Raw genomic sequence first — 61793 nt, forward strand, 5'->3', positions numbered from 1 at the left:
ATTCAGATGAGCCGAGGGCGGAGCTTGTCCACGGCCGCTGAATTCTAACCGGACAGTAATTGAGCGGGAATTTCAAAAGCCATGGTACTAGTTCTATAGCCCCGCCCCCATAGCCTGCTCAGTATTAACCCGTCAGTGGCCGCCTTCTCCCGCCCCCCACCGGAGAAGGGGAGAACAGTCCCGTATTCACTGTGCGAAGAAGAGCGGCTCCATCGCTGCGCTGGTGTCCAGGGATAGAGCGCACGACCCCCCTGCAGGCACAGTACACTCAGCGGCGGCATCACTACCAGCAGGGGGCGGGGCGCAGTGAGGGGCGGGGCGGTTATCAGCAGAGCAGCGAGGCCCTGATAGACGGAAGAGAGATGTTAGCCCCGCCCCCGGCTCATCTGAATAGACGGATGCGAGTTCTGCTCCGCCCCCCGTTTTAGCAGAATGGATGGCTATGAGCCCAGCCCCTCCTGCTGCTCCGCCCTCCGACTCAGCTCTATGAATGGATGTGAGCCCCTCCCTTCTTGCTGCTCCGTCCCCCGGCTCAGCTGGATGGATGTATGTGAGCCACGCCTCTCCTGTTGCTCCGCCCCCGGCTCTGCTGAATGGATGTATGTGAGCCCCGCCCCTCTATTTGCTCCGCCCTGGCTCTGCTGAATGGATGTATGTGAGCCACGCCTCTCTATTTGCTCCGCCCCCGGCTCAGCTGAATGGATGTGAGGCTGCCAATTGGGAGCAGTGGAGACACCACGTGACCCTCTCCTCCAGTAGATCGGCGCGCAGTCAGCAGCAGCTCATTTGCATGGCCCGTGTATAAATACCGCCGCGGTGGCAGGAGGAGAACAGACGAGATTTTGCCCTCAGTCAGAATGCCCGAGCCAGCCAAGTCCGCCCCAGCGCCCAAGAAGGGCTCCAAGAAAGCCGTCACCAAGGTCCAGAAGAAGGACGGCAAGAAGCGGAGGAAGAGCAGGAAGGAGAGCTATGTCATCTACGTCTACAAGGTGCTGAAGCAGGTCCACCCCGACACCGGCATCTCCTCCAAGGCCATGGGCATCATGAACTCCTTCGTCAACGACATCTTCGAGCGCATCGCAGGGGAAGCCTCCCGCCTGGCTCACTACAACAAGCGCTCCACCATCACCTCCCGGGAGATCCAGACCGCCGTGCGCCTGCTGCTGCCCGGAGAGCTGGCCAAGCACGCCGTCTCCGAGGGCACCAAGGCCGTCACCAAGTACACCAGCGCCAAGTGAGCGCCGCCCCCGCTCTCCGGACCCAAAGGCTCTTCTCAGAGCCCCCACCCTGTCTCCAGCGGAGCTGCTCCCGGGTCTCCCCGTTGTTCTCACAGTGGCTGCGGTTTTCCTCCCTGTCAGCTAGATGAGATGCGGTAACGCTATGGGAAGTTACAATACAAGCTCCCCTCATCCTCCTCCTCCATGCCCGATCACTACTCCCATCATCCTCCTCAGTGTGGCGCTCCCTGGAGAGAGGCTGTGCGGCCGCTCAGTGCAGGACAGGAGGACGAGGCTCCTACGGGCACATAACGGCTGCGGGGTCCAGAGCTCTGCTATTGGCTGGGAGAGCTCAGGATCTCGTCCCTCATTTGAATTTCCCGCCTATAGTTGAGCTGCTGATTTACAGGAGGAGCCGGTCATGTGACCTGTACCAGCGCCGCTCATTGGCGGGACGGATTAACCCCTCAGTCTCCGAGCACAGCTCGTCTCGTAGCTGCGGTGGAGAACACCCGGGGCTCGGGATTTAGATTATTGGGGGGTTTCTGTAATGTAGACCTCCGGCTGTACTGAGCACAGGGCGCCGCTGATCTCCTGATGGGCGGGCGGTGTTAACCCCTCAGTGGAATGGTAGCTCCTCCCCGGGAAGATGTGGGCGGCTCTGAGAAGAGCCTTTGTGCTGTGAGGACGGAGGCGGCGGCGGCAGCATTAACCCCCGAAGCCGTAGAGAGTGCGGCCCTGGCGCTTGAGCGCGTAGACCACGTCCATGGCGGTGACGGTCTTCCTCTTGGCGTGCTCGGTGTAGGTGACGGCGTCCCGGATGACGTTCTCCAGGAAGACTTTCAGCACCCCGCGAGTCTCCTCATAGATGAGGCCGGAGATGCGCTTGACGCCTCCCCTGCGAGCTAGGCGGCGGATGGCAGGCTTGGTGATGCCCTGGATGTTATCACGGAGCACCTTCCTGTGCCGCTTGGCGCCGCCTTTCCCGAGCCCTTTCCCTCCTTTACCGCGACCAGACATCTTCTAGGTGTGAGGAGCAGAGAGCAGTGACTGCTCAGCCCAGAGCCCTCCTTTATATGGAGCATGGGCGGACCTGAAAGAGAACTGGGGGCGGGGCTGTTCCTGAACTCCAGGCCCCGCCCTCCACCTCTGATTGGCTGAGCTCAGAAGTGCTGGTGGTTTTCATTTTCCAGCCTCCATGTTACCAGCCTGTAAATTACATCATATCCTTCGCATTAAAATAAAGTCTCTATATTATATTATCAACCTCCACATTATATTACAGCCTCCATACTACCAGCCTCCACATTCTATTACAGCCTCTGCATTACATTACAGCCTCCACCTTACATTACAGCCTCAATATTACATCTATGTTTCTATTCCAGCCTCTGCATTACATTATAGCCTCCATATTACATCTATGTTTCTATTACACCATCCATATTACATTATCTTCCTCCACATTATATTACAGCCTCCATACTACTAGCCTCTACATTACAGCCTCCACATTCTATTACAGCCTCCATACTACATTATCTTCCTCCACATTACATTACAGCCTCCATACTACTAGCCTCTACATTACAGCCTCCACATTACATTACCAGGCTCCACATAATATCACAGCCTCCACATTCTATTACAGCCTCTGCATTACATTATAGCCTCCACCTTACATCACAGCCTCCATATTACCAGCCTCTACATTACATTACAGCCTCCATACTACCAGCCTCTACATTACATTACAGCCTCCACATTACATTACCAGGCTCCACATAATATCACAGCCTCCACATTACATTACAGCCTACATATAATATTACAGCTTCCACATTATATTCCAGCCTCCACATGATATTACAGCCTCCATATTACATTACAGCCTCTATATTATATTACAGCTTCCACAATATATTACAGCCTCCATATTATATTATCAACCTCAACATTATATTACAGCCTCCATATTTAAAGCCTCCACATTACATTATAGTCTCCACATTACATCACAGCCTCTATATTATCATCCTCAACATTATATTACAGTCTCCATATTTACAGCATCTACATTTTATTACAGCCTCCATATTAATGGCCTCCACATTACATCACAGCCTCCATATTATATTATCAACCTCAACATTATATTACAGCCTCCATACTACCAGCCTCCGCATTATATTACAGCCTCCATGTTACATTACCGGCCTCCACATTCTATTACAGCCTCTGCCTTACAGCTTCCACATTATTTTACAGCCTCCATATTACCAGGCTCCACATTATATTACAGCCTCCATATTACCAGGCTCCACATTATATTACAGCCTCCATACTACCAGGCTCCACATTATATTACAGCGTCAACATTACATTATAGCCTCCATATTACCAGGCTTCACATTATTTTACAGCCTCCACATTACATTATAGCCTCCATATTATATTACAGCTTCCACATTTTATTACAGCCTCCATATTATATTACAGCTTCCACATTTTATTACAGCCTACATATTACCAGGCTCCACATTATATTACAGCTTTCATATTACCAGGCTCCACATTATATTACAGCCTCCACATTACATTATAGCCTCCATATTATATTACAGCCTCCACATTATATTACAGCCTCCATATTACCAGTCTCCACATGATATTACAGCCTCCACATTATATTACAGCCTTCACATTATATTACAGCCTACAGAATTTAGCTTTTACACTATATTACAGCCTCCATATTGCCAGGCTCCAAATTATATGACAGCCTCCACATTTCATTATAGCCTCCACATTATATTACAGCCTCCATATTATATTACAGCCTCCACATTACATTATAGCCTCCATATTATATTACAGCCTCCACATTACAGCCTCCATATTACCAGTCTCCACATGATATTACAGCCTCCACATTATATTACAGCCTACAGATTTCAGCCTTCACACTATAGTTCAGCCTCCATATTACCAGGCTCCACATTATATTACAGCCTCCATATTACCAGGCTTCACATTATATTACAGCCTCCATATTACCAGGCTCCACATTATTTTACAGCCTCCACATTAAATTACAGCCTCCATATTACCAGTCTCCACATTATATTACAGCCTCCATATTATATTACAGCCTTCACATTATATTACAGCCTACAGATTTTAGCTTTCACACTATATTACAGCCTCCATATTGCCAGGCTCCAAATTATATGAAAGCCTCCACATTTCATTATAGCCTCCACATTATATTACAGCCTCCACATTATATTACAGCCTCCATATTATATTATAGCCTCCACATTACATTATAGCCTCCATATTATATTACAGCCTTCACATTATATTACAGCCTACAGATTTTAGCTTTCACACTATATTACAGCCTCCATATTGCCAGGCTCCAAATTATATGACAGCCTCCACATTTCATTATAGCCTCCACATTATATTACAGCCTCCACATTATATTACAGCCTCCACATTACATTATAGCCTCCATATTATATTACAGCCTCCACATTACAGCCTCCATATTACCAGTCTCCACATGATATTACAGCCTCCACATTATATTACAGCCTACAGATTTCAGCCTTCACACTATAGTTCAGCCTCCATATTACCAGGCTCCACATTATTTTACAGCCTCCACATTAAATTACAGCCTCCATATTACCAGTCTCCACATTATATTACAGCCTCCACATTATATTACAGCCTTCACATTATATTACAGCCTACAGATTTCAGCTTTCACACTATATTACAGCCTCCATATTGCTAGGCTCCAAATTATATTACAGCCTCCGCATTTCATTATAGCTTCCACATTATATTACAGTCTCAATATTACCAGGCTTCACATTATATTACAGCCTCCATATTACATTATAGCCTCCACATTATATTGCAGCCTCCACATTATATTACAGCCTCCATATTATATTATAGCCTCCACATTACATTATAGCCTCCATATTATATTACAGCCTCCACATTATATTACAGCCTCCATATTATATTATAGCCTTCACATTACATTATAGCCTCCATATTACATTATAGCCTCCATATTATATTACGGCCTCCATATTACCAGTCTCCACATGATATTACAGCCTCCACATTATATTACAGCCTACAGATTTCAGCCTCCATATTACCAGGCGGTCCTCATTAAGGTCTTACTGGGGGGCCTGTTGTGTGTGTGGGGGGATGGGGGGGGATAGAAGCATCACCAGCATCATATGCATCAACTTCCGTCTATAATGAGCAGCTTTCTTCAGCCGCCCTCTGAAGAAACCACCCAGCTCCAGCAGCAGGACATCCAGCAGAACCTGAACCAGCAGGCGGTGACATACTTGGACTGCACCCTGTAACCCATGATCCAAGATCTCCTGGACTTCTGGGCATGCAAACTTCATGTGTGGCCCCAACTGGGCGAGTTTTCCATGGACATGCTTCCCTGCACGACGTACTGTGGGACAGCCACCGCCATAAGGCCTTTAAAACTCTCCGTCTCCACCAGACGGAATGACAGAATTTCAAAGGCCAGTAATTTAGAAATGCTGGCATTCAGGGCCAGGGATCACGGGTGGGTAGGGGGGTACTTCCTCTTCCGCTCCAGCGTTTGGGAGATGGAGAGCTTGTAACGGATCACCTGGCACCCCGACTGAGTACCTCCGTTGACGGATGCTCCTAGCGTTTTCCTGAGGTTTCCAAGCACTCTGGCAGACACCACAATCACCGAACCGAAGCAGCATATAAATCCTCTTCAAGCATATGAATGCTGTAGACAGTTGAATAGGAAACCACACAAATAGGTTTACACTCCTAGCAGTCAAACTGGGACAGCATGCAATAAATCCTCCCCCAAGAATGAGACGACACTTCACCTTGAGGGTTAAAACAGGAACTGACTTTATTTAGACACAGCACACCTACTTTGAACCCCCCAACAGCCTCATTTACATACAATAGGGCACCTAGGACTATGGTACAAGGAAGGGGGGGGGGCAGACAATAGCAAGGGCTGATGGGAGATTGAGGAGGGACAGAGCAGCTGGTTTAAACTGGTGTCCCTGCGACAACACCCTGCCGGGGGAAACAATGGGACAGGAAAAAGGGGGAGGAGAAGAGGCACAGAACAACAATGCCTGTAACATGCAAACATTACAGTAAGAGCAAGATATATACAGTCCACAACACACAGCAATACAAAATACCACATGCCCAAATTGCATTCCACGTACAAATTCACCAGGGGCCATAGTCAGTAGGTAGGAGGCGGGTAGCCAGGCCTCTCCAATGCCCAGTGGCGAGGCGGGTTCCGCCACAGAGCTGAACGCTTCCGTGGGACATTGTGGAGATGCTTGGTGACCCAGGTGGTGGTGTTGCTGGCAGATCCTCTGCGGGGTGGCAGGTGGCACTGTAGCTCCAGAGGTGGATGAAGAGGCCACGACTGCAGCAGAAGAGGAAGCAGGAGGAGCCAGAGACCTTTCTTGGTTTTTGAGGTGTCTTCTCCACTGCAGCTCGTGCTTTGCACTTAGATGCCTGGTCATGCAGGTTGTGATCAGGTTGAGAACGTTTATGCCTCGCTTCAGGCTCTGATTGCACAGCGTGCAAACCACTCGTGTCTTCTCGTCAGCACATTCTCTGAAGAACTGCCACGTCAGGGAAATCCTTGGAGCTGGCTTTGGTGTGCTCGTTCCCTTGCTGCGGTGGGCAGTAGGAGGCGTACTGTCTAGAGGACGGCCGCTCCGCTTTTGCACCCTGCTCCCTCTTCTGCTTGGCTGGTGGCTCTGTGCGACCACCGCCTCTTCCTCCGAACTACATAGGTCACTCGCATGACCTTGATTCCATGTGGGGTTGAGGACCTCATCGTCCTCCTCATCATCTTCCACCTAGTCTTGACCCCTGCCTTCCTTCTCGGTCTGCACACTTTCGAAAGCCCCAGCAGTTGGCACCTGTGTTTCGTCATCATCCGAGACGTGCTGCGATGGTCCTCCCATGTACTCATCCTGAAAGATAAGTGGTTGGGCATCGGTGCACTCAATCTCTTCCACTTCTGGGGCAGGGCTAGGTGGAAGTCCCTGGGAAACCCTGCTAACAGAGTCATCAAAAAGCAGAAGAGACTGCTGCATGACTTGGGGCTCAGACTGCTTGGCTGATGTGCAAGGGGGCGAGGTGAAAGACTGATGGACATCGGCTGCAGGTGCTAACTGTGGTCTTTCAGCAGGAGACTGGGTGTGAGACAATGTGAAGGAACTGGAGCCACTGTCAGCCAACCAATCTACTATCGCCTGTACTTGTTCAGGCCTCACCATTCGTAGAGCCGCATTAGGCCCGACCAAATACCGCTGCAGGTTCTGTCGCCTACTCGCACCTGAGGAAGGGGTTTCACTTGTGCGTGTAGCTGGTACAGATCGACCACGTCCTCTCCCTGCAACAGGAGCTCCACCAGCAGCACCACGACCGGGGCCACGTCCCTTATTTGACGCTCTCCTCATATTTCTAGAATTTAGGATCTTGCCCAAAATGGGTGTTTAATTAATAGTAGAATAGAACGACAGTATGTACAGGGTGTATCTGACACGGCCTGAATCAGACTAGGCCGCAATTAAAGATTTATGCTCAAAATGGCTGTATTTCAAATACCTAAATAGAACCCAAATATATAAAGGGTGTATCTCACACGCCCTGACCCACACTAGGCCTCAATTAAATACACTGCTCAAAAAAATAAAGGGAACACTTAAACAACACGATGTAACTCCACTTCTGTGAAATCAAACTGTCCACTTAGGAAGCAGCACTGAGTGACAATCAATTTCACATGCTGTTGTGCAAATGGGATAGACAACAGGTGGAAATTTTAGGCAATTAGCAAGACACCCCCAATAAAGGAGTGGTTCTGCATGTGGTGACCACAGACCACTTCTCAGTTCCTATGCTTCCTGGCTGATGTTTTGGTCACTTTTGAATGCTGGCGGTGCTTTCACTCTAGTGGTAGCATGAGACGGAGTCTACAACCCACACAAGTGGCTCAGGTAGTGCAGCTTATCCAGGATGGCACATCAATGCGAGCTGTGGCAAGAAGGTTTGCTGTGTCTGTCAGCGTAGTGTCCAGAGCATGGAGGCGCTACCAGGAGACAGGCCAGTACATCAGGAGACGTGGAGGAGGCCGTAGGAGGGCAACAACCCAGCAGCAGGACCGCTACCTCCGCCTTTGTGCAAGGAAGAACAGGAGGAGCACTGCCAGAGCCCTGCAAAATGACCTCCAGCAGGCCACAAATGTGCATGTGTCTGCTCAAACGGTCAGAAACAGACTCCATGAGGGTGATATGAGGGCCCGACGTCCACAGGTGGGGGTTGTGCTTACAGCCCAACACCGTGCAGGAGGTTTGGCATTTGCCAGAGAACACCAATATTGGCAAATTCGCCACTGGCGCCCTGTGCTCTTCACAGATGAAAGCAGATTCACACTGAGCACATGTGACAGACGTGACAGAGTCTGGAGACGCCGCGGAGAACGTTCTGCTGCCTGCAACATCCTCCAGCATGACCGGTTTGGCATTGGGTCAGTAATGGTGTGGGGTGGCATTTCTTTGGAGGGCCGCACAGACCTCCATGTGCTCGCCAGAGGTAGCCTGACTGCCATTAGGTACCGAGATGAGATCCTCAGACCCCTTGTGAGACCATATGCTGGTGCGGTTGGCCCTGGGTTCCTCCTAATGCAAGACAATGCTAGACCTCATGTGGCTGGAGTGTGTCAGCAGTTCCTGCAAGACGAAGGCATTGATGCTATGGACTGGCCCGTCCGTTCCCCAGACCTGAATCCAATTGAGCACATCTGGGACATCATGTCTCGCTCTATCCACCAACGTCACGTTGCACCACAGACTGTCCAGGAGTTGGCAGATGCTTTAGTCCAGGTCTGGGAGGAGATCCCTCAGGAGACCGTCCGCCACCTCATCAGGAGCATGCACAGGCGTTGTAGGGAGGTCATACAGGCACGTGGAGGCCACACACACTACTGAGCCTCATTGTGACTTGTTTTAAGGACATTACATCAAAGTTGGATCAGCCTGGAGTGTGTTTTTCCACTTTAATTTTGAGGGTGACTCCAAATCCAGACCTCCATGGGTTAAAACATTTGATTTCCATTTTTTAATTTTTGTGTGATTTTGTTGTCAGCACATTCAACTATGTAAAGAACAAAGGATTTCAGAAGAATATTTAATTAATTCTGATCTAGGATGTGTTATTTCTGTGTTCCCTTTATTTTTTTGAGCAGTGTATATAACATAGTACATAAGGCCGAAAAAAGACATTTGTCCATCCAGTTCGGCCTGTTATCCTGCAAGTTGATCCAGAGGAAGGCAAAAAAAAAACTGTGAGGTAGAAGCCAATTTTCCCCACTTTAGGGGAATAAAAAATTCCTTCCCGACTCCAATCAGGCATCAGACTAACTCCCTGGATCAACGACCCCTCTCTAGTAGCTATAGCCTGTAATATTATTACACTCCAGAAATACATCCAGGCCCCTCTTGAATTCCTTTTTTGCACTCACCATCACCACCTCCTCAGGCAGAGAGTTCCATAGTCTCACTGCTCTTACCGTACAGAGTCCATAGTCTCACTGCTCTTACAGTATAGAGTCCATAGTCTCACTGCTCTTACAGTAAAGAGTCCATAGTCTCACTGCTCTTACAGTAAAGAGTCCATAGTCTCACTGTTCTTACAGTATGAGTCCATAGTCTCACTGCTCTTACAGTAAAGAGTCCATAGTCTCAGTGCTCTTACAGTATAGAGTCCATAGTCTCACTGCTCTTACAGTACAGAGTCCATAGTCTCACTGCTCTTACAGTATAGAGTCCATAGTCTCACTGCTCTTACAGTAAAGAGTCCATAGTCTCACTGCTCTTACCGTAAAGAGCCCATAGTCTCACCGCTCTTACAGTACAGAGTCCATAGTCTCACTGCTCTTACAGTAAAGAGTCCATAGTCTCACTGTTCTTACAGTATGAGTCCATAGTCTCACTGCTCTTACAGTATAGAGTCCATAGTCTCACTGCTCTTACAGTATAGAGTCCATAGTCTCACTGCTCTTACAGTATAGAGTCCATAGTCTCACTGCTCTTACAGTACAGAGTCCATAGTCTCACTGCTCTTACCGTAAAGAGCCCATAGTCTCACCGCTCTTACAGTACAGAGTCCATAGTCTCACTGCTCTTACAGTAAAGAGTCCATAGTCTCACTGCTCTTACAGTATAGAGTCCATAGTCTCACTGCTCTTACAGTAGAGTCCATAGTCTCACTGCTCTTACAGTATAGAGTCCATAGTCTCACTGCTCTTACAGTATAGAGTCCATAGTCTCACTGCTCTTACAGTACAGAGTCCATAGTCTCACTGCTCTTACAGTATAGAGTCCATAGTCTCACTGCTCTTACAGTATAGAGTCCATAGACTCACTGCTCTTACAGTAAAGAGTCCATAGTCTCACTGCTCTTACAGTAAAGAGTCCATAGTCTCACTGCTCTTACAGTATAGAGTCCATAGTCTCACTGCTCTTACAGTAAAGAGTCCATAGTCTCACTGCTCTTACAGTAAAGAGTCCGTAGTCTCACTGCTCTTACAGTAAAGAGTCCATAGTCTCACTGCTCTTACAGTAAAGAGTCCATAGTCTCACCGCTCTTACAGTAGAGTCCATAGTCTCACTGCTCTTACAGTATAGAGTCCATAGTCTCACTGCTCTTACAGTAAAGAGTCTATAGTCTCACTGCTCTTACAGTATAGAGTCCATAGTCTCACTGCTCTTACAGTAAAGAGTCCATAGTCTCACTGCTCTTACAGTAAAGAGTCGATAGTCTCACTGCTCTTACAGTACAGAGTCCATAGTCTCACTGCTCTTACAGTATAGAGTCCACAGTCTCACTGCTCTTACAGTAAAGAGTCCATAGTCTCACTGCTCTTACAGTAAAGAGTCCATAGTCTCACCGCTCTTACAGAAAAGAGTCCATAGTCTCACTGCTCTTACAGTATAGAGTCCACAGTCTCACTGCTCTTACAGTAGAGAGTCCATAGTCTCACTGCTCTTACAGTATAGAGTCCATAGTCTCACTGCTCTTACTGTAAAGAGTCCATAGTCTCACTGCTCTTACAGTAAAGAATCCATAGTCTCACTGCTCTTACAGTATAGAGTCCATAGTCTCACTGCTCTTACAGTAAAGAGTCCATAGTCTCACTGCTCTTACTGTAAAGAGTCCATAGTCTCACTGCTCTTACAGTATAGAGTCCATAGTCTCACTGCTCTTACAGTAAAGAGTCCATAGTCTCACTGCTCTTACAGTAAAGAGTCCATAGTCTCACCGCTCTTACAGAAAAGAGTCCATAGTCTCACTGCTCTTACAGTAAAGAGTCCATAGTCTCACTGCTCTTACAGTATAGAGTCCATAGTCTCACTGCTCTTACAGTAAAGAGTCCATAGTCTCACTGCTCTTACAGTAAAGAGTCCATAGTCTCACCGCTCTTACAGTATAGAGTCCATAGTCTCACTGCTCTTACAGTAAAGAGTCCATAGTCTCACTGCTCTTACAGTAAAGAGTCCATAGTCTCACTGCTCTTACAGTAAAGAGTCCATAGTCTCACTGCTCTTACAGTACAGAGTCCATAGTCTCACTGATCTTACAGTAAAGAGTCCATAGTCTCACTGCTCTTACTGTATAGAGTCCATAGTCTCACTGCTCTTACAGTAAAGAGTCCATAGTCTCACTGCTCTTACAGTAAAGAGTCCATAGTCTCACTGCTCTTACTGTATAGAGTCCATAGTCTCACTGCTCTTACAGTAAAGAGTCCATAGTCTCACTGCTCTTACAGTATAGAGTCCATAGTCTCACTGCTCTTACAGTATAGAGTCCATAGTCTCACTGCTCTTACAGTATAAAGTCCATAGTCTCACTGCTCTTACAGTAAAGAGTACATAGTCTCACTGCTCTTACAGTAAAGAGTCCATAGTCTCACTGCTCTTACAGTAAAGAGTCCATAGTCTCACTGCTCTTACAGTAAAGAGTCCATAGTCTCACTGCTCTTACAGTAAAGAGTCCATAGTCTCACTGCTCTTACAGTATAGAGTCCATAGTCTCACTGCTCTTACAGTAAAGAGTCCATAGTCTCACTGCTCTTACAGTAAAGAGTCCATAGTCTCACTGCTCTTACAGTAAAGAGCCCATAGTCTCACTGCTCTTACAGTAAAGAGTCCATAGTCTCACTTCTCTTACAGTAAAGAGTCCATAGTCTCACTGCTCTTACAGTAAAGAGTCCATAGTCTCACTGCTCTTACAGTATAGAGTCCATAGTCTCACTGCTCTTACAGTAAAGAGTCCATAGTCTCACTGCTCTTACAGTAGAGTCCATAGTCTCACTGCTCTTACAGTAGAGTCCATAGTCTCACTGCTCTTACAATAAAGAGTTCATAGTCTCACTGATCTTACAGTAAAGAGTCCATAGTCTCACTGCTCTTACAGTAAAGAGTCCATAGTCTCACTGCTCTTACAGTAAAGAGTCCATAGTCTCACCGCTCTTACAGAAAAGAGTCAATAGTCTCACTGCTCTTACAGTATAGAGTCCATAGTCTCAATGCTCTTACAGTACAGAGTCCATAGTCTCACTGCTCTTACAGTAAAGAGTCCATAGTCTCACTGCTCTTACAGTAAAGAGTCCATAGTCTCACTGCTCTTACAGTAAAGAGTCCATAGTCTTACCGCTCTTACAGAAAAGAGTCCATAGTCTCACTGCTCTTACAGTAAAGAGTCCATAGTCTCACTGCTCTTACAGTAAAGAGTCCATAGTCTCACTGCTCTTACAGTAAAAAGTCCATAGTCTCACTGCTCTTACAGTAAAGAGTCCATAATCTCACCGCTCTTACAGAAAAGAGTCCATAGTCTCACTGCTCTTACAGTAAAGAGTCCATAGTCTCACTGCTCTTACAGTAAAGAGTCCATAGTCTCACTGCTCTTACAGTATAGAGTCCATAGTCTCACTGCTCTTACAGTACAGAGTCCATAGTCTCACTGCTCTTACAGTAAAGAGTCCATAGTCTCACTGCTCTTACAGTAAAGAGTCCATAGTCTCACTGCTCTTACAGTATAAAGTCCATAGTCTCACTGCTCTTACAGTAAAGAGTCCAGAGTCTCACTGCTCTTTCAGTAAAGAGTACATAGTCTCACTGCTCTTACAGTAGAGTCCATAGTCTCACTGCTCTTACCGTAAAGAGTCCATAGTCTCACTGCTCTTACAGTACAGAGTCCATAGTCTCACTGCTCTTACAGTAAAGAGTCCATAGTCTCACTGCTCTTACAGTAAAGAGTCCATAGTCTCACCGCTCTTACAGTAAAGAGCCCATAGTCTCACTGCTCTTACAGTAAAGAGTCCATAGTCTCACTGCTCTTACAGTAAAGAGTCCATAGTCTCACTGCTCTTACAGTAAAGAGTCCATAGTCTCACTGCTCTTACAGTAAAGAGTCCATAGTCTCACTGCTCTTACAGTAAAGAGTCCATAGTCTCACTGCTCTTACAGTAAAGAGTCCATAGTCTCACTGCTCTTACAGTAAAGAGCCCATAGTCTCACTGCTCTTACAGTAAAGAGTCCATAGTCTCACTGCTCTTACAGTAAAGAGTTCATAGTCTCACTGCTCTTACAGTAGAGTCCATAGTCTCACTGCTCTTACAGTATAGAGTCCATAGTCTCACTGCTCTTACAGTACAGAGTCCATAGTCTCACCCCTCTTACAGTATAGAGTCCATAGTCTCACTGCTCTTACAGTATAGAGTCCATAGTCTCACTGCTCTTACAGTATAGAGTCCATAGTCTCACTGCTCTTACAGTACAGAGTCCATAGTCTCACTGCTCTTACAGTAAAGAGTCCATAGTCTCACTGCTCTTACAGTAAAGAGTCCATAGTCTCACTGCTCTTACAGTAAAGAGTCCATAGTCTCACTGCTCTTACAGTAAAGAATCCTTTTCTATGTCTGTGCACAAACCTTCTTTCCTCCAGACGCAGAGGATGTCCCCTCGTCACAGTCCTGGGGATAAATAGATGAGGGGAGTGATCTCTGTACTGACCCTTGATATATTTATACATAGTAATTAGATCTCCCCTCAGTCGTCTTTTTTCTAAAGGGAATAACCCTAATTTTGATAATCTTTCAGGGTCCTGTAGTTGCCCCATTCCAGTTATTACTTTAGTTGCCCTCCTCTGGACCCTCTCCAGCTCTGCTATGTCTGCCTTGTTTACAGGAGCCCAGAACTGTACACAGTCCTCCATGTGTGGTCTGACTAGCGATTTGTAAAGTGGTTGTACTATGTTCTTATCACGGGCATCTATGCCCCTTCTGATGCAACCCATTATCTTATTGGCCTTGGCAGCAGCTGCCTGACACTGGTTTTTGCAGATTAGTTTGCTGTTTATAAAAATTCCTAGATCCTTCTCCATGTCAGTGTTACCGAGTGTTTTATCATTTAGTATGTGCACCAAATGGCGGAATTTCAAATATCTGAATATAACCCAAATATATAAAGGGTGTATCTCACAATGACATATGCAGCAAAGGCTGCCAAATAAACTTTTTCTGCCCTAACGGGTGTTTGTTTAATGACTGAATATGACAGCAGTATTGTCATGCCCTGCTCAGGCTATGTGCGGAGGTCTGCCAGCTTAGCAGCACGTGTGTAGCCTTTTGTTTTTGTTTTGGAGTTGAGCTGTATCCGCCTCCCTTCAGGTGCACTGGGTGGGGTCGTTGGTTTGAGTTTAAATTACACCCACTCCCAGTGTCCTGTGCGGTTTATAGCTTCTGTCTGGCTCTGTGAAAGAAAGAAAGGAAGGAAGGATTTGCTGTTCCTGCTCAGAAAAGATAAGTTGTTTTTTGTTTTCTTGTGGTTGGCTGTCTAGGCTGTTAGAGAGACGCCTGCCCCCTCCAGGTTCTGAGGGAGCAGGCTACCTCTATCCCCCTTTCACCATCTTAGGGATTTTAGGGAATTTTCAGCCCAGGCACGAGGACACGTTATTCCCCTCTTCAGGGTCTGAACGTAGGCATAGAAGTATAAGGAGAGCTGGTAGGAATTTGTCAGGAGGTGACCTTGATCCCCAGCTTCTCGCCTAGACACTTGTTTGTTTATTTTCTGTTTGTCTGGTATTCTGTCCCCCGTGACATTATAACCCGCTAATACTTTGACTGCCATTTCTCAGCTTTTTTGAGATGAAGTAAATTGATGCGTTAGTTGATTGCATGCAGGGATTATCCCTAGAGGTTGCAGATCTGCGTAATTCGGTCACACGGTGTCAGAATACTCTGGCATCAGGTGCAATAGGAGGAAGTTAAATTTATGGGGAGCCTAAGGTCGCTCTCCCTGATAGATTTGCAGGGGGTGTGGATGACTTTATCCGCTTTAAAGAGTCATGCAAGTTGTATTTTCGGCTGCGTCCATCTTCGTCTGGTGATGAGAGTCAGAGGGTAGGGATAATCATTTCTCTGCTTAAAGGGGACGCGCAATCCTGGGCCTTTTCTCTGCCGTCCGGTTCTCTGGCCCTCCGGTCGGTGGAAGAATTTTTTAAAGCCTTGGGATTAATTTATGATGACCCAGATCGGGTCTCGATGGCGGAATCTAAATTGCGTAATTTATTACAAGGTGAACATACTGCGGAGGCTTACTGCGTTGAGTTTAGGAGATGGGCTACCGAGTCAGAGTGGAATGACCCCGCGTTACGTAGTCAGTTTTGTCAGGGGTTGTCTGAGAGGTTGAAAGATGCCCTAGCCTTTCATGAGTACCCGGATACATTGGAGAATGCTATGTCTTTGGCAGTACGGTTAGATAGACGCATTAGAGAGAGGTGTAAAGTTCCATCCGCACAAGGGATCCCTTCGGTGAGTGGTTTCGTCTCACCTGCTCCCCTGGGTAATATGACATGTAACTTTAGGGTAGGGGAGGAACCCATGCAGCTGGGTCAGGTATCTTTCCGTTCTGGTAGTAGAGACTTTAGGAGGTTGCATAAACTATGTTATCACAGTGGAAAAAGTGGTCATTTTATTTTTGCTTGTCCTTTTGTTAAACCGCATGTTGATGAGAAAGAATCACAAAGAGGTTTACCTAAAGAAAAAACAAAAACATCCCTGACTCTTGGTAGTGTGAATCGAGTGGTGGAGCAAGCAGGTATGCAAGCTCCCTGTAATACTCGTTTTCTCCTTCCAGCTATGGTGGCGCTAGACTCAAGAATTTTTTTGTTGTTGAAGTATTCATTGACTGTGGTGCTGCGGTAAACCTTATTGATTTTCTTTTTCTTCAAAATCTGGGTCTAAGTACTTTAGAAAGAGAGATTCCGGTTTTCGCAATTGATTCTTCCCCTCTTTCTCAAAGGAGTCTCACTCATATTGCTCATGGTATTCAGTTAAGGGTGGGTGATTCACATGTTGAGATTATGTCTTGTTTTCTCATGAAGGACTTGCCCGCTCCTATAGTCTTAGGGTTACCGTGGTTGACAAAACATAACCCAATTATAGATTGGCAAGCAAGACAGATCATTGGTTGGAGTGAATTCTGTTCGGATAATTGTCTTGGCACATCTATCTCTGGTGTGTCTACTATGGCTTTACCTCAGTATCTCTCAGATTTTGCGGATGTCTTTTCGGAGGGTGGGGCTCAGGAATTGCCCCCTCATCGTTACTATGATTGTCCAGTTAATCTCATCCCAGGGGCTAAGTTGCCAAAGTCTCGGCTTTACAATCTTTCCCAACCTGAAAGAGAGGTCATGCGGAAGTATATCGCCGAGAGTTTGGCAAATGGTCATATTAGGCCATCTAAGTCTCCGGTGGCAGTGGGTTTGTTCTTTGTAAAGAAAAAGGATGGATCGCTGAGACCTTGTTTGGATTTCAGGGAATTGAATCGTATTACGGTCCGTGATCCGTATCCCCTTCCTTTGATCTCCGATTTTTTTGATCAGATTGTTGGAGCCAAAGTGTTCTCCAAGTTGTATTTGAGAGGGGCCTACAATCTGATCAGAATCAAGGAAGGGGATGAGTGGAAAACGACCTTCAACACGCACGAGGGTCATTTCGAGAATCTGGTTATGCCTTTTGGGTTAACTAAAGCGCCAGCGGTATTTCAGCGATTCATCAATGACATTTTCCATCATTTTGTGGGGAGGTCCGTGGTAGTTTATTTGGATGACATTCTAATTTACTCTCCTGATCTGAAGACCCATCAGGATCACGTGAGACAGGTTTTGACGATCCTTCGGGAGAATAAATTATTGTCACCACCAGACATCTGAGAAGCTCTGACAGACGTCCTTCAGAACCTCCTCCTTGAGGTTCCTTTTGTTTTGCTTTCATTTCCTCATCTCGTTAGCCTCTCTCAGCTGTCATGTAGTTGCACTGATTGCATCCCTTTAAATCCCTTCCCATACTGCATCACTTTGCGGTTTATACAACTTCCTGGAGTGTATGCATGCTGGATGCTACTACTGAGTCTTCTACAGATAAGTTTTGTTCATTCATTTGTATTTCCCTGTTTTCTGGATCCCAGGTGACCCTGACTCCCTCCGTATCAAGTGTAGGGAGCCGGTGGTCGTGTCCCCTCACTATTATAGGGTGTTCAGGGGTTATACAGTCGAGGTACGAGGATATGCGACCATCTACCATTGAGATGTTTGCATAGGCTGAGCAGTTAGGGAGAGAGCCAGGTCTGTTGCAGGGCTATCCCTTTGGTTCCTTAGTTTTGGATCCAGTCAGTCGGATCTTCCTTTTGTGTCTTCTAGTTTGCTGTACACCTTCCGTGACATTATAAACTGCCAAAACCGTCTTAAGCATGAATCCGGTTTCAACCTTGATTGACCGCATGCAGGGTCTTTCACTGGAGGTAGAAGATCTCCGGAAAACTGTCTCTCAGTTTGAGGTGGCCGTTTCTGCTTGCGTTCATGGAGTTTGTTCTGAGCCTAAGATCTCGCTCCCGGATACGTTCTCCGGGGGTAGTGAGAATTTTTGTTTGCTTTAGAGAGGCTTGCAAACTCCATTTTCGCCTACTTCCCCATTCCTCTGGTGATGAGGAGCGGAGGGTGGGGATCATCATCTCGCTGCTCGGGGATAACGCTCAGTCTTGGGCTTTTTCGCTGCCGGTGGGGGCACGGCCCCTCCGCTCAGTGGATGAATTTTTTTTAGCCCTGGTCAGATCTATGATGATCCGGATCGTATTGCTCTGGCTGAGTCTAGACTACGTCTTTTATGCCAGGGTAAACAATCCGCAGAGATATACTGCTCAGAATCTCGGAGATGGGCAGCTGATACTGGTTGGAATGATGCTGCACTCCGAAGTCAATTTTGCCAGGGTCTTTCAGAGGGATTGAAAGATGCATTTGCCTTTCATGAGAGACCTGCCTTCTTGGACTCTGCCATGTCTCGGGCCGTTCGTATTGACAGGCATCTTAGAGAGAGAGGAGAGATCTCTCCTTCCTGTCATACTCAGCCCAAGGACAGTGCTGCGGTCTCATTCAGTGCACAGGGGTCTCAGTCGCTGTCAGCCCCTTCTGAGCAGGAGCCCATGCAGCTGGGGTTGATTGCCTCAGACAATAGAAGATTCAGCCCGCATGGGAGGGTTTGTTTCTGTTGTGGAGGTATAAATCATCTGGCAAATGTTTGTCCCTCTAGGAGATTCAGGCAGTCTTCTGGGAGTAATAAAGAAACAAAAAGAAAAAGATCCTCTAAAAACGTTCCATCTGTTACTATTGGCAAGGTTGATGCGGAAATTGAAGGTTTTCCATTTGCTTGTAGTTCCCGTTTTGTCCTACCTGCTAGGGTGGCGCTAGAGGGCAAGAATATTTTTTGTGAGATTTTTGTGGATAGTGGAGCAGCTGTCAATCTCATTGATAATTAATTTGCAATAACTCATGGTTTCCAGGTATGCACTTTGGGAAAGGATATTCCTGTTTTTGCTATCGATTCCGCTCCACTTTCTCAGAAATCGTTAAAGGGCATAGTTCACAATATCCGTTTGATTGTGAGTGATACTCATGTTGAGGATGTGTCATGTTTCGTCCTTAGCGGTTTGCCTACTCCTCTAGTGTTGGGGCTACCCTGGCTCACTAAACATAACCCCACCATTTATGGGCAAGCGAGGCAAATAAATGGTTGGAATGACTTTTGCAGAGAGAATTGCCTCACGACATCTGTTTCAGAGGTTTCTACTAAGACTGTACCACCTTTCCTCTCTGAATTTTTGGATGTCTTCTCTGAGAGTGGAGTTCAGGATTTGCCCCCGCACAGGGAGTACGATTGCCCTATTAATCTCATCCCAGGCGCCAAGCTGCCTAAATCTCGTTTATACAATCTTTCCCAACCTGAGAGGGTCGCTATGCGTGCTTATAGCTCTGAGAGTCTGAGAAAAGGACACATACGACCCTCGAAGTCACCTGTTGCCGCTGGTTTTTTCTTTGTTAAGAAAAAAGATGGTTCTTTAAGACCTTGTCTGGATTTCAGGGAGCTGAACAGTATCACTATTCGTGACCCTTATCCGCTTCCTCTGATCCCGGACCTGTTTAACCAGGTTGTTGGGGCTAAAGTCTTTTCCAAATTAGACCTAAGAGGGGCATACAACCTGGTCAGGGTCAGAGAAGGGGGCGAATGGAAGACGGCCTTCAATACCCCTGAGGGCCATTTCGAGAATTTGGTTATGCCTTTTGGTTTGATGAATGCTCCAGCCGTTTTTCAGCATTTCGTGAACAGCATTTTTTATCATTTAATGGGAAAATTTGTATTAGTGTATCTGGATGACATTTTGATTTTTTCTCCTGATTTCAAGACTCATAAGGAACACTTACGTCAAGTCTTGCTCATCCTGCGGGAGAATAAATTGTACGCTAAACTGGAAAAATGTGTGCGGTTCCAGAAATTCAATTTCTGGGGTTTCTTCTCTCCGCTTCTGGTTTTCGCATGGACCCCGAGAAGGTCCGCGCTGTGCTTGAGTGGAAGCTTCCTGAGAATCAGAAGGCGCTGATGCGTTTTCTGGGTTTTGCCAATTATTACAGGAAGTTTATTTTGAATTATTCCTCTGTTGTTAAACCACTCACTGATATGACCAGAAAGGGGGTAGATTTTTCTTCCTGGTCGGTAGAGGCGCGTAAGGCCTTTTCTAATATCAAGGAGAGTTTTGCTTCCGCTCCCATCCTGGTACAACCTGATATTTCTCTACCCTTCATAGTTGAGGTTGATGCTTCCGAGGTGGGTGTGGGTGCAGTCTTGTCTCAGGGTCCCTCTCCTGCCAAATGGCGACCGGGTGCCTTTTTCTCGAAGAAACTCTCCTCTGCAGAGAGAAATTATGATGTGGGAGATAGGGAGTTGTTGGCTATCAAGTTAGCTTTTGAGGAATGTCGCCATTGGCTAGAGGGAGCCAGACACCCTATTACCGTGTTTACTGACCATAAGAATCTGGCCTACTTGGAGTCAGCCAAGCGTCTGAACCCGAGACAGGCCAGATGGTCTTTGTTCTTTTCTAGGTTTAATTTTGTTGTCACCTTCCGCCCTGGGGTTAAGAATGTGAAGGCAGATACCCTGTCACGTTGTTTTCCGGGAGGTGGGAATTTTGAAGACCCGGGTCCCATTTTGGCTGAAGGTGTGGTGGTCTCTGCTCCTTATCCTGAATTGGAGGCAGAGGTTCAGGTAGCCCAGTCAGAGGCTCCTGATCTTTGTCCTCCTGGGAGGTTGTTTGTGCCTCTCGCTTTAAGACACAGGATTTTTAAGGAACACCACGATACTGTCCTTGCTGGACACCCGGGGGCAAGAGCCACAGTGGATCTCATCGCTCGGAGATTCTGGTGGCCGGCAATTCGTAAGTCGGTTGAGGGTTTTGTGGCTGCCTGCGAGACCTGCGCTCGTGCCAAGGTCCCTCATTCACGGCCATCAGGTCCTCTCCTTCCGTTACCCATTCCTTCCCGTCCTTGGACACATCTGTCCATGGACTTCATTACGGACCTGCCTCGTTCCTCGGGGAAGACTGTGATTCTGGTGGTGGTGGACCGTTTTAGCAAAATGGTGCATTTCATTCCTTTTCCTGGCTTGCCCAATGCTAAGACGCTGGCGCAGGCATTTATTGATCACATTGTCAAATTGCATGGGATTCCTTCAGACATTGTCTCTGATAGGGGCACGCAGTTTGTTTCCAGATTCTGGAAGGCTTTCTGTTCTCGCTTGGGGGTTCGGTTGTCATTCTCTTCTGCTTTCCACCCGCAGTCGAATGGTCAGACAGAGCGCGTCAATCAGAATCTGGAGACATATCTGCGCTGTTTTGTGGCGGAGAATCAGGAGGATTGGTGTTCTTTTTTGTCCCTTGCTGAGTTTGCTTTAAATAACCGTCGTCAGGAGTCCTATGATAAGTCACCATTTTTTGGTGCATATGGGTTTCATCCGCAGTTTGGGACTTTCTCGGGAGAGGGGTCTTCTGGTTTACCTGATGAGGACAGATTCTCCTCATCTTTGTCATCGATTTGGCAAAAGATTCAGGATAATCTAAAGAGCATGAGTGAGAGATATAAGCGTGTGGCGGATAAGAGACGTGTGCCTGGTCCGGACCTGAATGTTGGTGATCTGGTGTGGTTGTCTACTAAGAATATCAAATTGAAGGTTCCCTCCTGGAAGTTGGGTCCTAAGTTTATTGGGCCTTACAAAATCTTGTCCGTCATCAATCCTGTTGCCTACCGTCTTGATCTTCCTCAGACTTGGAAGATCCATAATGTTTTTCATAAGTCCTTATTAAAACCTTATGTCCAACCCATTGTACCCTCGTCTTTGCCTACTCCTCCGATTGTGGTTGATGGTAATCTTGAATTTCAGGTCTCTAGGATTGTGGATTCTCATGTTGCCCTCGGTTCTCTCCAGTACCTCGTTCATTGGGAGGGTTATGGTCCTGAGGAGAGGATGTGGGTCCCAGTGACGGACATTAAGGCCACTCGTCTCATCAGGGCTTTCCATAGGTCCCATCCTGAGAAAGTGGGCTCTGAGTGTCCGGAGTCCACTCGTAGAAGGAGGGCTACTGTCACCGCCAGACATCTGAGAAGCTCTGACAGACGTCCTTCAGAACCTCCTCCTTGAGGTTCCTTTTATTTTGCTTTCATTTCCTCATCTCATTAGCCTCTCTCAGCTGTCATGTAGTTGCACTGATTGCATCCCTTTAAATCCCTTCCCATACTGCATCACTTTGCGGTTTATACAACTTCCTGGAGTGTATGCATGCTGGATGCTACTACTGAGTCTTCTACAGATAAGTTTTGTTCATTCATTTGTATTTCCCTGTTTTCTGGATCCCAGGTGACCCTGACTCCCTCCGTATCAAGTGTAGGGAGCCGGTGGTCGTGTCCCCTCACTATTATAGGGTGTTCAGGTGTTATACAGTCGAGGTATGAGGATATGCGATCTTCTACCATTGAGAATTTTGCATAGGCTGAGCAGTTAGAGAGAGAGAGACAGGTCTGTTGCAGGGCTATCCCTTTGGTTCCTTAGTTTTGGATCCAGTCAATCGGATCTTCATTTTCTGTCTTCTAGTTTTCTGTACACCTTCAGTGACAATTATATGCCAAATTGGAGAAATGTGTGTTTTCTGTGCAGGAGCTTCCGTTTCTGGGATATCTGCTTTCTGACTCTGGTTTTCGTATGGACCCCGAAAAGGTCCGGGCGGTTCTGGAATGGGACCGACCGGAGAATCAGAAAGCTTTGATGCGGTTTTTGGGGTTTACTAATTATAATAGAAAATGTATCTTGAACTATTCTACCATTGTAAAACCTCTGACCGATATGACTAAGAAGGGCGCCGACGTCTCTGTCTGGTCGGATGAGGGTTAGGGTCGGATGAGGGCTTTGCAGGCCTTTTTGGCTATTAAGGAATGTTTCGCGTCTGCTCCCATTCTGGTGCAGCCCGATGTGTCATTCGTGGTGGAGGTTGATGCATCAGAGGTGGGGGTTGGAGCAGTGCTGTCGCAGGGTTCATCTCCTGGCAAATGGGTTCCGTGTGCTTTTTTTTCCAAGAAGCTCTCGGTCGCCGAGAGGAATTATGATGTAGGAGATAGGGAATTGCTGGCCATCAAATTGGCCTTTGAGGAATGGCGTTACTGGTTGGAGGGGGCGTCTCACCGTTACAGTATTGTCACAAGTTGGAGGTCCCAGGAGAGACCACCGCGTCGTCAAGCAATAAACGGAAATCAGGTACAGACACATAAGAGTTTATTGCACAAACAAAAACATGAAAGGCAGCACAGAGAAAACATGAGCTCTATGTACCGTCAGCACAGTGGGAGAAAACCCCCACTGCGCCACTGTCTAGTAATACTCCAGAGGGGCGTAACTAAGCAACTCCTGGTTTTCACTAGAGCCCTAGATGGTAGGGTTAGACTTAGCCGCAGGAAGTTGCCAGGGTCCACTCTGGAGCGTGACCTAGACAGTGACAGCAGGAGCGAATGGACAACAGGTACCGACCGCACATAGGCATACATAACATACAGGCAAATACAAAACAGTCCCACCGCATGTGGACCGCAGCAAACGACCATCCCGAGCATTTAATGCGTACAAAGGAGGACGCCAGCGCGGTCCACATGCACCACAAAAGCATCCTGCACAGGCAGAGCATTGTGCGGATGAAAATACAATTATATAAATCACTGAAGAAAATGCACCAAAAGGATATGTCACTGACTAAACTAGCTGGTCATACAAGCAGATATTAAAAGCTGAGACTTTCGCCAATATGTTCCTGAGCAGTTCCGCCATATTGGCCACTGCAATTCTACAGTGATTTTGTTTTATATGTCTTGAATGTGCCTTCATCTGGCAATTGAACATTCCTTTGCACCTGGAATCCTTCATCACATGGTCTGATATGGGTGGGGCTCACAGTCCTGCTTTGTTCACATTGCACTGGCTGTCCTGCTAGGCATTTGTGTGCAGGCTGGGCTGTGAGCTGGATCACATCACCTTCAGACCGTGTTCACACCACAGTTAGCGTAGTGGTAGGACCCTTTGCCATGCTGAGTGACCGTGACGTGGTGCAATGATGGGCTCCGATATCTTCCTGACAGGAACATATTGGCGAAAGTCTCAGCTTTTAATATCTGCTTGTATGACCAGCTAGTTTAGTCAGTGACATATCCTTTTGGTGCATTTTCTTCAGTGATTTATATAATTGTATTTTCATCCGCACAATGCTCTGCCTGTGCAGGATGCTTTTGTGGTGCATGTGGACCGCGCTGGCGTCCTCCTTTGTACGCATTAAATGCTCGGGATGGTCGTTTGCTGCGGTCCACATGCGGTGGGACTGCTCCCCCAATGAGAAACACGCTACAGTGTTTGGGGTTTGAGCAGCTCCTCCATATCTGCCACGATATTTCTGTGGTTCACATGCGATGGGACTGCTCGCCCAATGAGAAACACGCTACAGTGTTTGGGGTCTGAGCAGTTCCGCCATATTGGCCACTGCAATTCTACAGTGATTTTCAAATACAAAACAGAGCAACTAATGATACAAGCAGGAGTTCACGCAAGGGAGCAGGAGTGGCAATGAGCAGAGAAGGACTTGCTCCACCAGTAGTAAACTGCATGGCCTTGTCATGCCACTCTGCTGCAAAGGCTTGCTGAACACAGACATATGAATACAAAACAGGGCAACTAATAATACCAGCAGGAGTTCACGCAAGGGAGCAGGAGTGGCAATGAGCAGAGAAGGACTTGCTCCACCAGTAGTAAACTGCATGGCCTTGTCATGCCACTCTGCTGCAAAGGCTCGCTGAACACAGACATCAGAATAAACACAAAGAAACTAAAACATAACAGGCAGAACAGAAAACAGACAGACGACGTTAATGAACAAGTAGGGAAACCCACAGAGCACAGACAGACAGACACGGATCCCATGGGTCAGCAGCATGGGAGAAAGAGTACAAACCAGGAGCAGAGCAGGACAAGACAACACACACCAGGAGAGCTGACACAGAACTGAGGAAAGCTCAGCCTTATATACAGGTTCCATGGGTGCAGCAGAGAGACCACACCCATGGAGCAGACAGAGGATTAACTCCTAATAGGAACACAGGGGAGTTAACCCATACAGAACCACAAATGACACAGGAACAGAACTTCAGCGAGGAGCGCCGAACAAGCAATAACGGAAGGTCACAGCCAGAGATAGTGGCTGTGACAAGTATATACGGATTATAAGAATTTGCCTTACCTGCAATCTGCCAAGCGTCTGAATCCTAGACAGGCCAGATGGTCACTGTTCTTTACCAGGTTCAATTTTGTGGTTACTTTTCGCCCGGGGGTTAAAAACGTCAAGGCAGATGCGTTGTCTCGCAGTTTTCCTGGGGGATGTGATTCAGAGGATCCTGCTCCGATTTTGGCTGATGGGGTGGTGGTCTCCGCTCTGTACCCCGAATTGGAGATGGAGGTGTTGGGAGCCCAGGAGGGGGCTCCTGGTTCTTGTCCCCCAGGGAGGTTGTTTGTTCCTGATGGACTGCGATACAAGGTATTCAAGGAACATCACGATACTGTCCTTGCTGGACATCCTGGTGGTAAGTCCACCTTTGATCTTGTGTCCCGGAGGTTCTGGTGGCCAGAGTTACGTAAGAGTGTTGAGGATTACGTAGCAGCTTGTGAAACCTGTGCACGGTCAAAGGTTGCTCACACTCGACCTTCTGGTTCACTTCTTCCTTTGTCTATTCCGTCTCATCCTTGGACGCACTTGTCTATGGACTTTATTATGGATCTGCAGAGTTCCTCCGGGAAAACAGTAATTTTGGTGGTTGTTGACCGTTTTAGTAAAATGGCTCACTTTGTATCGTTAGCCAGTCTGCCCAATGCCAAGAAATCTTGCTCAGATTTTTGTTGATAATATCGTGACATTGCATGGCATTCCTTCGGATGTGGTTTCTGATAGGGGCATGCAGTTTGTCTCCAGGCTTTGGAGGGCGTTCTGCTCTCGGCTTGGCATTCAACTTTCGCTCTCTTCGGCTTTTCATCCGCAGTCGAATGGGCAGACAGAGAGTACTAATCAAAACCTGGAGACCTACTTGAGGTGCTTTGTGGCTGAGAATCAGGAGGACTGGTCCTCATTCTTGTCCCTAGCAGAGTTTGCTTTGAATAACCGTAGGCAGGAGTCCACGGGTAAGTCACCATTTTTTGGCGCATACGGGTTTCATCCTCAGTTTGGTACCTTTTCTGGGACTAGTTCCTCTGGGATGCCAGAGGAGGAGAGATTTTCTTCTGCCTTGTCTTCAAGTGAATTTGGAGAAGATGGGTGAGAGGTATAAGCGAATGGCTGACAAGAGAGACGTATGACTGGTCCGGACCTGTGTGTGGGTGATCTGGTGTGGTTATCTACTAAAAATATTAAACTGAGAGTACTATCTTGGAAACTGGGTCCAAGATTTATTGGACCTTACAAAATATCTGCGGTGGTCAATCCAGTAGCGTTTTGTCTGGATCTTCCGCAGACTTGGAGGATCCATGATGTGTTCCACAAGTCTTTACTGAAGAAATATGTGAAACCGGTGGAAACATCGCCATTGCCTCCTCCCCCTGTTCTGGTTGATGGAAATTTAGAGTTCGAGATCTCCAGGGTTCTCGACTCAAGAGTTCTTTGGGGTTCCCTTCAGTACCTGGTACACTGGAGGGGATATGGCCCTGAGGAAAGGATATGGGTTCCAGCTCTGGATGTTAGTGCCAGCCGACTGGTGAGGGCTTTTCACAGATCCCACCCGGATAAGGTCGGGCTGGGGTGTCCGGAGGTCACCCGTAGAAGAGGGGGTACTGTCATGCCCTGCTCAGGCTATGTGCGGAGGTCTGCCATGTTAGCAGCATGTGTGTAGCCTTTTGTTTTGTTTTGGAGTTGAGCTATATCCGCCTCCCTTCAGGTGCACTGGGTGGGGTCGTTGGTTTGAGTTTAAATTACACCCACTCCCAGTGTCCTGTGCGGGTTATAGCTTCTGTCTGGCTCTGTGAAAGAAAGGAAGGAAGGATTTGCTGTTCCTGCTCAGAAAAAATAAGTTGGTTTTTGTTTTCTTGTGGTTGGCTGTCTAGGCTGTTAGAGAGATGCCTGCCCCCTCCAGGTTCTGAGGGAGCAGGCTGCCTCTATCCCCCTTTCACCATTTTAGGGATTTTAGGGAATTTTCAGCCCAGGCACGAGGACACGTTATTCCCACCTTCAGGGTCTGAACGTGGGCATAGAAGTATAGGGAGAGCTGGTAGGGATTTGTCAGGAGGTGACCTTGATCCCCAGCTTCTCGCCTAGACACTTGTTTGTTTATTTTCTGTTTATCTGGTATCCTGTCCCCTGTGACAAGTATATAACCCTGGAATTTCACACATGCTGATGCTGCAAGGGCTGTAAAATTGTGTATTTTGGCCAAAAAGTGTGTTTTTCAAACCCCAGAAAATGATGGGTGTATTTCTAGCTTAAATTGCACACTGACTAATCCAAATGTTGTAGATTGCCAAAAAAGTTGGGTTTTTTACTAACAGAATATGAAAGCAATATATAACGTTTGAATTTCACACGTCCAGATGCAGCTAGGGATGTAAAATAATGTATTTTGCACAAAAAGGGTGTTTTAAAAAAATAATTATGCCTGTATTTCAAGTTAAAATTGCACACTGACTAATCCTGCAAATGCACTAGATGTTGTATATTGCCAAAAAAGGGTGATTTTTCACAACCAGATTATTAGTGGAGTTTTTCAAGCTTGAATTAGAATGTCACAAAAGCTCAGATGCAGTGCTGGTGCACTGATGCAGTGCTGGTGCACTGAGCTTGCATAAAATGGCCGCCGCCCACCTAACTAAAAGAGGGATAAAAGTTATTTTTTTTGATTGTGCCCTGCACCCACACAACTATTTGTCTGTAGATCGCTGAGTTAGATTCTCTCCTATTCTCTCCCTCACAGCAGCAGCATCCTCTCCCTACACTAGTAACAGCAGAGTGACGGGCGGCGCTACGTGACTGCAGCTTATATAGAGCCCGGGTCACATGCTGCTCTGGCCAATCACAGCCATGCCAATAGTAGGCATGGCTGTGATGGCTTCTAAGGTCAGACAGTTACACGCTTCAAAAAGCGCAGAGAAATCGCCGAACTCGAACTTTTACTGAAATGTTCGGGTTCGGGTCCAGGGTCCAAAAATCCTAAAGTTCGGTACGAACCCGAACTTTACAGTTTGGGTTCGCTCAACCCTACTAATAAGCAATTAACTTTGTTTGTCTTAAATACACACAGCTCAGCAATTCTCAATTCTGACCTAAAATAAACCAGCAAAGTAAAATGGAATCCAGGATACAAAATGAAGGTGCAATCCCTCACAGGGTTCGCTCACCATAAGGCCCTCACTACAATGTTTTATGTAGGGGTGTGATCACCTGTAGGCCCTAACTCCAATGTTCCATACGGTCTGCTCAGCTGTAGTACCTCACTCCAATGTTTCATACGGTCTGCTCAGCTGTAGTACCTCACTCCAATGTTTCATACGGTCTGCTCAGCTGTAGTACCTCACTCCAATGTTTCATACGGTCTGCTCAGCTGTAGGCCCTCACTACAATGTTTCATACGGTCTGCTCAGCTGAAGTACCTCACTCCAATGTTTCATACGGTCTGCTTAGCTGTAGGCCCTCACTCCAATGTTTCATACGGTCTGCTCAGCTGTAGGCCCTCACTCCAAACTGAATGTCAGAATGGGAAAGAAAGGTGATTTAAGCCATTTTGAGCGTGGCATGGTTGTTGGTGCCAGACGGGCCGGTCTGAGTATTTCACAATCTGCTCAGTTACTGGGATTTTCACGCTCAACCATTTCTAGGGTTTACAAAGAATGGTGTGAAAAGGGAAAAACATCCAGTATGCGGCCGTCCTGTGGGCGAAAATGCCTTGTGGATGCTGGAGGTCAGAGGAGAATGGGCCGACTGATTCAAGCTGATAGAAGAGCAACGTTGGCTGAAATAACCACTCGTTACAACCGAGGTCTGCAGCAAAGCATTTGTGAAGCCACAACACGCACAACCTTGAGGCGGATGGGCTACACCAGCAGAAGACCCCACCGGGTGCCACTCATCTCCACTACAAATAGGAAAAAGAGGCTACAATTTTCACGAGCTCACCAAAATTGGACTGTTGAAGACTGGAAAAATGTTGCCTGGTCTGATGAGTCTCGATTTCTGTTGAGACCTTCAAATGGTAGAGTCCGAATTTGGTCACCAGATCTCAACCCAATAGAGCATCTCTGGGATGTGGTGGAACGGGAGCTTCGTGCCCTGGATGTGCATCCCTCAAATCTCCATCAACTGCAAGATGCTATCCTATCAATATGGGCCAACATTTCTAAAGAATGCTCTCAGCACCTTGTGGAATCAATGCCACGTAGAATTAAGGCCGTTCTGAAGGCAAAAGGGGTCCAACACCGTATTAGTATGGGGGCACTAATAAATCTTTAATTGAGTGTACTGTACTATACTATTCTGTGCTATACTATACCGTGCTGTACTATACCGTGCTGCACTATACTATACTGTACTATACTATTCTGTGCTATACTATACCGTGCTGCACTATACTATACTGTACTATACTGTGCTGTACTATACCGTGCTGTACTATACTGTACTATACCGTGCTGCACTATACCGTGCTGTACTATACCGTGCTGTACTATACTATACTGTGCTGTACTATACCGTGCTGTACTATACTATACTGTGCTGTACTATACTGTGCTGTACTATACCGTGCTGTACTATACTATACTGTACTATACTATTCTGTGCTATACTATACCGTGCTGCACTATACTATACTGTACTCTACCGTGCTGTACTATACTATACTGTACTATACTATACCGTGCTGCACTATACTATACCGTGCTGTACTATACTGTACTATACCGTGCTGTACTATACTATACTATTCTGTGCTATACTATACGGTGCTATACTATACTATACCGTGCTGCACTATACTATACTGTACTATACCGTGTAGTACTATACTATACTGTACTATACTATTCTGTGCTATACTATACCGTGCTGTACTATACTATACTGTACTCTACCGTGCTGTACTATACTATACTGTACTATACCGTGTTGTTCTATACCGTGCTGTACTATACTATACTGTACTATGCTATACTATACCGTGCTGCATTATACTATACTATACTGTGCTGTACTATACTGTATTATACTTTGCTGTACTATCCTGTGCTATACTATACTATAATATACTGTACTATATTATACCGTGCTATACTATACTGTGCTGTACTATACTATACTGTACTATACTATACTATGCTGTATTATACTGTACTATACTGTGCTGTACTATACTATACTGTGCTGTACTATACTGTGCTGTACTATACCGTGCTATACTATACTGTATTATACTTTGCTGTACTATACTGTGCTATATTATACTGTACTATATTATACCGTGCTATACTATACTGTACTATACTGTGCTGTATTATACTGTGCTGTACTATACTATAATATAGTGTACTATATTATACCGTGCTATACTATACTGTACTATACTGTGCTGTACTATACTATAATATAGTGTACTATATTATACCGTGCTATACTATACTGTGCTGTACTATACTATACTATACTGTGCTGTACAATACTGTGCTGTACTATAATATAATATACTGTACTATATTATACCGTGCTATACTATACTGTGCTGTACTATACTATACTGTGCTGTACTATACTATAATATACTGTACTATATTATACCGTGCTATACTATAATATACTGTGCTGTACTATACTATAATGTGCTGCATTATACTGTGCTGTACTATACTGTGCTGTACTATACTATACTGTACTATACTATGCTGTGCTGTACTATACTGTGCTGTACTATACCGTGCTGTACTATACTGTGCTGTACTATACTATACCGTGCTGTACTATACTGTGCTGCACTATACTATACCGTGCTGTACTATACTGTGCTGCACTATACCGTGCTGTACTATACTATACTGTGCTGTACTATACTATACCGTGCTGTACTATACTGTACTATACTATGCTGTACTATACTGTGCTGTACTATACTGTGCTGTACTATACTATACTGTGCTGCACTATACTATGCTGTACTATACTGTGCTGTACAATACTGTACTATACTATACTGTGCTGCACTATACCGTGCTGTACTATACTGTACTATGCTGCACTATACTGTGCTGTACTATACTATACTGTGCTGTACTATACTGTGCTATACTATACCATGCTGTACTATAGTGTGCTGTACAATACTGTACTATACTATACTGTGCTGCACTATACCGTGCTGTACTATACTATACCGTGCTGTACTATACTGTGCTGTACTATACTGTGCTGCACTATACTATACTGTGCTGCACTATACCGTGCTATACTATACTATACCGTGCTGTACTATAGTGTGCTGTACAATACTGTACTATACTATACCGTGCTGTACCATACTGTGCTGCACTATACTATACTGTGCTGCACTATACCGTGCTATACTATACTATACCGTGCTGTACTATACTGTACTATACTGTGCTGCACTATACCGTGCTGTACTATACTATACTGTGCTGTACAATACTGTACTATACTATACTGTGCTGCACTATACCGTGCTGTACTATACTATACCGTGCTGTACTATACTGCACTATACTATACTGTGCTGCACTATACCGTGCTGTACTATACTGTGCTGTACTATACTGTGCTGCACTATACTATACTGTGCTGCACTATACCGTGCTGTACTATAGTGTGCTGTACTATACTGCACTATACTATACTGTGCTGCACTATACCGTGCTATACTATACTATACCGTGCTGTACTATACCGTGCTGTACTATACTGTGCTGCACTATACTGTACTATACTATACTGTACTATATTATGCTGTACTATACTGTGCTGTACTATACTATAATATACTGTGCTGTACTATACTGTAATGTACTATACTATGCTGTACTATAATATGCTGTACTCTACTGTACTATACTGTGCTGTATTATACTGTACTATAATATACTGTACTATAATATACTGTACTAAACTATAATATACTGTACTCTACTGTGCTGTACTATACTGTGCCGTACTATAATATACTGTACTATATTATACTGTACTATAATATACTGTACTATGCTATGCAGTACTAAAATATACTGTACTATACAATACTGTGCTGTACTATAATATACTGTACTATACTATACTGTGCTATACTATACTGTACTATTATATACTCTAGTATACTGTAGTGTACTATAATATACTGTACTATACTATACTATAATATACTGTACTATACTATGCTGTATAATACCTTACTATAATATATTGTACAGTACTATAATATACTGTACTATACTGTGCTGTACTATACTGTACTATAATATACTGGACTCTACTGTGCTGTACCATAATATACTGTGCTATACTGTACTGTGTTGTAGTATACTGTACTATACTATGATGTACTATACTATAATATACTGTGCTGTACTATACTGTGCTGTACTATACTGTACAGTACTATAATATACTGTGCTATACTATACTGTACTGTAGAATACTGTGCTATACTATGCAGTACTATAATATACTGTACTATAATATACTATACTGTACTATACTGAACTATAATATACTGTACTATACTGTGCTATACTATACTGTGCTGTACTATAATATACTGTACTGTACTATACTGAACTATAATATACTGTACTATACTATGCTGTACTATACTATACTATAATACACTGTACTATAATATACTGTCCTATACTATAATATACTGTACTATGCTATACTATAATATACTGTACTATAATATACTATACTTTGCCGTATTGTACTGAGATTACGGAGATGCAATGAGGGGGATTATAGGGGCAGTTTTCTCTACTTTTCTTACTCCCCAGATGTTTCCGGGGGTCAGTAAAGCGGGGTCCACACTTCTGGGGGGCGGGGCCATACTCTGCCCCATTGTACCGGCACCCCCTCTGCTGCAGCCAGGAGCCCAGGAGAGAAGTCCTCTGTCATCTGCGGAGCCCTGACCACAAGACGCATCTCTGCCCCCTGAGAGCCCTGTACACACATGAGGCGGCATCACTGCGGCGGGGAATGTGCGGGGACACGGAGCACTGGAGCCGGCAGGGAGCGGAGGCCGCCGCCTGTGTTACCCTCCCGGGCTCTCCGCGGCTCCAGCTCCTCCCCGCAGCGTCCAAGCAGCTTCCTGCGGCCCCACCTTGTGGGAAAGAGCCCTGGGATGGGGACGAGGGCCGGGAAGAGAGGGAACGAGCCCCGCAGCGGAGCCATCGGGCCGGATCCAGCCGGATGTGCAGAACGGCAGGCAGAGCGGGAGGACTGTGGCGGAGATCCCGGGGCCTGCTCCCGCCTCCTCCGCCACAGACGGCGACACACGGTGAGGGGGGATGTCCGGGAGGAGGAAGGCGCGGAGAAGGCGGCCTCTCCTGTCCGGTTCTAGCCGCTAAAGGGCTCTTCTCCCGGGCAGGGAAGCACAAGGGGAGAGCGGAGCTGCAGCCGGGCTGAGAGGGGTGAAGGCGGGGCCTGTGTCCAGTGTCAGCCAATAGACGCGCAGGAGGGCGGAGCTCGGCAGCCAATCACTGCGCAGCGCTCCACATATAAGAGGCGGCCCCGGCTCCGGCCTCAGTGTTTTCTCCAGGAGAAGTCTTTGTGTTTTCTCCCCACGTCTCACACGATGGCAGAGACCGCGCCAGCAGCCGCCGCTCCTCCTCCTCCCGCCGAAGCGGCCGCCAAGTCCAAGAAGCAGCCGAGGAAATCCGCCGCTGCAGCAGGGGGCGCCAAGAAAAGCAAGAAGCCGTCCGGTCCCAGCGTGTCCGAGCTCCTGGTCACAGCCGTGTCCGCCTCCAAGGAGCGCAGCGGGGTGTCTCTGGCCGCCCTGAAGAAGGCTCTGGCTGCCGGAGGATGCGATGTAGAGAAGAACAATAGCCGCATCAAGGTGGCCATCAGGGCTCTGGTCACCAAGGGGACCCTCACCCAGGTGAAGGGCAGCGGCGCCTCCGGCTCCTTCAAGCTCAACAAGAAGCAGCAGGAGACCAAGGACAAGGCGGCGGCCAAGAAGAAGAAGCCGGCGGCGGCCAAGAAACCTGCAGCTACTGCGGCCAAGAAACCCGCTAAATCCCCGAAGAAGCCCAAGAAGGCTCCGGCCAAGAGCCCGAAAAAGGCTAAGAAACCAGCCGCGGCCAAGAAAGCAGCCAAGAGCCCCAAGAAGCCGAAGGCTGCCCCCAAGCCCAAGAAGCTGGCCAAGAGTCCGGCTAAGAAGGCGGCCAAACCCAAGGCTGCCAAGAGTCCGGCTAAGAAGGCGGCCAAACCCAAGGCTGCCAAGAGTCCGGCTAAGAAAGCGGCGAAAGCCAAGAAGTAACCGGCGCCGCCCGCACTTCTCCCCCAAAGGCTCTTCTCAGAGCCGCCACCTCCTCCTCAGACGAGCTCCACTCCGCCCTTCTGCCCTCGTTCTCCGCTCACAGCGGGCCGGGGCTCCGGCTCCTTAGGGGGCGGGTTAACCCTGTCAGCGCCGCTCTCTTCCGTCTATCAGGGCCTCGCTGCTCGGCTGATAACCGCCCCGCCCCTCACTGCGCCCCGCCCCCTGCTGGTAGTGATGCCGCCGCTCAGTGTACTGTGCGTGCAGGGGGGTCGTGCGCTCTATCCCTGGACACCAGCGCAGCGATGGAGCCGCTCTTCTCCGCACAGTGACTACGGGACTGTTCTCCCCTTCTCCGGTGGGGGGCGGGAGAAGGCGGCCACTGACGGGTTAATACTGAGCAGGCTATGGGGGCGGGGCTCTAGAACTAGTACCTTGGCTTTTGAAATTCCCGCTCAATTACCGCCCGGTTAGAATTCAGCGGCCGTGGACAAGCTCCGCCCCCGACTCTTCTGAATGAATAGATGTGAGCCCCGCCCCTCCTGTTGCTCCGCCCCTCCTGTTGCTCCGCCCCTCCTGTTGCTCCGCCCCCGCCTCGCTGAATGGATGATGTGAGCCCCGCCCCTCCTGCTGCTCCGCCCCCCGCTCTTCTCAGAGCCCCCACCTTCTCTAGGACGGAGCTGCCGCATTGTGTGAATACATGGAAGCCTCATGTCCGAGGCGGATTATTCCCTCCTTATAGACCACTGATCCGGAGGATGGGGGGAGTAGTGATCGGCCAAAGAGAGTAGTGATCGGACACTTGAGGAGGAGGAGGTAGTGAAGGACGAGCGGCTGGATGGGTCCACAGAGCCGGGCACTCGGGGATACACCGGTGCTAAGGGGGCGGCTGGCAATTGGTGGAGAAAAGGGGGCGTGTCCTCACAAGCCTTTCCAGGTTATCTGCTCCCTCATTGGCTGCAGGATTTGGCGCTGAAAACCGGGTTTGGATTCGGCCAATCACAGAGGAGTTCTCCTGCGCCATCCGGGTATAAGAAGTGACGGGCGGAGCGGGGCTGTCAGTCTCATCTGTACAGAGAAGAGGACGATGTCTGGACGCGGCAAACAAGGAGGCAAAGTCCGGGCTAAGGCCAAGACCCGCTCCTCCCGGGCAGGGCTCCAGTTCCCGGTCGGCCGAGTGCACAGGCTCCTCCGCAAGGGCAACTACGGCCAGAGGGTGGGCGCCGGCGCTCCCGTCTACTTGGCCGCTGTGCTCGAGTATCTCACCGCCGAGATCCTGGAGCTGGCCGGCAATGCCGCCCGCGACAACAAGAAGACCCGCATCATCCCCCGCCACCTGCAGCTGGCCGTGCGCAACGACGAGGAGCTCAACAAGCTGCTGGGCGGCGTCACCATCGCCCAGGGAGGCGTCCTGCCCAACATCCAGGCCGTGCTGCTGCCCAAGAAGACCGAGAGCACCAAGTCGGCCAAGAGCAAGTGAGCCCGGCTCTGCTGCTGCTGTGCCCCCCGGAACCAAAGGCTCTTCTAAGAGCCCCCCACATGGTCTGCACGACTGAGCTGGCGATGCCGCTGATCTCCGCTGTGGAGGAGGCGTCACACAGGGCCACTTACCGCTCCTGACTAGAGGTGGGGAGTTTGGATCTTTTACAGGAATAGAATCTTTGGCTTCAGTTGCGGACTAGGGAGCCGGATAGGTAATAAGTGTTCGATCAGTGGTGACCGGACTGAGGGCACTGATCTGGGGATTATACTGAGTGGGGGGCACTGCGAGGGCTTTATACTGCTGCAGCCCGGTCAGAGACTCCGTGTATTGTTCTAGTGACTCAGAGAATAGAAGGAGTCGGATTATTGGATTCTTAGACTCACTGCTCCTGACCTGCTGCGAGTCCGGGCAGACATTGCTGCTGTAGAGGGTTTGGCCGCTGAATTCTACCCGGACTGTAATTGGGCGGGAATTTCAAAAGCCAGAAGATCAGCCAATCACTGTAAAGCACTTGTCCTATAGCTCCGCCCCCAGCAGCGCTGAGTGGAGATGGCGGGGGGCAGGGAGGATGGGGGCGGTTATCGGTCTGCGAGTCCCTGATAGACGGGGGGAGATACAGAGAGCGCTTTTAGAATAAAGGAACTGCTCTTACTAATTAGAGCGCTGAAAGGGTTAACCCGCCTCCTGTGAGCAGAGGTGGAGGATGAAGGGCGGAGTGGAGCTCGTCTCTGGAGGAGGTGGTGGCTCTGAGAAGAGCCTTTGTTGGGTGCGGGGCGCAGATCTAAGCCCTCTCCCCTCGGATCCTGCGGGCCAGCTGGATATCCTTGGGCATGATGGTGACCCGCTTGGCGTGGATGGCGCAGAGGTTGGTGTCCTCGAAGAGCCCGACCAGGTAAGCCTCGCTGGCCTCCTGCAGGGCCATGACGGCCGAGCTCTGGAAGCGAAGGTCGGTCTTGAAGTCCTGGGCGATCTCTCTCACCAGGCGCTGGAAGGGCAGCTTCCGGATGAGCAGCTCGGTGGACTTCTGGTAGCGCCGGATCTCCCGGAGAGCGACGGTCCCGGGCCGGTAGCGGTGAGGCTTCTTGACTCCGCCAGTGGCGGGGGCGCTCTTCCTGGCGGCCTTAGTGGCCAGCTGCTTGCGGGGAGCTTTCCCGCCGGTGGACTTACGGGCTGTCTGCTTGGTTCTGGCCATGGCTCTGCAGAGATCTGTACACAGCAAGAGAATGAGGTGAGGAACGGACCGTGCAGATCATTTATACTCCCGGCCTCGTCCTCATTGGCTCATGTAAACCACACCCCTACATCCCTATTGGTTTATTCGTACAATGATGTGCCGCCAAAACTTCGGTTACCAATCATCGTTCACAAGAGGTGGAGCACTTCTGAGCTCAGCCAATCAGAGCTGGAGGGCGGGGCCTGGAGTTCAGGAACAGCCCCGCCCCCAGTTCTCTTTCAGGTCCGCCCATGCTCCATATAAAGGAGGGCTCTGGGCTGAGCAGTCTCTGCTCTCTGCTCCTCACACCTAGAAGATGTCTGGTCGCGGTAAAGGAGGGAAAGGGCTCGGGAAAGGCGGCGCCAAGCGGCACAGGAAGGTGCTCCGTGATAACATCCAGGGCATCACCAAGCCTGCCATCCGCCGCCTAGCTCGCAGGGGAGGCGTCAAGCGCATCTCCGGCCTCATCTATGAGGAGACTCGCGGGGTGCTGAAAGTCTTCCTGGAGAACGTCATCCGGGACGCCGTCACCTACACCGAGCACGCCAAGAGGAAGACCGTCACCGCCATGGACGTGGTCTACGCGCTCAAGCGCCAGGGCCGCACTCTCTACGGCTTCGGGGGTTAATGCTGCCGCCGCCTCCTCCGTCCTCACAGCACAAAGGCTCTTCTCAGAGCCGCCCACATCTTCCCGGGGAGGAGGAGCTACAATTCCACTGAGGGGTTAACACCGCCCGCCCATCAGGAGATCAGCGGCGCCCTGTGCTCAGTACAGCCGGAGGTCTACATTACAGAAACCCCCCAATAATCTATACCGAGCCCCGGGTGTTCACCGCTCCTCTCCCCCCCCCGCAGCTACTATACGAGCTGTGCTCGGAGACTGAGGGGTTAATCTGTCCCGGAGCTGCAGAGACAAAGACGCCAATGAGCGGCTCCTCCTGTAAATCAGCAGTAACTATAGGCGGGAAATTCAAACGAGGGACGAGATCCTGAGCTCTCCCAGCCAATAGCAGAGCTCTGGACCCCGCAGCCGTTATGTGCCCGTAGGAGCCTCGTCCTCCTGTCCTGTACTGAGCGGCCGCACAGCCTCTCTCCAGGGAGCGCCACACTGAGGAGAAGGATGATGGGAGTAGTGATCGGGCATGGAGGAGGAGGGGAGCTTGTATTGTAACTTCCGATAGCGTTACCGCATCTCATCTAGCTGACAGGGAGGAAAACCGCAGCCACTGTGAGAACAACGGGGAGACCCGGGAGCAGCTCCGCTGGAGACAGGGTGGGGGCTCTGAGAAGAGCCTTTGGGTCCGGAGAGCGGCGCTCACTTGGCGCTGGTGTACTTGGTGACGGCCTTGGTGCCCTCGGAGACGGCGTGCTTGGCCAGCTCTCCGGGCAGCAGCAGGCGCACGGCGGTCTGGATCTCCCGGGAGGTGATGGTGGAGCGCTTGTTGTAGTGAGCCAGGCGGGAGGCTTCCCCTGCGATGCGCTCGAAGATGTCGTTGACGAAGGAGTTCATGATGCCCATGGCCTTGGAGGAGATGCCGGTGTCGGGGTGGACCTGCTTCAGCACCTTGTAGACGTAGATGGCATAGCTCTCCTTCCTGCTCTTCCTCCGCTTCTTGCCGTCCTTCTTCTGAACCTTGGTGACGGCTTTCTTGGAGCCCTTCTTGGGCGCTGGGGCGGACTTGGCGGGATCGGGCATTCTGACTGAGGACAAAATCTCGTCTGTTCTCCTCCTGCCACCGCGGCGGTATTTATACACGGGCCATGCAAATGAGCTGCTGCTGACTGCGCGCCGATCTACTGGAGGAGAGGGTCACGTGGTGTCTCCGCTTCTCCTAATTGGCAGCCTCACATCCATCCAGCTGAGCCGGGGGCGGAGCAAATAGAGGGGCGGGGCTTACATACATCCATTCAGCGGAGCAACAGGAGAGGCGTGGCTCACATTCATCCATTCAGCAGAGCCAGGGGCGGAGCCGCAAGTAGGGAGGGGCTCACATCCATTCATAGAGCCGGGGGCGGGGCTAACATCCATCCATTCAGCTGAGCAGGGGGCGGGGCTAACATCTCTCTTCCGTCTATCAGGGCCTCTCTGCTCGGCTGATAACCGCCCCGCCCCTCACTGCGCCCCGCCCCCTGCTGGCCTGGTAGTGATGCCGCCGCTGAGTGTACTGTGCGTGCAGGGGGGTCGTGCGCTCTATCCCTGGACACCAGCGCAGCGATGGAGCCGCTCTTCTCCGCACAGTGAATACGGGACTGTTCTCCCCTTCTCCGGTGGGGAGCGGGAGAAGGCGGCCACTGACGGGTTAATACTGAGCAGGCTATGGGGGCGGGGCTATAGAACTAGTACCATGGCTTTTGAAATTCCCGCTCAATTACCGTCCGGTTAGAATTCAGCGGCCGTGGACTAGCTCCGCCCCCGGCTCAGAGAATGAATAGCTATGAGCCCCGCCCCTCCTGCTGTCTCCGCCCCCCGCTCTTCTCAGAGCCCCCCCCTTCTCTAGGATGGAGCTGCCGCATTGTGTGAATACATGGGAAGCCTCATGTCCGAGGCGGATTATTCCCTCATTATAGACCACTGATCCGGAGGATGGGGAGAGTAGTGATCGTATACTCGGGAGGATGAGGGGAGTAGTGATCGTATACTCGGGAGGATGGGGGGAGTAGTGATCGTATACTCGGGAGGATGAGGGGAGTAGTGATCGGACACTGAGGAGGATGGGGGAGTAGTGATCAGACAGTGAGGATGAGGGGAGTAGTGATCAGACAGTGAGGAGGATGGGGGGAGTAGTGATCAGACAGTGAGGATGAGGGGAGTAGTGATCAGACAGTGAGGATGGGGGGAGTAGTGATCAGACAGTGAGGATGGGGGGAGTAGTGATCAGACAGTGAGGATGATGGGGGAGTAGTGATCAGACAGTGAGGATGAGGGGAGTAGTGATCAGACAGTGAGGAGGATGGGGGGAGTAGTGATCAGACAGTGAGGATGATGGGGGAGTAGTGATCAGACAGTGAGGATGGGGGGAGTAGTGATCAGACAGTGAGGATGGGGGGAGTAGTGATCAGACAGTGAGGATGGGGGGAGTAGTGATCAGACAGTGAGGAGGATGGGGGAGTAGTGATCAGACAGTGAGGATGAGGGGAGTAGTGATCAGACAGTGAGGAGGATGGGGGAGTAGTGATCAGACAGTGAGGATGGGGGGAGTAGTGATTGGGCAATAAGGAGAATGAGTGAAGTAGTTATATGGTATTGAGGATGATGAGGGGAGTAGTGGTCAGCCAGTGAGGAGAATGAGGGCAGTAGTGATCTGCTGAGGGGAGTGGTGGTAATATAATATGGAGGCTGCAATGTAATGTGGAGGCTGTAATATAATATTGAGGCTATAATGTAATGTGGAGGTTGATAATATATTATAGAGGCTTCAATATAATGCGGAGGATATAATGTAATTTACAGGCTGGTAATATGGAGGCTGTGATGTAATGTGGAGGCTGTAACACAATGTTTAAGCTGTGATGTAATGTAGAGGCCGGTAATACGGAGGCTGTAATATAATGTGGAGACTAATGTAGAGGCCGGTAATGTAATATGGAGACTGTAATGTAGAGGCCGGTAATACGGAGGTTGTAATATAATGTGCAGGCCGGTAATGTAATATAGAGGCTGTAATGTAATGCAGAGGCTGGTAATATGAAGGCTGTAATATAATGTGGAGGCTGGTAGTATGGAGGCTGTCATATAATGTGGAGGCTGTGATGTAATCTTGATGCTGAAAATATGGAGGCTGTAACATAATGTTTAGGCTGTAATGTAATGTAGAGGCTGAAATTATGGAGGTTGTAACATAATGTTTATGCTGTGATGTAATTTAGATTACGGTAATATGGAGTCTGTAATATAATGTAGAGGCTGGTAATATAAAGGCTGCAATATAATATGGAGTCTATAATGTAATGTAGAGGCTGAAAATATGAAGGCTGTAATATAATGTTGAGATTGATTATACAAAATGGAGGCTGGTAGTAGGGAGGCTGTAATGTAGAGGCTGGTAATACGGAGGCTGTCAATTAATATGGAGGCTGTAACAATGTTTAAGCTGTGATGTAATGTAGAGGCCGCTAATATGGAGGCTGTAATATAATATGGAGGCTGTAATGTAGAGGCTAGTTATATGGAGGCTGTGATGTAATCTGGAGACTGAATATATGGAGGCTGTAACATAATGTTTAGGCTGTGATGTAATGTAGAGGGCGGTAATATGGAGTCTGCAATATAATGTGGAGTCTGGTAATGTAATATGGAGGCTGTAATGCAGAGGCTGGTAATATTAAGGCTGTGATGTAATGTGGAGGCTGGTAGTATGGAGGCTGTAATATAATGTAGTATGGAGGCTGTAATGTAGAGGCTGTAATATAATGTTATGTAAAGGCTGTAATGTAATGTAGAGGCTAGTAATGTGGAGGCTGTCATATAATGTGGAGGCTGTGATGTAATATGGAGGCTGTCATATAGTGTGGAGGCTGTGATGTTATATGGAGGCTGTAATGTTTAGGCCCTGATGTAATGTAGAGGCCGGTAATATGGAGGCTGTAATATAATGTGTAGGCCAGTAATGAAATATAGAGGCTGTAATGTAATGTGTAAGCTGGTAATATGAAGGCTGTAATATAATGTGGAGGAGGCTGGTAGTATGGAGGCTGCAATGTAATGTAGAGGCTAGTTATATGGAGGCTGTGATGTTATCTGGAGACTGAATATATGGAGGCTGTAACATAATGTTTAGGCTGTGATGTAATGTAGAGGACGGTAATATGGAGTCTGCAATATAATGTGGAGGACCAAAAAACAACAATATCATAAATATCTCGCATGGAGTTATTCGTATTAACACCTACACAGCTCAAAGAGCAACCACACAGAGAGTAATTCTAATTAATAATTCTTTATTAGATATCCAACATGATGGATGGTATATCAATTAAAAAAACATATACAAAAGACAGTACATACTGGGAACAGATCGGCCCCAAGAGGAAGCACTTTGCGAAACGATCGTCGGGCGGCTGTTTCAGACCAGGGTCAGTAGGTATTTATTGCACTTGCACTTTATTAGTGTTTTGTTCCTCCCTTATCTCTTGCAGTCTCCGCTGGTTGTGGGCGGCATCCAGGCTTACACTCCCTTAATTGTTTGGAGTGTTGATGTATGTATGCTTTGGATGCCTTTATTGCTACATGCGCCCCATCTAGCTGATACTGCGCTACTGTATACGGGGGGATACTAGTCCCTTATTGGTTTGGAGCGTACTCTGTTTTTATACATTTATTGTAACACCGATCTGTTCCCAGTATGTACTGTCTTTTGTATATGTTTTTTTAATTGATATACCATCCATCATGTTGGATATCTAATAAAGAATTATTAATTAGAATTACTCTCTGTGTGGTTGCTCTTTGAGCTGTGTAGGTGTTAATATAATGTGGAGGCTGGTAATGTAATATGGAGGCTGTAATGTTATGTGGAGGCTGTAATGTAATGTGGAGGCTGTAATATAATTTGTAGTCTGTAATGTAAAGCAGAGGCTGGTAATATTAAGGCTGTAATGTGGAGGCTGGTAGTATGTATGGAGGCTGTAATATAATGTAATGTGGAGGCTGGTAGTATGGAGGCTGTAATATAATGTAGAGGCTGTGATGTAATATGGAGGCTGTAATGTAATGTTTAGGCCCTGATGTAATGTAGAGGCCGGTAATATGGAGTCTGTAATATAATGTGGAGACTAATGTAGAGGCCATTAATACGGAGGCTGTAATATAACATGGAGGCTGGTAATATTTAGGCTGTAAAAAAATATGGAGGCTGTAATATGTTGTTGAAGTTGATAATATAATATGGAGGCTGTGATGTAATGTGGAGGCCATTAATATGGAGGCTGTAATATGTTGTTGAAGTTGATAATATAATGTGGAGGCTGTAATGTTTAGGATGTGATGTAAGAATTCAGCGGCCATGGAGAAGCTCCGCCCCCGGCTCAGCTGAATGGATGATGTGAGCCCCGCCGTGCGCTCTATCCCCGGACACCAGCGCAGAGCTGGAGAAGGGGGCGGAGCTATAGAAGAAGTGCTTTACAGTGATTGGCTGATCTCTGGCTTTTGAAATTCCCGCTCAATTACAGTCCAGTTAGAATTCAGCGGCCGTGGAGGAGCAGTCCATTACACACAGGGGCTCTTGCCGCTCCTGACCTGCTGCGAGAACGGGCAGACATTGCTTCTGTAGAGGGTTCGTCCCCTGAGATCAGCCAATCACTATAACATACTTATTCTGTAGCTCCACCTCTTCTTCCGCTTGGGCTCCGCCTCTTGTGAACGATGATTGGTAACGGAAGTTTTGGCGGGCACATCATTGTACGAATAAACCAATAGTGATGTAGGGGTGTGGTTTACATGAGCCAATGAGGACGAGGCCTGGAGTATAAATGATCTGCACGGTCCGTTCCTCACCTCACTCTCTTGCTGTGTACAGATCTCTGCAGAGCCATGGCCAGAACCAAGCAGACAGCCCGTAAGTCCACCGGCGGGAAAGCTCCCCGCAAGCAGCTGGCCACTAAGGCCGCCAGGAAGAGCGCCCCCGCCACTGGCGGAGTCAAGAAGCCTCACCGCTACCGGCCCGGGACCGTCGCTCTCCGGGAGATCCGGCGCTACCAGAAGTCCACCGAGCTGCTCATCCGGAAGCTGCCCTTCCAGCGCCTGGTGAGAGAGATCGCCCAGGACTTCAAGACCGACCTTCGCTTCCAGAGCTCGGCCGTCATGGCCCTGCAGGAGGCCAGCGAGGCTTACCTGGTCGGGCTCTTCGAGGACACCAACCTCTGCGCCATCCACGCCAAGCGGGTCACCATCATGCCCAAGGATATCCAGCTGGCCCGCAGGATCCGAGGGGAGAGGGCTTAGATCTGCGCCCCGCACCCAACAAAGGCTCTTCTCAGAGCCACCACCTCCTCCAGAGACGAGCTCCACTCCGCCCTTCATCCTCCACCTCTGCTCACAGGAGGCGGGTTAACCCTTTCAGCGCTCTAATTAGTAAGAGCAGTTCCTTTATTCTAAAAGCGCTCTCTGTATCTCCCCCCGTCTATCAGGGACTCGCTGACCGATAACCGCCTCCATCCTCCCTGCCCCCCGCCATCTCCACTCAGCGCTGCTGGGGGCGGGGCTATAGGACAAGTGCTTTACAGTGATGTCTGCCCGGACTCCCTGCTCTTCCCTTCCGTCTCTTCGTCACAGACGTCCCCGCATTCTCCGCCATGTCCTGAGCTGGGGGCCCCGGGCTCCAATCCTATCCCCGCCCCCATAGCACCGGTGTATCCCCGAGTGCCCGGCTCTGTGGACCCATCCAGCCGCTCGTCCTTCACTACCTCCTCCTCCTCAAGTGTCCAATCACTACCCCCCCCCCCCCCCCATCCTCAGTGTCCAATCACTACTCCCCCCATCCTCCCGAGTATACGATCACTACTCCCCTCATCCTCCCGATCTGGTCTATAATGAGGGAATAATCCGCCTCGGACATGAGGCTTCCATGTATTCACACAATGCGGCAGCTCCGTCCTAGAGAAGGGCGGGGGGCGGGGTTTCCATCCATTCAGATGAGACGGGGGCGGAGCTTCTCCACGGCCGCTGAATTCTAATTGAGCGGGAATTTCAAAAGCCATGGTACTAGTTCTATAGCCCCGCCCCCATAGCCTGCTCAGTATTAACCCGTCAGTGGCCGCCTTCTCCCGCTCCCCACCGGAGAAGGGGAGAACAGTCCCGTATTCACTGTGCGGAGAAGAGCGGCTCCATCGCTGCGCTGGTGTCCAGGGATAGAGCGCACGACCCCCCCTGCACGCACAGTACACTCAGCGGCGGCATCACTACCAGCAGGGGGCGGCGCGCAGTGAGGGGCGGTTATCAGCCGAGCAGCGAGGCCCTGATGGACGGAAGAGAGCGGCGCTGACAGGGTTAACCCGCCCCCTATCCCTGCCCGCAGAGGAGCCGGAGCCCCCGCCCGCTGTGAGCGGAGAACGAGGGCAGAAGGGCGGAGTGGAGCTCGTCTGAGGAGGAGGTGGCGGCTCTGAGAAGAGCCTTTGGGGGAGAGGTGCGGGCGGCGCCGGTTACTTCTTGGCCGCGCTCTTCTTGGGTTTCGCCGCTTTCTTAGCCGGACTCTTGGCAGCCTTGGGTTTGGCCGCCTTCTTAGCCGGACTCTTGGCCAGCTTCTTGGGTGCAGCCTTCGGCTTCTTGGGGCTCTTGGCTGCTTTCTTGGCCGCGGCTGGTTTCTTAGCCTTTTTCGGGCTCTTGGCCGGAGCCTTCTTGGGCTTCTTCGGGGATTTAGCGGGTTTCTTGGCCGCAGTAGCTGCAGGTTTCTTGGCCGCCGCCGGCTTCTTCTTCTTGGCCGCCGCCTTGTCCTTGGTCTCCTGCTGCTTCTTGTTGAGCTTGAAGGAGCCGGAGGCGCCGCTGCCCTTCACCTGGGTGAGGGTCCCCTTGGTGACCAGAGCCCTGATGGCCACCTTGATGCGGCTATTGTTCTTCTCTACATCGCATCCTCCGGCAGCCAGAGCCTTCTTCAGGGCGGCCAGAGACACCCCGCTGCGCTCCTTGGAGGCGGACACGGCTGTGACCAGGAGCTCGGACACGCTGGGACCGGACGGCTTCTTGCTTTTCTTGGCGCCCCCTGCCGCGGCGGATTTCCTCGGCTGCTTCTTGGACTTGGCGGCCGCTTCGGCGGGAGGAGGAGGAGCGGCGGCTGCTGGCGCGGTCTCTGCCATCGTGTGAGACGTGGGGAGAAAACACAAAGACTTCTCCGGGAGAAAACACTGAGGCCGGAGCCGGGACCGCCTCTTATATGTGGAGCGCTGCGCAGCGATTGGCTGCCGAGCTCCGCCCTCCTGCGCGTCTATTGGCGGACACTGGACACAGGCCCCGCCTTCACCCCTCTCAGCCCGGCTGCAGCTCCGCTCTCCCCTTGTGCTTCCCTGCCCGGGAGAAGAGCCCTTTAGCGGCTAGAACCGGACAGGAGAGGCAGCCTTCTCCGCGCCTTCCTCCTCCCGGACATCCCCCCTCACCGTGTGTCGCCGTCTGTGGCGGAGGAGGCGGGAGCAGGCCCCGGGATCTCCGCCACAGTCCTCCCGCTCTGCCTGCCGTTCTGCACATCCGGCTGGATCCGGCCCGATGGCTCCGCTGCGGGGGCTCGTTCCCTCTCTTCCCGGCCCTCGTCCCCATCCCAGGGCTCTTTCCCACAAGGTGGGGCCGCAGGAAGCTGCTTGGACGCTGCGGGGAGGAGCTGGAGCCGCGGAGAGCCCGGGAGGGTAACACAGGCGGCGGCCTCCGCTCCCTGCCGGCTCCAGTGCTCCGTGTCCCCGCACATTCCCCGCCGCAGTGATGCCGCCTCATGTGTGTACAGGGCTCTCAGGGAGCAGAGATGCGTCTTGTGGTCAGGGCTCCGCAGATGACAGAGGACTTCTCTCCTGGGCTCCTGGCTGCAGCAGAGGGGGTGCCGGTACAATGGGGCAGAGTATGGCCCCGCCCCCCAGAAGTGTGGACCCCGCTTTACTGACCCCCGGAAACATTCTGGGGAGTAAGAAAAGTAGAGAAAACTGCCCCTATAATCCCCCTCATTGCACCTCCGTAATCTCAGTAAAATACGGCAAAGTATAGTATATTATAGTATAGTACAGCATATTATATTATAGTAAGGTATATTATAGTATAGTACAGGATAGTATAGTATATTACAGTATAGTGCAGTATAGTATAGTACAGCATAGTATGGTACAGTATATTATAGTATAGGACAGTATAGTACAGCACTGTATAGTACAGTATATTAGTGTAGTATAGTACAGTATATTATAGTATAGCACAGTATATTATAGCATAGTACAGTATATTATTGTACAGTATATTATAGTACAGCATAGTATAGTACAGTATAGCACCGTATAGTATAATACAGTACAGCACAGTATAGTATAGTGCAGTATAGTATAGTACAGCACAGTATAGTATATAATAGGACAGTATAGTATATAATAGTACAGTTTAGTATAGTACAGTATATTATAGTACAGGACTGTATAGTATAGTACAGTATATTATAGTACAGTAGTATAGTACAGCGCAGTACAGTACAGTATAATATATTATAGTACAGCACAGTATAGTATATTATAGTATAGTACAGCACAGTATAGTCTAGCACAGTATAGTATATTATAGTATAGTGCAGTATATTATAGTACAGTATAGTACAGCACAGTATAATATATTATAGTATAGCATAGTATATTATAGTATAGTGCAGTATATCATAGTATAGCACAGTATAATATAGTATAGTATAGCACAGTATAGTATATTATAGTATAACACAGTATAGTACAGTATATTATAGTATAGGATAGTATAGGAGAGTATAGTATATCATAGTACAGTTTAGTATAGTACAGTATATTATAGTATAGTAGAGTATAGTATAGGACAGTATAGTACAGCCCAGTATAGTACAGTATATTATAGTACAGGATAGTGTAGTACAGCACAGTATAGTACAGGACTGTATAGTACAGTATAGTATATTATAGTATAGTACAGTATATAGTACAGTAGTATAGTACAGCACAGTATAGCACAGTATAATATATTATAGTACAGTATAGCATAGTAGAGTATAGTACAGTACAGTATATTATAGTACAGGACTGTATAGTACAGCACAGTATATTATAGTACAGTATATTATAGTACAGTAGTATAGTACAGTATATTATAGTATAGTATAGCACAGTATAATATATTATAGTACAGCACAGTATAGTATATTATAGTATAGTGCAGTATATTATAGTATAGTACAGTATAGTACAGCACAGTATAGTATATTATAGTATAGTATAGCACAGTATAGTATATTATAGTATAGTGCAGTATATCATAGTATAGTATAGCACAGTATAATATATTATAGTACAGTATAGTATAGCACAGTATAGTATATTATAGTATAACACAGTATAGTACAGTATATTATAGTACAGGATAGTATAGTATAGGGCAGTATAGTATATAATAGTACAGTTTAGTATATTATAGTATAGTAGAGTATAGTACAGCACAGTATAGTACAGTATATTATAGTACAGGATAGTATAGTACAGTATAGTACAGCACAGTATAGTACAGTATATTATAGTACAGGATAGTGTAGTACAGCACAGTATAGTACAGGACTGTATAGTACAGTATAGTATATTATAGTATAGTACAGTATATAGTACAGTAGTATAGTACAGCACAGTATAGCACAGTATAATATATTATAGTACAGTATAGCATAGTAGAGTATAGTACAGTACAGTATATTATAGTACAGGACTGTATAGTACAGCACAGTATATTATAGTACAGTATATTATAGTACAGTAGTATAGTACAGTATATTATAGTATAGTATAGCACAGTATAATATATTATAGTACAGCACAGTATAGTATATTATAGTATAGTGCAGTATATTATAGTATAGTACAGTATAGTACAGCACAGTATAGTATATTATAGTATAGTATAGCACAGTATAGTATATTATAGTATAGTGCAGTATATCATAGTATAGTATAGCACAGTATAATATATTATAGTACAGTATAGTATAGCACAGTATAGTATATTATAGTATAACACAGTATAGTACAGTATATTATAGTACAGGATAGTATAGTATAGGGCAGTATAGTATATAATAGTACAGTTTAGTATATTATAGTATAGTAGAGTATAGTACAGCACAGTATAGTACAGTATATTATAGTACAGGATAGTATAGTACAGTGTAGTACAGGACTGTATAGTACAGCACAGTATAGTGCAGTATAGTATATTATAGTATAGCACAGTATAGTATATTATAGTATAGCACAGTATAGTATAGCACTGTATAATACAGCACAGTATAGTATGGTATAGTACAGTATAATATAGTATAGGACAGTATAGTATATAATAGTACAGTTTAGTGAAGTACAGTACAGCACAGTATAGTACAGCACAGTATAGTACAGCACAGTATAGCACAGCACAGTATAGCACAGCACAGTATAGTACAGCACAGTACAGCACAGTATAGTACAGTATAATATAGTATAGCACAGTATAGTATAGAACAGTATAGTATATAATAGTACAGTTTAGTAAAGTACAGTATATTATAGTATAGTACAGTATATTATAGTACAGTATAGGACAGTATAGTACAGTATAGTGCAGTATATTATAGTATAGGACAGTATAGTATATAATAGTACAGTATATTATAGTATAGTACAGATTATTATAGTACAGCACAGTATAGTATAGTACAGCACAGTATAATACAGCACGGTACAGTATGGTATAGTACAGTATAATATAGTATAGAACAGTATAGTATATAATAGTACAGTTTAGTATAGTACAGTATATTATAGTATAGTACAGATTATTATAGTACAGCACAGTATAGTACAGTATAATATAGTATAGTACAGCACAGTAAAGTACAGTATAGTATAGCACAGTATAGTATATAATAGTACAGTTTAGTGAAGTACAGTATATTATAGTACAGTATATTATAGTACAGCACAGTATAGTACAGCACAGTATAGTACAGCACAGTATAGTGCAGTATATTATAGTACAGCACAGTATAGTACAGTATAGTATAGTGCAGTATATTATAGTATAGCATAGTATAGGACAGTATAGTATATAATATTACAGTATAGTACAGTATAGTATAGTACAGATTATTATAGTACAGTATAGCACAGTATAGTACAGTATAGTACAGCACAGTATAATACGGCACAGTATAGTACAGTATGGTATAGTACAGTATAATATAGTATAGCACAGTATAGTATAGAACAGTATAGTATATAATAGTACAGTTTAGTAAAGTACAGTATATTATAGTACAGTATAGTGCAGTATATTATAGCATAGGACAGTATAGTACAGTATAGGACAGTATAGCACAGTATAGTATAGTGCAGTATATTATAGTATAGCATAGTATAGGACAGTATAGTATATAATAGTACAGTTTAGTAAAGTACAGTATATTATAGTACAGTATAGTACAGTATATTATAGTACAGTATAGTACAGTATAGTGCAGTATATTATAGCATAGGACAGTATAGTACAGTATAGCACAGTATAGTATAGTGCAGTATATTATAGTATAGCATAGTATAGGACAGTATAGTATATAATAGTACAGTTTAGTAAAGTACAGTATATTATAGTACAGTATAGTGCAGTATATTATAGCATAGGACAGTATAGTACAGTATAGCACAGTATAGGACAGCACAGTATAGTGCAGTATATTATAGTATAGTATAGGACAGTATAGTATATAATAGTACAGTTTAGTAAAGTACAGTATAGTACAGTATAGTATAGTGCAGTATATTATAGCATAGGACAGTATAGACAGTATAGTATAGTGCAGTATATTATAGTATAGCATAGTATAGGACAGTATAGTATATAATAGTACAGTTTAGTAAAGTATAGTATATTATAGTACAGTATAGTACAGTATAGTATAGTGCAGTATATTATAGCATAGCATAGGACAGTATAGTACAGTATAGCACAGTATAGGACAGTATAGTATAGTGCAGTATATTATAGTATAGCATAGTATAGGACAGTATAGTATATAATAGTACAGTTTAGTAAAGTACAGTATATTATAGTACAGTATAGTACAGTATAGTATAGTGCAGTATATTATAGCACAGCATAGGACAGTATAGTATAGTACAGTATAGTATATAATAGTACAGTTTAGTAAAGTACAGTATATTATAGTACAGTATAGTATAGTGCAGTATATTATAGCACAGCATAGGACAGTATAGCACAGTATAGGACAGTATAGCACAGTATAGTGCAGTATATTATAGTATAGGACAGTATAGTATATAATAGTACAGTTTAGTAAAGTACAGTATATTATAGTACAGTATAGTATAGTATAGTGCAGTATATTATAGCATAGGACAGTATAGTACAGTATAGCACAGTATAGGACAGTATAGCACAGTATAGTATAGAGCAGTATAGCATAGTATAGGACAGTATAGTATATAATAGTACAGTTTAGTAAAGTACAGTATATTATAGTACAGTATAGTACAGTGCAGTATATTATAGCATAGGACAGTATAGTACAGTATAGGACAGTATAGCACAGTATAGTATAGTGCAGTATATTATAGTATAGCATAGTATAGGACAGTATAGTATATAATAGTACAGTTTAGTAAAGTACAGTATATTATAGTACAGTATAGTACAGTATAGTGCAGTATATTATAGCACAGCATAGGACAGTATAGTATAGTACAGTATAGTATATAATAGTACAGTTTAGTAAAGTACAGTATATTATAGTACAGTATAGTACAGTATAGTATAGTGCAGTATATTATAGCACAGCATAGGACAGTATAGTACAGTATAGCACAGTATAGGACAGTATAGCACAGTATAGTGCAGTATATTATAGTATAGCATAGTATAGGACAGTATAGTATATAATAGTACAGTTTAGTAAAGTACAGTATATTATAGTACAGTATAGTGCAGTATATTATAGCATAGGACAGTATAGTACAGTATAGCACAGTATAGGACAGTATAGCACAGTATAGTGCAGTATATTATAGTATAGCATAGTATAGGACAGTATAGTATATAATAGTACAGTTTAGTAAAGTACAGTATATTATAGTACAGTATAGTATAGTGCAGTATATTATAGCATAGTACAGTATAGCACAGTATAGGACAGTATAGTATAGTGCAGTATATTATAGTATAGCATAGTATAGGACAGTATAGTATATAATAGTACAGTTTAGTAAAGTACAGTATATTATAGTACAGTATAGTGCAGTATATTATAGTACAGTATAGTATAGTGCAGTATATTATAGCATAGGACAGTATAGTACAGTATAGGACAGTATAGTATAGTGCAGTATATTATAGTATAGCATAGTATAGGACAACTCTCTTATCATCCATTCATGATTTAATCACAGTCCTTTCTTGTGCCCCCCAAATTCTATCACCCGATTGAGGCTTATATAGAACTGGTCTACAGGGACATTAAGACGCATATAGACGAGATTAAGAGGGGTGAATTGCGGTTTACACATAATGTGACGCCATCATTAATGGATGATAAGAGAGTTGTTTTAAAGCCAGCAGACAAAGGGGGCGCCATTGTCCTCATGGACAGGACAAAATATGTAGCAGAGGTGAATCGTCAACTCTCAGATCATAATACATATGAACTGTTAACCACAGATCCGGTCTTTTGTATAAAAAGAAAAATACTGAAGATTCTAGACCACTTTGCTACATTAGGTGTTTTTGATAACAATATGCACACCTTTTTGATTAATCAAACACCGATAACACCTGTTTTCTACGTGCTCCCTAAGGTTCATAAAACCTTAATTGACCCCCCAGGTCGCCCAATAGTGGCCTCCGTGGGATACATTTTGTCTCCATTGGCAATAGTGCTCGAGAAGATTCTTACACCCTTGATAAGGGATATTCCATCTTTCTTGGCAGACACACAACATTTTTTAAGCGCTATTGCACAATTGGGTCCGGTTCCGCCAGACAGTTTGCTGGTGACGATTGATGTGGTCAGCCTGTATACCTCCATCGAACACAGTGGAGGTATACAGGCTGTTAAGTCATTTTTGGAAAGGAGCAATTATTCCATTATTGAACGTGAATTTTTTATACAGCTGCTTCACCATAGGGAGGTTTCTATCCTTAATCATTGATGTGTATATATATATATATGTGCTACTTAGGCTACTTTCACCCTAGCGTTCAGGTGTCCGCTCGTGCGCACCGTTTGAAGGGGCTCACGAGCGGTCCCGAACGCAGCCGTCTGGCCCCAATGCATTCTGAGTGGAGGCGGATCCGCTGAGAATGCATCCGCCTGCCAGCGTTCAGCCTCCGCTCCGCTCAGTGAGCGGACACCTGAATGCTGCTTGCAGCGTTCGGGTGTCCGCCTGGCCGTGCGGAGGCGAGCAGATCCGTCCAGACTTACAATGGAAGTCAATGGGGACGGATCCGCTTGAAGATGACACCATATGGCTCAATCTTCAAGCGGATCCGTCCCCCATTGACTTACAATGTAAAGTTTCTGAACGGATACAAACGTCTGCATTATCGGAGCGGATCCGTCTGATGAAACATCAGACGAATCCGCTCCGAACGCTCGTGTGAAAGTAGCCTTACTATGTACATCTACTTGTTGAAAAAGGCAGCTTAGCCGAAACGCGTCCTTTACTATGGGACATATTGTTATATGAGAATAAAACTCCACGAGCATTGAAGTCACGTGGAACCAGTCCTATCCCGCGCGGCGTGCATCTCAGCGTGTGCCGGCCAATTTCTCTTTAAACATTATGTTACAGCCTCCATATTTTCAGCATCAAGATTACATCACAGCCTCCACATTATATGACAGCCTCCATATTATATTACAGCTTCCATATTACCGGCCTCTACATTACATCACAGCCTCCATACTACCAGCCTCCACATTATATTACAGCCTTCATATTACCAGCCTCTGCATTACATTACAGCCTCTATATTACATTACCGGCCTGCACATTATATTACAGCCTCCGTATTACCGGCCTCTACATTACATCACAGCCTCCACATTATATGACAGCCTCCATATTATATTACAGCTTCCATATTACCGGCCTCTACATTACATCACAGCCTCCACACTACCAGCCTCCACATTATATTACAGCCTTCATATTACCAGCCTCTGCATTACATTACAGCCTCTATATTACATTACCGGCCTGCACATTATATTACAGCCTCCGTATTACCAGCCTCTACATTACATCACAGCTTAAACATTATGTTACAGCCTCCATATTTTCAGCCTCCACATTACCAGCCTGTAAATTACATTATATCCTCCGCATTATATTAAAACCTCTATATTATATTATCAACCTCAACATTATATTACAGCCTCCATATTTACAGCTTGCACATTACATTATAGCCTCCACATTACATTACCACTACTCCCCTCATCCTCCTCTCTGGCAGATCACTACTCCCCTTATCCTCCCCAGTGCCCAATCACCACTCCCCTCATTAATAGCAGATCACTACTGCCCTCATTCTCCTCACTGGCTGACCACTACTCCCCTAATCATCCTCAGTACCATATAACTACTTCCCTCATACTTAGTGCCCGATCACTACTGCCCTCATTCTTCTCACTGGCTGACCACTACTCCCCTCATCATCCTCAATACCATATAACTACTTCACTCATTCTCCTTATTGCCCGATCACTACTCCCCCCATCATCCTCAATACCATATAACTACTTCCCTCATTCTCCTTATTGCCCGATCACTACTCCCCCCATCATCCTCAATAGCATATAACTACTGCCCTCATACTTAGTGCCCGATCACTACTCCCCTCATCATCCTCAATAGCATATAACTACTCCCCTCATACTTAGTGCCCGATCACTACTCCCCTCATCATCCTCAATAGCATATAACTACTCCCCTCATACTTAGTGCCCGATCACTACTCCCCTCATCCTCCTCTCTGGCAGATCACTACTCCCCTCATCCTCCTCAATAGCATATAACTACTTCCCTCATACTTAGTGCCCGATCACTACTCCCCTCATCCTCCTCTCTGGCAGATCACTACTCCCCTCATCCTCCTCAATAGCATATAACTACTCCCCTCATACTTAGTGCCCGATCACTACTCCCCTAATCATCCTCAATACCATATAACTACTTCACTCATACTTAGTGCCCGATCACTACTCCCCTCATCATCCTCTCTGGCAGATCACTACTCCCCTCATCCTCCTCTCTGGCAGATCACTACTCCCCTCATCCTCCTCAGGACCATATCACTACTCCCCTCATCCTCCTCAGTACCATATCACTACTCCCCTCATCATCCTCAATAGCATATAACTACTTCCCTCATACTTAGTGCCCGATCACTACTCCCCTAATCATCCTCAATACCATATAACTACTTCACTCATACTTAGTGCCCGATCACTACTCCCCTCATCATCCTCTCTGGCAGATCACTACTCCCCTCATCCTCCTCTCTGGCAGATCACTACTCCCCTCATCCTCCTCAGGACCATATCACTACTCCCCTCATCCTCCTCAGTACCATATCACTACTCCCCTCATCATCCTCAATAGCATATAACTACTTCCCTCATCCTTAGTGCCCGATCACTACTCCCCTCATACTTAGTGCCCGATCACTACTCCCCTCATCCTCCTCTCTGGCAGATCACTGCTCCCCTTATACACTTCAGCTGAGCTCTGCTCCCGCTATGAATGGCTGCGGATCAGCGAGCTGTGCGGCTGCTCAGTGCAGGGCGGGAGGACGAGGCTCCGCCCCTACGGGCACATAACGGCTGAGGGGGTCCAGAGCTCTGCTCCTATTGGCTGGGAGAGCTCAGCATCTCGTCGCTCATTTGAATTTCCCGCCTATAGTCCCCAACTGCAAATGAGCTGCTGATCTACAGGAGGAGCCGGTCATGTGAGCTGTACCCGCGTCATAAGCCACGCCCAGCGCCGCTCATTGGCTTCTCCACGAGTCTTGTCTTCGTTGGCGGCTTCTAATCCACCCAATGAGCGGCGCTGGGGGCGGAGCAGCAGCCTATAAAGGCGGCAGGAGGCGGCTCCTTCGGATCACACACATCAGAGTCTTCCTCACTGTTCTGTGCTCTGCTGTAGAGAACGATGTCTGGACGCGGCAAACAAGGAGGCAAAGTCCGGGCTAAGGCCAAGACCCGCTCCTCCCGGGCAGGGCTCCAGTTCCCGGTCGGCCGAGTGCACAGGCTCCTCCGCAAGGGCAACTACGCCCAGAGGGTGGGCGCCGGCGCTCCCGTCTACTTGGCCGCTGTGCTCGAGTATCTCACCGCCGAGATCCTGGAGCTGGCCGGCAATGCCGCCCGCGACAACAAGAAGACCCGCATCATCCCCCGCCACCTGCAGCTGGCCGTGCGCAACGACGAGGAGCTCAACAAGCTGCTGGGCGGCGTCACCATCGCCCAGGGAGGCGTCCTGCCCAACATCCAGGCCGTGCTGCTGCCCAAGAAGACCGAGAGCACCAAGTCGGCCAAGAGCAAGTGAGCCCGGCTCTGCTGCTGCTGCTGTGCCCCCCGGAACCAAAGGCTCTTCTAAGAGCCGCCCACATGGTCTGTACGACTGAGCTGGCGATGCCGCTGATCTCCGCTGTGGAGGCGTCCGGGCGTCACACAGGGGCACTTACCGCTCCTGACTAGAGGTGGGGAGTTTGGATCTTTGGCTCCAGTTGGTGACAAGTGATCCGGAGCCGGATAGGTAATAAGTATCCGATCAGTGGTGACCGGACTGAGGACTAGGAAGGGGGGGCTGGGGGCCCTGATCTGGGCATTATACTGAGTGGGGGGTGCTGCTGGGGGCCCTGATCTGGGCATTATACTGAGTGGGGGGCCCTGATCTGGGCATTATACTGAGTGGGGGGCCCTGATCTGGGCATTATACTGAGTGGGGGGCCCTGATCTGGGCATTATACTGAGTGGGGGGCGCTGCTGGGGGCCCTGATCTGGGCATTATACTGAGTGGGGGACCCTGATCTGGGCATTATACTGAGTGGGGGGCGCTGCTGGGGGCCCTGATCTGGGCATTATACTGACTGGGGGGGCTGGGGGCCCTGATCTGGGCATTATACTGAGTGGGGGGCTGGGGGCCCTGATCTGGGCATTATACTGAGTGGGGGGCGCTGCTGGGGGGCTGATCTGGGCATTATACTGAGTGGGGGGCGCTGCTGGGGGCCCTGATCTGGGCATTATACTGAGTGGGGGGCCCTGATCTGGGCATTATACTGAGTGGGGGGCGCTGCTGGGGGCGCTCTATTCTATGGACAGCACTGCGGGGGCTTTATACTGCTGCAGCCGGTCAGAGACTCCGTGTATTGTTCTAGAAGTCGGATCATTGGATTCTTAGACTCAGTGCACGACTCCCTGGACCGTGTGCGCCTCCGCTCTGATTGGCTGCTGGCCTCCCCTCCTCCTCCGACATGAATCGGACATCACTGCTCCTGACCTGCTGCGAGTCCGGGCAGACATTGCTGCTGTAGAGGGTTTGGCCGCTGAATTCTGACCGGACTGTAATTGGGCGGGAATTTCAAAAGCCAGAGATCAGCCAATCACTGTAAAGCACTTGTCCTATAGCTCCGCCCCTTCTCCTGCTCTCTGCGCTGGTGTCCGGGGATAGAGCGCACGGCGGGGCTCACATCATCCATTAGCAGATCACTACTGCCCTCATCCTCCTCACTGTCTGATCACTACTCCCCTCATCATCCTCAGTACCATATAACTACTGCCCTCATTAATAGCTGATCACTACTCCCCTCATCCTCCCGAGTATACGATCACTACTCCCCCCATCCTCCCGAGTATACGATCACTACTCCCCCCATCCTCCCGATCAGTGGTCTATAATGAGGGAATAATCCGCCTCGGACATGAGGCTTCCATGTATTCACACAATGCGGCAGCTCCGTCCTAGAGAAGGGGGGGGCTCTGAGAAGAGCGGGGGGCGGAGCAGCAGGAGGGGCGGGGCTCATAGCTATTCATTCAGATGAGCCGGGGGCGGAGCTTCTCCACGGCCGCTGAATTCTAACCGGACAGTAATTGAGCGGGAATTTCAAATGCCAAGGCGCTAGTTCTATAGCCCCGCCCCCAGAGCCTGCTCAGTATTAACCCGTCAGTGGCCGCCTTCTCCCTCCCGCTCCCCACCGGAGAAGGGGAGAACAGTCCCGTATTCACTGTGCGGAGAAGAGCGGCTCCATCGCTGCGCTGGTGTCCAGGGATAGAGCGCACGACCCCCCTGCAGGCACAGTACACTCAGCGGCGGCATCACTACCAGCAGGGGGCGGCGCGCAGTGAGGGGCGGTTATCAGCCGAGCAGCGAGGCCCTGATAGACGGAAGAGAGCTGCTAGCCCCGCCCCCGGCTCATCTGAATAGACGGATGCGAGTTCTGCTCCGCCCCCCGGTTTAGCAGAATGGATGGCTATGAGCCCTGCCCCTCCTGCTGCTCCGCCCTCCGACTCAGCTCTATGAATGGATGTGAGCCCCTCCCTTCTTGCTGCTCCGTTCCCCGGCTCTGCTGAATGGATGTATGTGAGCCACGCCTCTCCTGTTGCTCCGCCCCCGGCTCTGCTGAATGGATGGATAAGAGCCCCACCCCTCTATTTGCTCCGCCCTGGCTCTGCTGAATGGATGTATGTGAGCCCCGCCCCTCTATTTGCTCCGCCCCCGGCTCAGCTGAATGGATGTATGTGAGCCACGCCTCTCTATTTGCTCCACCCCCGGCTCAGCTGGATGGATGTGAGGCTGCCAATTAGGAGAAGCGGAGACACCACGTGACCCTCTCCTCCAGTAGATCGGCGCGCAGTCAGCAGCAGCTCATTTGCATGGCCCTTGTATAAATACCGCCGCGGTGGCAGGAGGAGAACAGACGAGATTTTGCCCTCAGTCAGAATGCCCGAGCCAGCCAAGTCCGCCCCAGCGCCCAAGAAGGGCTCCAAGAAAGCCGTCACCAAGGTCCAGAAGAAGGACGGCAAGAAGCGGAGGAAGAGCAGGAAGGAGAGCTATGCCATCTACGTCTACAAGGTGCTGAAGCAGGTCCACCCCGACACCGGCATCTCCTCCAAGGCCATGGGCATCATGAACTCCTTCGTCAACGACATCTTCGAGCGCATCGCAGGGGAAGCCTCCCGCCTGGCTCACTACAACAAGCGCTCCACCATCACCTCCCGGGAGATCCAGACCGCCGTGCGCCTGCTGCTGCCCGGAGAGCTGGCCAAGCACGCCGTCTCCGAGGGCACCAAGGCCGTCACCAAGTACACCAGCGCCAAGTGAGCGCCGCCCCCGCTCTCCGGACCCAAAGGCTCTTCTCAGAGCCCCCACCCTGTCTCCAGCGGAGCTGCTCCCGGGTCTCCCCGTTGTTCTCACAGTGGCTGCGGTTTTCCTCCCTCTCAGCTAGATGAGATGCGGTAACGCTATCGGAAGTTACAATACAAGCTCCCCTCATCCTCCTCCTCCATGCCCGATCACTACTCCCATCATCCTCCTCAGTGTGGCGCTCCCTGGAGAGAGGCTGTGCGGCCGCTCAGTGCAGGACAGGAGGACGAGGCTCCTACGGGCACATAACGGCTGCGGGGTCCAGAGCTCTGCTATTGGCTGGGAGAGCTCAGGATCTCGTCGCTCATTTGGATTTCACGCCTATAGTTGAGCTGCTGATTTACAGGAGGAGCCGGTCATGTGACCTGTACCAGCGCCGCTCATTGGCTGGACGGATTAACCCCTCAGTCTCCGAGCACAGCTCGGCTCGTAGCTGCGGTGGAGAACACCCGGGGCTCTGGATTTACAGATTATTGGGGGGTTTCTGTAATGTAGACCTCCGGCTGTACTGAGCACAGGGCGCCGCTGATCTCCTGATGGGCGGGCGGTGTTAACCCCTCAGTGGAGTTGTAGCTCCTCCCCGGGAAGATGTGGGCGGCTCTGAGAAGAGCCTTTGTGCTGTGAGGACGGAGGAGGCGGCGGCAGCATTAACCCCCGAAGCCGTAGAGAGTGCGGCCCTGGCGCTTGAGCGCGTAGACCACGTCCATGGCGGTGACGGTCTTCCTCTTGGCGTGCTCGGTGTAGGTGACGGCGTCCCGGATGACGTTCTCCAGGAAGACTTTCAGCACCCCGCGAGTCTCCTCATAGATGAGGCCGGAGATGCGCTTGACGCCTCCCCTGCGAGCTAGGCGGCGGATGGCAGGCTTGGTGATGCCCTGGATGTTATCACGGAGCACCTTCCTGTGCCGCTTGGCGCCGCCTTTCCCGAGCCCTTTCCCTCCTTTACCGCGACCAGACATCTTCTAGGTGTGAGGAGCAGAGAGCAGTGACTGCTCAGCCCAGAGCCCTCCTTTATATGGAGCATGGGCGGACCTGAAAGAGAACTGGGGGCGGGGCTGTTCCTGAACTCCAGGCCCCGCCCTCCACCTCTGATTGGCTGAGCTCAGAAGTGCTGGTGCTTTTCATTTTCCAGCCTCCATGTTACCAGCCTGTAAATTACATCATATCCTTCGCATTAAAATAAAGTCTCTATATTATATTATCAACCTCCACATTATATTACAGCCTCCATACTACCAGCCCCCACATTCTATTACAGCCTCCATACTACCAGCCTCCACATTCCATTATAGTCTCTGCATTACATTATAGCCTCCACCTTACATTACAGCCTCCACATTACATCTATGTTTCTATTACAGCCTCCATATTACATTATCTTCCTCCACATTATATTACAGCCTCCATACTACCAGCCTCCACATTCTATTACAGCCTCCGCATTACATCACAGTCTCCACATTACATCTATGTTTCTATTACAGCCTCCATATTACATTATCTTCCTCCACATTATATTACAGCCTCCATATTACCAGCCTCTACATTACATTACAGCCTCCATACTACCATCCTCCACATTACATTACCAGCCTCCAAATTACATTACCAGCCTCCACATAATATCACAGCCTCCACATAATATCACAGCCTCCACATTACATTACAGCCTCCATATTATATTACAGCTTCCACAATATATTACAGCCTCCATATTACCAGGCTACACATTATATTACAGCCTCCACATTAAATTACAGCCTCCATATTACCAGTCTCCACATGATATTACAGCCTCCATATTATATTACAGCCTCCACATTATATTACAGCCTCCATATTATATTATAGCCTTCACATTACATTATAGCCTCCATATTATATTACAGCATCCACATTACATCTATGTTTCTATTACAGACTCCATATTACATTATCTTCCTCCACATTATATTACAGCCTCCATACTACCAGCCTCCACATTCTATTACAGCCTCTGCATTACATCACAGCCTCCACATTACATCTATGTTTCTATTACACCATCCATATTACATTATCTTCCTCCACATTACATTACAGCCTCCATACTACCAGCCTCTACATTACATTATCGGGCTCCACATAATATCACAGCCTCCACATTCTATTACAACCTCTGCATTACATTATAGCCTCCACCTTAAATCTATGTTTCTATTACAGCCTCCATACTACCAGCCTCCACATTACATTACCAGGCTCC

The 61793-nt window shown here is 47.7% G+C and overlaps 9 protein-coding genes across 9 annotated transcripts; 6 read left to right on the forward strand and 3 right to left on the reverse strand.

The window, feature by feature from the left end:
- Nucleotides 1-857: 857 nt before the first annotated feature.
- Nucleotides 858-1238, forward strand: LOC120982706 (histone H2B 1.1-like). Its single transcript, XM_040412962.1, has one exon. It carries the CDS (start codon nt 858-860, stop codon nt 1236-1238), a length of 381 nt encoding a protein of 126 aa, XP_040268896.1.
- Nucleotides 1239-33744: 32506 nt separating this feature from the next.
- LOC120982649 (histone H1A-like) lies at nt 33745-34760 on the forward strand. Its single transcript, XM_040412906.1, has one exon. The coding sequence runs from the start codon at nt 34077-34079 to the stop codon at nt 34758-34760; it is 684 nt and encodes a 227-aa protein (XP_040268840.1). The 5' UTR covers nt 33745-34076.
- Nucleotides 34761-35787: 1027 nt separating this feature from the next.
- LOC120982667 (histone H2A type 1-like) lies at nt 35788-56737 on the forward strand. Its single transcript, XM_040412925.1, has 2 exons — nt 35788-35840; nt 56335-56737. The coding sequence occupies exon 2, from the start codon at nt 56339-56341 to the stop codon at nt 56729-56731; it is 393 nt and encodes a 130-aa protein (XP_040268859.1). The 5' UTR covers nt 35788-35840; nt 56335-56338; the 3' UTR covers nt 56732-56737.
- On the forward strand, nt 35808-36243 carry LOC120982669 (histone H2A type 1-like). Its single transcript, XM_040412926.1, has one exon. The coding sequence runs from the start codon at nt 35845-35847 to the stop codon at nt 36235-36237; it is 393 nt and encodes a 130-aa protein (XP_040268860.1). The 5' UTR covers nt 35808-35844; the 3' UTR covers nt 36238-36243.
- Nucleotides 36913-37535, reverse strand: LOC120982663 (histone H3). Its single transcript, XM_040412921.1, has one exon. It carries the CDS (start codon nt 37430-37432, stop codon nt 37022-37024), a length of 411 nt encoding a protein of 136 aa, XP_040268855.1. The 5' UTR covers nt 37433-37535; the 3' UTR covers nt 36913-37021.
- LOC120982697 (histone H2B type 2-F) lies at nt 38728-39149 on the reverse strand. The gene has a single exon (XM_040412953.1). It carries the CDS (start codon nt 39147-39149, stop codon nt 38769-38771), a length of 381 nt encoding a protein of 126 aa, XP_040268887.1. The 3' UTR covers nt 38728-38768.
- On the forward strand, nt 43974-44501 carry LOC120982661 (histone H3). The gene has a single exon (XM_040412919.1). The coding sequence runs from the start codon at nt 43983-43985 to the stop codon at nt 44391-44393; it is 411 nt and encodes a 136-aa protein (XP_040268853.1). The 5' UTR covers nt 43974-43982; the 3' UTR covers nt 44394-44501.
- Nucleotides 45590-46253, reverse strand: LOC120982654 (histone H1A-like). Its single transcript, XM_040412912.1, has one exon. The coding sequence runs from the start codon at nt 46238-46240 to the stop codon at nt 45590-45592; it is 651 nt and encodes a 216-aa protein (XP_040268846.1). The 5' UTR covers nt 46241-46253.
- Nucleotides 56738-59124: 2387 nt separating the features above from the next.
- LOC120982683 (histone H2B 1.1) lies at nt 59125-59583 on the forward strand. The gene has a single exon (XM_040412940.1). The coding sequence runs from the start codon at nt 59126-59128 to the stop codon at nt 59504-59506; it is 381 nt and encodes a 126-aa protein (XP_040268874.1). The 5' UTR covers nt 59125; the 3' UTR covers nt 59507-59583.
- Nucleotides 59584-61793: the final 2210 nt, after the last annotated feature.

This window comes from Bufo bufo, assembly GCF_905171765.1.
Source record: "Bufo bufo chromosome 1 unlocalized genomic scaffold, aBufBuf1.1 SUPER_1_unloc_1, whole genome shotgun sequence".
In the NCBI taxonomy this organism is placed as follows: Eukaryota; Metazoa; Chordata; class Amphibia; order Anura; family Bufonidae; genus Bufo; species Bufo bufo.

Coding starts and splice junctions, on each gene's coding strand:
- LOC120982706 (XM_040412962.1), top strand. CDS start 858: ATGCCCGAGCCAGCCAAGTCCGCCCCAGCGCCCAAGAAGGGCTCCAAG.
- LOC120982649 (XM_040412906.1), top strand. CDS start 34,077: ATGGCAGAGACCGCGCCAGCAGCCGCCGCTCCTCCTCCTCCCGCCGAA.
- LOC120982669 (XM_040412926.1), top strand. CDS start 35,845: ATGTCTGGACGCGGCAAACAAGGAGGCAAAGTCCGGGCTAAGGCCAAG.
- LOC120982663 (XM_040412921.1), bottom strand. CDS start 37,432: ATGGCCAGAACCAAGCAGACAGCCCGTAAGTCCACCGGCGGGAAAGCT.
- LOC120982697 (XM_040412953.1), bottom strand. CDS start 39,149: ATGCCCGATCCCGCCAAGTCCGCCCCAGCGCCCAAGAAGGGCTCCAAG.
- LOC120982661 (XM_040412919.1), top strand. CDS start 43,983: ATGGCCAGAACCAAGCAGACAGCCCGTAAGTCCACCGGCGGGAAAGCT.
- LOC120982654 (XM_040412912.1), bottom strand. CDS start 46,240: ATGGCAGAGACCGCGCCAGCAGCCGCCGCTCCTCCTCCTCCCGCCGAA.
- LOC120982667 (XM_040412925.1), top strand. CDS start 56,339: ATGTCTGGACGCGGCAAACAAGGAGGCAAAGTCCGGGCTAAGGCCAAG.
- LOC120982683 (XM_040412940.1), top strand. CDS start 59,126: ATGCCCGAGCCAGCCAAGTCCGCCCCAGCGCCCAAGAAGGGCTCCAAG.